The following is a 72,089-nucleotide window of genomic DNA, read 5'->3' as shown; positions in this document are numbered from 1 at the left end:
TAATATCCCTCATGAATTTATGTAAAATATTCACATGACATGATTTTTATTCACTAACTGAATTTTATAATCTTGACATAAACATTGCAGCATAGCATTTCTTTTTCTTTTATTCACTGGTGCCATGTTTCTTTTCATTTTTTTCTTCATGCTCTACAAAATAAAAAGAACATCTTAATATTTTAAGATAATAATATCGAAGACTTCATAGTTCATATTAATTAAGATGTAGTTGAATGTAATATTTAACACAATATTAGATTGCTCATTCTTGAAACTTTTGAATATTAAATACGAACCAATTGGGTGTACAATTTATTAAGAACACCCCCAAAGCCACTCAAAAGTGTAGAAATTAGTTATAATATTTATATATAACTTAGCTCATATCAATTCCATATAAGTAATTTATTTTATTTAAATTACTCGAGCTCACTTATTTTTTTTTCGTCGATAACGAACGTTGGTGATAATCTTTAAACAACTCGAATATATATTTAAACAAACCAGGAGGTTTGACTCAGTGTTATGTGATTATATTTTTATAATTATTTTATCTACAAAATCAACAACGAATATGAAAATATATACGATCGTGTCTTTTAAAATCCTACGATGCGTTACCCTACCAGAATGTGAACGTTTAAGGTTATGATTAACATCTGATCTCCATACAATATTACTTAACCATCTAGTTCATCTATAATGCATACAACTTAGTCCTAAACTAATGTAATTAATCTAAACCACCTAAATATCTAAAATAATTCATGGTGGTGAAACAATATATTCACAAATATATAATATGATATCAAAAGTCATTCCCTGCCTATGTTACTTGTCATGTTAGCCGACACAAGCAAGCCAATCCATTCCATTGTTCCAATTTTCAAACCCAAACATTTCAACTCAATCACCAACCATCATCATTTTATCATTGTTGAAGATTTAGGCCATGCTTGTTATTACACCATGTAAGCAAACGTAAGAAACAAGTTATAACACACACCAACTCAACAACCAACTTTAACCTCTTCTCCTACATGTTTTCACCACTTCACAAACCACATCCCATCCTTCACGGTTGCAGCTCCACCACCACAAACCACCATCAACCGCCACTCTCTTATCCCCCCTTGATGTTTCCAGCCCTAACCACCACTTCTACGGCCTCCACCTATCCTCATAATCACCGCAATGTCACCGCAACGCCACCGTAACACGTAACCGCCATCTCGTCACCACCACCAATCACCGTCCACCCCCACCCTTCATTGAATCATCGCGTCATACCGCTACTTGAAACACCCATTGCAACCTCCCTGGTCCAACTCCGACACCACCCCGGAACCACCGCCATCAACCGTCACCTTCTCCCTCTCCATACTCTCTCTTCGGGTAAGAAGCACATACACATACACATACACACCTTGTCTAGCTCACAAAACTTCCATTTCAAAGTAAAAAAAAATGGTGTTGGAACTTACAAAGGCCGAAGTGCTCAAAGGAAATGAGGTGGAAGAACCAAGCTCTAAATCTTCTATTCTTTTTCTCAAAACATAATCCTAGAACTAAGTAAGTAAATCTTCATAAATCTAGTTTTATGTTTACATGAAAGGTGTTTATGCTAAGCTTTCACCTAAATAGTGAGCTACATATTAAACGAAAACCTCTAAATATACACATAAACTTATCATGTGGAATTTATGTTAGGACTTGGTTTAAAAACTCCCGTTATGCTTTATATGCACGATGTGAAAGATAAAAAAAAAAGTAAACTTTTTATGGCTAAAGATGTGTTTAAAATTTAATGTGCCAGTTTATGTGTGCACGTGAAGATGACAGTGGTATAGTACCTAAAATGTCAAATCTTGTTAAATACAAACTTATGAAAAAAAATGAATTATTTGTTTCAAAGCTTTAATATATAAAAAGAATGAATATAAAAATATGAATTCAGAAGTTCGTAATTTGAAAGCGATTAAAAGTATGCATTCGGGGTTTTAATACAAAACTAGACGAATTCTTGAAGTCAAAGTGTATTTTATAATTTTGAGTAAATAAAATGAATGCTTATAACTTTTTATGTTGAAAATGAGCTTATAAAGCTTAAGTTACTAAATAAAATTATAAGTGTTATGTTTTAGAATGGAAAACAATACATATTATTTGTGGCAAGGCACTTAGTGTCAAAGCAGTGAGTTATACATACATACATACATATATATGTAGGCTAAGTATAAAATGAAAACTCACTTGAGTTGTGAAAACTCTAAAAATCCATTCTCGACCACATGTTTTTAATTAATGTTTAAATCTTGTGGTCACAATTAAAGTTAATAAAAAATGTAAATATAAATATAACTTTTTCGATGTTTTGTATTAAATGTTAAAAAATAGCAAAACATTTTTTTTTGATGTTTCGATGTTTTGTATTAAATGTTACAACATATATTACATGTAACAAAAAAAAACGATGTTACATATATAAGTTAGACATGAAAGTAACTATTTTTGCGAGTTAAACGACCTAAACGCTATATAAAGTCGGTTCCGAATTTATGAGCAAAAGTATAAACATACTTTGTTTTATAATCATGACCTAAGAAATATTGTTTAGAAAAACACATAGCTATTACTCGACCAAACAAATCGGTCATATCTATGACACCTACGCTAATTAAAAAAAAACTATATTCTTAATATTTATAGTAGTATATAAATATTTATTTTCAAAAATAATATGAAAACTTATCACCAACGGGTCGTCCAGAAATTAAACGAAATGTTCGGTTGGAAAAAGCGAGCGACACAACTATAAAAACCAAAACGTTTGGTTGGTGAAAGCGACCGGCACAACTATAATAAACGGAAGGTTCGGTTGGTGAAAGCGACCGTCACAACTATAATAACAAAACGTGCGGTTGGTGAAAGCGATCGGCATAACTACAATAAACGAAACGGCTAGTTGGGTGAAAGCGACTAGCATAAACCGACTTACGAGTCGATAACGGTAACTAACTGACCTTACGCGTTTAGGACGTGTGAAGGCAGCAGACCCAGGTCTAAACTGAAACTGCTAGCAAGCTGAACACTGAATTCACGAGGTGAGTTTCACGACCCCTTTTACTATTTTATTGTTTTATAAATTCAGGGTGGAAAACATACACAACTGCTTTTTATATACGATAATTAGAAACAAAACACCAATCCTTATACGAACATGAGTTGAACTATGTAGTGTTATAAGCCCCTTACTTGCATACTATAACCATTAGATAACGGAGTTAGCCACAGGAATATACGGATAGTACTAATGACGTTGACATTTCCCCCTACTGTTAGGTTAGTTGCGCTAACCTCCGATATTGCATCGAAACAGGGTGCGTATATTCCATCTGTGAGATTTGAACAGGGCAAAATGATATAAATCGTGGTTTGGTTATAGGCTCAGGGTTCGTCATATTAATTCATAGATTTAGCTAGTCTACGGAGGGTCATCGTATTTGTTTCAGCAGATTATCGTATACTTATTTGTGAACTAATTCAACGTTTTATGAATAACGTGATTTCATATCGATCGAGTCATAAAACCTGTGAACTCACCAACCATTGTGTTGACTTTTTAAAACGTATGTTTTCCAGGGAATTAACGAGCATTAAGGATTCATGGAGTCAAGACCTCAATACATAATTAGGATACCAATATTTGGAGGGATTTTTCTTGTATAAATCGAATGATGCTTGGGCCATATACGAGAAATTTCCTTATTATGTTAAACTATTTTGTTTAAAAACAAATTGTGGTTTGTATACCCGTTTTAAACTTATGGTATCCTAATGCTACTATGTTTGCGATAATCATATGGTTACGATATATATGACGTCACTCGCCCGCGCTTCCACTTTGTCGGGGTGTGACGGATTGGTATCAGAGCTATTGGTTATAGCGAACTAGAGGGGGTCTAGTCTATAACTGGTGACTCATAAATATGTTTTCGTTGCATGCATACACATTTTCATAATCTATACTCCTTTGTACGGATATCGTTGTAAACATGGATTTCTTCCTCATACACTCACATTGCCTGTTTCCCGACACCATAGCCGTTAATCTCTTGATCGCCGCCACTTCATGAGTTGTGGCACGCTAGTCTTGGTAACCGCAACAACCACCCATGCCGACAAGCAGTGGCACCCATACTCATATAGTGACTTGAGAAATATTCTTAACCGCCGTGGAGCCGGGATGACTCAGCAACCTCAATGTACCTTTATGGATTGAGAACCGGTAACTCCAGTAATGGGAGTACCGAATTGATATATTACTACCGTAGAGTACGTCTCACGAGACTGTGATTCAGAGCTGGCAAATCAGGTACATGACCATATGGTGCCCACGTGTGGGTGTTTATCACACGACCATATGGTGCGCACGTGTGGGCGTTTATCCACCGATGCAAAATTTTGAAAATCGGTAAGTTGTAATCACTATTATGCTCACCCTAGGGTTCAAAACCGTTTTATAGAGACCTAGACGCGAAATGATCGTTCTGCCCTTTTTTCACCTGTCAAACAAACAGGCAAACTAACAGAAAACCCAAATTACAAAAAAAATGACCACGACAGAGGCCTTATCTACAAAATGGTCACAATGGGGTTGAAAGCTGCGTTTTGGGTTTCACCATAAGGACCATAACTGCAATTAAGTCTATTTGAAATGATAATCTCATGAATATGGCAGATTACTATATAATTAGAGCATCACCAATAGATGGATTCTTAGATGATGTATTTGAATGCTTGTGTGGTACTTGGCCCACCAAAATACCATCTCTCTCTTCTCTTCTCTCTCATCTCTCTTCAATCTTCTCTCACAAACACAAATTTAAAGATTCTTTCACAAGAATCTTACCTCACATTCTCTCCTCCACCTCATTATCTCTCTCTTTCACATCCTTTTCTCTCTCTTCAAAAATCACATAATAATCTCCTATTAGAGAGGGTCTTACATTTTCAAATATTGAAAAAATAAAATAAAATACGGTTAAATGACTTAATTGGTTTACATTGCCGATTTCAAGTTTCAAACCGTTGGTTTGACTGTTAAACTAGAGAACCCTCAAAATTGAACAACATAATCTTAGACTGATCGACTTGCTTCGGCTTAAATGGTTCGATCACCTATCTTGTTTATAAAAATAGTAAGAGCAGCCATAATCGTTTTGTATGAAGAGGATGAACAACCTTTGTAATCTTTATAAAGTAGTCAGAGTTTTAACATGTACACGAACTCGATTTAAAAGCTGTTCATTATATCATACTTAATATTGAGGAGTTCAATAAATGATTTAATTAGGATAACGAGGTACTCTATAATGGACCACCTAAAGGTTGGGAAATGTAGCGTTTAATTTGTTTGTTTGTTAACATTTGATCCTAAATTTATGAGACCACATGTAGTGGAGCGCCATCTTCAACCATGGCGTCCCATAAGGGCTCCATCCATTACACACGATCTGAACAACAAAATTGAACTATTTACGAGAAGACAAACTTAAGTTGTACTGATAGATTCAATAACATTATTACTAGTTTTAAATCCCTTGAAACCACTTACCCCGAAGAACCCATATGCAATAAAACTTATTTGGGCATTGCAACAAGATGTAGTGTCCAGCTGGCCGAGACCTAAACTTTCTTCAAATAGATTTTAAGACATCAACAAAGTAAAAACTTATAAAAATAGCATCCATCACAAACACAGACTATTTTCTCGAGTATAAGAAAACATTCAACAAACAAAGACTTAAACAATCATTGTCTACACTCTCACATTCAACAAACAAGAGTTAAACAAGCATTGTCTTTAATCACACATCTTGACTTAGCATTGGTGCACCTTGTGTTGATGATTGTGTCCCCCCCCCCCCCCCCGGTCATTTTACCTCCTTTAACAAAGACTTAAACAATCATTGTCTACACTCTCACATTCAACAAACAAGAGTTAAACAAGCATTGTCTTTAATCACACATCTTGACTTAGCATTGGTGCACCTTGTGTTGATGATTGTGTCCCCCCCCCCCCGGTCATTTTACCTCCTTTATCAAATTAAGATTCTAACTCATCTAATGACCTCTGGCTCTTATTTTCCGACCTTCCAATCTATTCAATTGACAAACAATTAACATTATAAATCTAAATTGTATAAAAAGAAAATCCTGATTTATTGCCTGTTTATGATGCTTTGGAGAAGTTTAAATGGAGTATTACCGCGAGCCCAATTACCTGGTCCATTGACTGGTTCTATCACATTCTTGTACACCTCTTTCCATCTGCTTAGATAGTAACATGGATCTACCTATTTTTCAAGTTCACCTGCTACAATATCATTGTCTATCATGTTTAAGATTGTCACACCCCAACCTACGGCGGAATATGCCGGGGCGCGACGTAATTGTATCATAGCTCAAAGACACTAATAATAATAAGTGTCAATATGTAAATTTATTTATTCGTATCAATCATACATAAACAATTCAAAATTTAAAAGAACATTTAAACTTTATAAATTTTAGCATAAAGTCCAAGTCTATATCTTTACTTCAGATAACTTCTTATAACAACCTGCATTATGCGTTAAAATAATTTGTCAGCAACACATGTTGAGCGAGTAATTCACAGTTTGGTGTAAGTATAATAATATTAATATGAGAAATAAACAATTCATTGTTTATGTGAATAGCATCAATTAATATAAACAAGTATAAGTGTCTTTTCAATCATGCCACTAGAATACGGACATGTCTATTCGGACAAATTCGCAACCAATAACAACATAAAATAAAAGTAACAAAAGTGTCTTTTCGAACATGCCACTAGATTCGGACATGTCTACTCGGACGGCGTATGATCATACTATGAGGATGAGGATGAGATACCAACCAACCATAAAGCAGTAAACAATTAATCAAGCATCATCACAACCACGCAATTAATGGAATCGTGTTTGAGTGAAATAATATTATAATAATAGTTTCTAGTACGCATAATGCCCCCAAAACAAAAATAGAGAAAAAGGGGGAGTGATTACTCACCTTTAAAATAAGATAGACGATAATGGCTACGGCGAAGATATGTAAGTTAGCTCCACAAGGAACCTCGACGATAAGTCCTAATTATAACATATACAACTAAATAAATATTCTAACGATATAAAAGTATGACATGATAGTATGGGTTTATAACGGATTTGGGGTTGATAAGGCGTTGAATAAAATAATAAAAAAATAATTGTATTAATTTTTATACAAGTGTAATAAGGTCGTAATCAATTCAAATGTTATTATAAATAATAAAAAGCTAGTTTAAATATTATATATATATACATAGGGGTGTGTTCTAGTGAAAACTCCTCTTAAAAATAAAACTTAAAAACTCCTAAAAACTTCTAAAAAACTATTTTTAACTTTTTTTTTAATTTTTTTTTTTGAAGTTTCTTTTTTTTCCATTATTCTTATATATTGTTATTGGTTCCAAAAAAAAACAACGACAAAAAAAACTTGTCAGTCGTAATAGTGTGCATTGTATATATGCAAAAGTGTTTGTATTGCATAGAATACAACACTATTGCACATATTTGATACACACCATTGTATGTATGTAATATAAGACTAATACACACATCGAATACACATTAGTACGTATGTGTAATACAACATCAACGCACATGTGAACCACATCAACTTTTATTTTATTATTTTTTTTTTCAAATAATACAGCACTACTACACATATACAATACACAAATATTGAATATATGCAATAAAACACTATTAAACTCAAAAATACATAGTAATACACATGTGTAATACAACGGTATCGCACAGTAATACGTATGTGCATTATAATGGGTTTTTTTATTTTTTTTATTTTTGTATATTTTTTGAGTGAAATATAAGAAAATATAAGAATAATGGATAAAACAGAATTTTGAAAATATTTTTTATTTTTAATTAAAAATAATTCTTTATGAGTTTTTAAAAGTTTTTAAGTTTTCTCTCTAAAGGTGAGTTTTCTCTTGATTCTCTCCCTATATATATATAGAATTAGTATCATTTGAGAACTCTTAAAACTAACGTTTTTTATAAAAAATTTTGAATGTCAATGTTATTTAAGTGTAGTTTTATCACTTTTGACATCTATATTTACGATTACAATTACGAAAATTAATTTTTTTACGCATATCTATGTTTTTTTTACACATATGTAAATTTTTATCACGTAAATTTTATACATGTGTAACTTGTGATTTATATATGTAATCAAATTTTTTTTTATAAATATGATAAAACAAGTCTCAAATAATGTTAATATATAAAAAAAGTTAAAAAAATATTTGGTTTTTAAGAGTTTCTAAAAGTTCTTTAATTTTTTTTGAGTTCTCAAATGAAACTAACCATATATATATATATATATATATATATTTGTGAATTAAACAGAAACTTGTTTTGAAACTTAACGGTGATAGGTTTGTTTAAACGAGTAAAACCATTTTTTTTAGTTTAATTTCAATAAATATTAACTTAGCGTTTTAAGCATATAGACTTACAAACATGTGATAACTTAGTTCATGGGGAAAAAAAGAGCATTTAACGAAAATTAAAGAGATTAATGGGGTTCGGTCCGTGAAACGAGTGACACCTATATTGATTAAATAAAACAAATAATAATAATAATTTAGCAGGACATAATTAAAAGGAGGAAAACAAAATAAAACCCAAAACTAGGCTGGCTGGGGCTCGAACTCGCACCCTGACCGGTTTAAAGTTACCGGTACGTGCACCAACCACCAGTGTAAGTGACTCACTAGGTGGTTAATTGCGAAAAACTTTTATTATACAGTGTTTGAAATCAATCCCCAAATCCTATTAAACCCTAGATTTCAATTGATCACCATCAATTGAAATTGACAGAGGGCTTTCGTTCCCACATTAAATCCGACCACAAAACATAAAACAATTACCGTTTAAGAGGATGAATTGAAGGAGAACCGTGACCAAGGGTTTCCGGCTAGAACTTCAACTCAAAAACGATTTAGGACAACTTATGAGGTTAAATTGATATGGGGCTTTTGTTCGCAATGATGAGAGGATGTTGCGCGTCCAGTTAATTGAGTTTTGGTAACGTATTTATAAGGGTTTAGAATAGAAAATTATTAGGCTGCGGTTCGTAAATTGATTAATTTGCTGTTAATTGGTCATAGTTTTCCAATATTAAGGTGTCGGTTAACTTGTTTAAGGTATGGGTATGATTTGGTAGCGTCAATTACGTGATTTCAGGGCCGAAAATTGGGGAGTAAGCAAAGGTTTGTGAGTGTGTCGGCCGACAATGGTGGAAGGGAGAGGAGGGAAAAAAATTGGTATTTTAAATTTGCATTGAGGTCCTCATCTTTTGTGGTGGGTGCAAGAGTGATTAAAAGTTAGTTACGGGTTGTTTTGGCATATCTTTGATAGTTAGATATCAATTAACAATTTAATAAATAATCATTTTTTAAAAAATAGGTCGGGTTTTAAGGTCCGAAATTTAACAAATGTTACAAAGATTGCTGCCACAACATGCCATACCTTTAAATCCCATCTCATGCAAGCACAAGTTTTCTGTTGGACATTTACCATACACTGGGATCTTGGGACACTAACATGATATTTTGTAGAATCCACAACTAAAGCATTCATCTGGGTGGCTTTTGTTTTTATTTGGTCAAAGTGTGAATGAGGGTACTGGTGTTAATGGACCAGAAGCCTTTGCCTGAACTTTCCTCACCCATCCTCTTGGTCATGTATTCTCTTATGTACTATAAGCAGGTGATTGTAGGCTTGTCTCTAACACCCACTAACTGCTTGTAAAACACTTCACATTTGTTTTCGATAGTATGTCACACTTGGGCCTACCAGTAAAATAGGCTTTTGACAAGCTGGTTGGAGGAATATCTAGAAACCATTGTGCCAAAATTGGATCTTCTTTCTTTATGTCTTCCAAAGCACTGTTGAAATAGCGTATGCTAGTAACACGAGCTACCCTCCATGTCAGCCCTTTAAGGAGATATCCACACCACTTCTTCTTTATGTTTTGTAAATATGTCTAAAACAAACCCTGTGCTCAACTCTGAGGAACATTTTAGCTAAAGTTGGTTCAATTCCCTACATAAATGGACCAAACAAGATAAATATATTAATGCAACAAAAACCTTACGGATGAATGATTCAATTAAATGTCAATGTACCTTTTGTCTATCACTTATAAAAATGAAACAAGATTCCTCTGTTAACTCAAGACCATTTCTTAGGATATATAAAAACCATGACCAGGATTTATAACATTCAGATTCCACAATTGCATATGTAAATGGAAATGTACCATTATTACCATCCACACCAACATCAGTCAAGATCTAGCTAGGAGTGGTCCTTTCATGAAACACCCATCTAACCCAACTATATCTCTTCCACACATCTTAAACCCTTTTTTCATTGAGGCAAAAACATATGTATATTCTTCTGAATTGCCTAGTAGTACTTTCAAAGGGAGCATTCTCCACATCTATTTTTATAGTGCTACCAGGATTAGCTCTCAATAGTTCATCACAATAGTCTCTCAGCTAATCATACTGATCCATCTAATTTCCTTCCTTCTTCTTTGTAGCCATCTGCCTTGCTTTATGGATATTTTGTGGATTGAAACATGCACTCGGAGTTTTTCTTAACTAGGCTTTGTAGATCGAGCATCTCTATATATGGATTGTCTTTAAGAATCGGCTCAATCTCCCGGGCAAGGGTACTCATTGTTAATGAACAAAGTTCTCTTGTTTGTACACAGTGATAAGTTTTGTTTAGATAGAATTACAAAGATTGTCTTTTATGTTTATACCAAATTTCAGTGATTGTCCTTTATCTTTAAAATTGATCTGATTTGTACTTTACATTTTCAAATGCTACATCATTTGTCCTTCGACCCTAGTCCAGTTAGTTTTTCTCGTTAAATCATAGACTTGTAAGTTAAGGAGTTGTTTTGTGTTTTTCTGCAAAGCAAAAAGGGCAAAGTAGAAATCAAATAATGAAAATTTTAAGAAAAAAGAAAAATCTTTCATGCCTTTGAGACTCTCATCCTAAGTCATTTGTTTTATAAACGAAGTGAGTTACCAAAAGGGCTGGTTATACACTTTGTTCCAGAGTTTCATTTAAAGAGTGAAAAGAAAAGATAGGAAAATAGGAGAGAAAGGAAAGAAAAATATATGATTTTGTTTCGTGTTCCCTAGATTAATGAAAGGAAAGGAAAGTCTAAATTTTATGTGTTCCCTAGTTAGGAGAAAAAGAAAGAAAAGTTACAATTTTACCATTATATCCTTAGGCTACTTCCTAGTGGCCATTACTCATTATAAGCCATAAAATTAACAAACTGAACTCAAAATATAGCTCAAAACAGCCAAACTCTTGATTACAAATATGTGAATTTGCTAAACAGGGAGGTTTAAAAAACAAAATTTCAAAATAGAAAGTAGCAATTTCAAATGTACGACCAAACATGAACCAGTTTAGGGATTCATGAAATCAGAATCAAATCCATCATAACTTCAACTACAAAAGCAACATCAAAACATGTATTATACCCTAATTGAATCAAATGAAGAAATTTAACAAAATCCTCTGATCAACAAGTGTAAGCTTCATAAAGTTTACATGATCAGTTTCCTATTCTGCAATCAACAACTTACAAGCAATTGGAAACAAAATCAAATAGCTGATTCGATCGTGATCTTGTACGCTTGAAGCCTTGAACAAACGAATAATTAACAGAACAAGATGAAGAACTAACTTACCTCAGGTTGTCAGGGATTGAATTGCACGAAAAATATAGTCAATTAGAGATGATAAATTGCTATTGAGGTAGAGGGAAGGTATCTCGTGTACTCATCTCACCGATCCCTCCTCTAGTCTCTCCTCTTCTTCCTTATCTATGGAGTACTCTGACGACGACGACATTTCCAAATATTGAAAAATAAAATAAATATGGTTAAATGACTTATTCGGTTTGCAGGCCGATTTCAAGTTTCAAACCGTTGGTTTGACTGTTAACTAGCAAACCCTCAAAATTGAACAACATAATCTAGACTGATCGACTTGTTTCGGCCTAAACGGTTCGATCGACTATCTTGGTTATCAAAATAGTAAGAGCAACCATAATCGTTTTGTAAGAAGAGGATGAACAACCTTGGTAATCTTTATAAAGTAGCCGGAGTTTTAACATGTACACGAACTCGATTTACAAGCTGTTCATTATATCATACTTAATATTAAGGAGTGCAATAAATGATTTAATTAGGATAACGAGGTACTCTATAATTGACCACCTAAAGGTTGGGAAATGTAGCGTCTAATTTGTTTGTTTGTTAACATTTGATCCTAAATTTATAAGACCACATGTAGTGGGGCGCCATCTTCAATCATGGCGTCCCATAAGGGCTCCATCCATTACACACGATCTGAACAACAAAGTTGAACTACTTACGAGAAGACAAACTTAAGTTGTACCGATAGATTCAATAACATTATTACTAGTTTTAAATCCCTTGAAACTACTTACCCCGAAGAACCCATATGCAATAAAACTTATTTGGGCATTGCAACAAGATGTAGTGTCCAGCTGGCCGAGACCTAAACTTTCTTCAAATAGATTTAAGACATCAAAAAAGTAAAAACTTATAAAAATAGCATCCATCACAAACTACCTGCTGCAAGCAGCATATCTTTCTCAAGTGAGAAAAATTCAAAAAACACAATGAAACCCTTTATTTCCCTCATTGAGACTTCTTATTTCTAAACCTCGAAAATCTCATTTCGCAAGCATCAGCACGAAGAGTTGGCTACCACCCATTCGACCAAAGTAGGAACAGCAAACCCTGTAGCAGATTTCTTTTTATCGTTCCAGACGGGGCCCGCCATGTCAATATGCAACCACTGTACTTTCTCATCAACAAATTGCTGTAAGAAAAGAGCCGCAAGAATAGAACCACCCTGCCGCCTCCACTATTTGCCATATCCGCCACACCTGATTTCATCTTCTCCCAGTAACTCTCCTCCATTGGCATCCTCCAAAGCTTTTCTCCCGCTGATTCTGAGGCTGCAACTACCTCCTTTGACAGCTCATCACTCGGTGTGAACACCCATGTTTTAGAGAGTTCATCATCAATATTACACCCTTACCATCAATAAATAATGATAATAATAATTTCTTTATGGTACATACCTGCAATTGACGGCCCAAGAGCAATTATGCATGCCCCAGTCAGCGTCGCCAAATCAACTATCTGCCAAAAAAATGTTAACAAGACAAGTTAATGGAATTATAAAAAATACATGCGAATAATAAATAAAAATAATAATAAAAGACAAACTAAAAAATTATACCTTGTCCACACCTTGGTTACAAGCATATACTAATGCATCCGCTAGTGTAAGCCTTCCTCAGCATCGGTGTTGTTTACCTAAAACAAATATTAACATTGATTATATAAAGTTCTTCATTTATGAATATTTAATGGCTTGCATACATAAACAGGGAATTACCTCAATCGTCTTTCCATTTGAGGCTGTCACTATATCTCCAGGCCTCATTCCTGTTCCACTTATCATGTTTTCACAAGCTGCCACAATAAAATGAACCTGCAATCAAGTACATGTATGCTATAAATCACTCTTCAGCTTAAATAAATTTCAAACGTTCATATATTAGTGTAAACCCTCACTGTTGAGGGGAAGAGGAGTAGAGACAACCCAAACTCACTTGGAATGAGTGGATTGGGCAAGATTGAGCAACCTGCATATTTCTTAGAATAAGGTCGAGAATAGGAGTTCGTGGAGACATAGGATTAAGGTTAACAGCAAACGGCGTTTAGGGGAGGGGTGCACTTTGGACCAAGCTTTCTTTTAGGGGCTTAATTTTCCCTTTAACTTTTGGTGGCCCTTTCATTTCTTATTGTTTCTAATTTTATATTATACTTTTACGTCAATATTGGAAGCAACCTCTCTATCCGATGGGATAGAGGCATGGTTTGCCTACATTTCACCCTCCGAAGACCAACCAATAGCTTAGCTACGGGAGGGGGTATGGTTGTACTTTAGTGTAAATAACTAGAAAATCACGTGAAAACAGAAAAGTTATTTAAAAAAAAAGAACAAAAAAATTACCTCTACACCAGGTGGTTTAATTTGACCAAGAGCTTTTGCTGCACCCAAAACTGCAGCTGAGCCTCCCATATCAAATTTCATAAGCTCTATTGAGCAACCTGGTCCTGTTTTAATATTGTAGCCACCACTGCAAGCAAAAAAGATCAATATGGCACGCCAAAAACAATCTCTTACTAACTAATTAACTAACTAACGATAGCATCGAAGGTACTGATTTACTAAAAAAAATACGAATTACTACCTGTCAAAAGTGAGTCCCTTCCCTACCAAAGCCAACTTCTTTTTAATGGTCCCACTTGTCGGTTTATAACATAAATGAATAAATTTAGGAGGATTTGCAGAAGCAGCAGCCACACCAAGATACGAACCCATCTTCAATTCTTTACGTTGTTCGGTGTCCAATATTTTCACACTGAAAACATCACGATAAGTCGAAGCAATCTTTTCAGCCTCTTGTGCTAGTGCCCCTGAAGTTTATTATGTTCAATCACAAATAAATTGTTTGCACAATGTTTATAACAAACTAGCTAGTGGGAAGAAAGGATGACTAACCAGGGGTGAGAACATTGGCCGGTGAATTTACAAGCTCTTTTCCCAAAACTACCCCTGTGAAAACCTGCTCGGTGTAGTTAAATTTCTTTTCTAGCTCGGGTCCAACTCCAAGTCCAAGAATGTCAACGGATTTCAAACTAGGCTTCTTGGATTAGGATCTAAATCTGTTATCTTCATAAGTTCCATGTAATACCCCTAACACCATAACACAACACAGCAATCAAACTCCAAAAGCACTGAACTTCATAAGGGCAAAACAGTAAAAAAAAACACCAAAAATACCAGTTGCTATTGCTGATGCAGCAGTGAGCTTGGATACCGAACTTAAGTCTTCAGAATTCACAAGCACAATGGCAACATTGTTCGCTTGATAAGCCTTTGCTGACGTGGCAACAGACTTGCCAAGAGCCCGGTAAGCTGAGGTGGACAAACCGGTTGTGCATTTCCCAAGGCCAAATAAACCGACCCGTTTGGGGCCGTGACCTGAAAGCCTAAGAAGAACGGATTGGCCGGGTTTCGCTGTGAGTCGATGTTATTCAAGATGGGGTTCTGAAACTTAGAATTATTGGCTTTGGTGAAGTCCTTTTGGGTGAGAGCAAGTGCAAGCATGTCCCCCTTCCATTCTGTTGCTATATTGATGTCTTTTGCAGCAAATGAGATCTTCATGTATAAAATGTATTACTATAATCATAACCAGAAATCTAGGTTTAATTAATATTGAGAAGAGATTTGGATTCAAGATATACCTTGGGTGGATCGATTTGAAGAGGAACGGTGAGGCCGAGGGTGGCCTTAGCAAGATCAGGCGCCATGCGAAGTAAACAAGGGAGGTTTGATAGGGATGGCAAAATAAAAGTCGAGTGAAGAAGATGATCGATGAGGTGGGTTTGAAATGTGGGAAATTTGTATTCCATGTAACTCCAATTTTATTTACAAAGAATAGCTTGTTTTATAGTTTTTGTCACCAGCGAAAGAAACTTCATGTTTTAAATCCCTTTCACATTAAGTTTTTTAGATAAAACCTGGTTAAAATTTTCCATTAAATTTGATCATGTACAAAACACATGAGAGTAGTTTTGTAAATTTACCCGTTGATTTAATATATAAAACCAAAAAAAAACATCCATCTTCTCATAACCTCTAGACCAACACCACAACACCATGTTCCATTCTTCCTAACTAAATTAGGTCCTATACTCCTTTCCTTTTCTCAATAACCACCACCACCAACCTAACAACACCTCTAGTTGCCGACTGGACCACCACCGCCGCACATCTGGACAATCACTATCGCACCACCACTAGTGGTTCGTACGATTCCATCTACTTGGTTATACTCCAACCTGATATGTTCTGTACAAGAACAATTGCTACAAACCCTAGGGTTAATCATATGAATAGTTTGAAGAAATTTGATGTTGAATCAAAAGAAAAAGATTATGCATATTTTTGAAACCCTAGATCCCTAAAGAAATTGGAAGGTCTGAGAGCATGTTTGGGATTGAGTTTGAAAAATGCTTATTGGCTTTTTCAAAAAGCCATTTTGAAAACCCAGGATTTGGGCTTTTGAAAAACTGTTTTTTAACCCTTTCAAAAAGCTAAAATAAGAAAGATTTTTGTGATTGCCAAACACATTTTAATTTATTGGCTTTTTGAAAACACCAATAAGCCGATAAACATTTTTCAAATTCAATCCCAAACATGCTCTGAAGGTTAATAATGTTAGATCTCGGTCGTTTCCTTCTTCAATCCTTTAAAACCTAAATTCGATTTATGCCCCAAATTTGTGTTAATGGTGGTGATTGGAGGAGTGGCGATGTTGTTGGTGGCGATTGAAGGAGCGAAGGTACCGTGGTTGGTGGCTATTGGAGAAGTGGCGGTACTGGAGTTGATGGCGGTGCATCTAGCGGTGGCTGGGAGGGCATTGCGGTGGTGGTTTCTGGTGCATCTAGAGGTGGCTGGTAAAGATGGTTGCATATTGTAAGTGGAGGCATGTCGCAGTTTGTGTGGTGGTTCTGTGGTATGGTGTTGGTTTGATAGTGGTGTTAGCCCGCTAGGTATGTAGAGAGACAAAAAATAATAGGAGGTGGGTGACGGTGATAAAGGTTGTGGAGATGCGGTAGTTGGTTTAGTGTGGTGGTAGCAACGGGTGGTTGATATAATGCTAAATATATATAAATCTCGTGTGTATTTTAATTAATATTTTATTAGTTCATGTTCGATTTTTATTAGGATTTGTATACTACTAATATATTTGTATATTGTAGGTCCTTAGACTTGTTTATGGTTGAAAAGAGTGAAAAACAAGCTAAAACAAACCAAACCGAAGAACCGGAGGATCAGGAAACGAACCGGACCGGACCAGCAACCACCCCCCCACCCCCACCTAGCACGCTGTGTCGCGCAGCTAGGAGAGAGGAAGGCCGCCGCGCGGCGCCCCGGGCCTTTAGTTTCTAGAAAATTCGATTTTATCAGTTTTGGGACTTGAAAAGTCTATATAAACACCTTTAAACTTAACCCTAATCATACCCTGAAGAACCATCCGAATTTTGGGAGTTCCAAGGCTTAGGATTGCAACTTTTGACGGCTTTGGAGGGGAAGAATCATTCGGTGAAGCGCTCATTGTTTGAAGACGAAGAACACGGGTTCTATCTTTTATTTTCTTTTGACTTTCATTATTTTCACCATGAATTCTTCTAAGTTTCTTTTGTTTAAATTCACGATGCTTGGCTAAATTTTATGAACTACTTAGGCATAAGATGAACCTATTTTGACGTTGTGATTGATTTGGGAGTTGTTTATCATTATGGTTTTATTAATTAGTAAAAGATACAATCATAATAAATTGATGCATATGGATACTTAGGGTTGTTTGATGAGTTTTATTCCATAACTGCCTTGATTATTGTTTGTCATATGATAGGTCTCTATTAGGTCAATTACTTTGTGTTCTTGATTATTTTATGATTGATTTGCAATAAGATCATAGGAATAATATTATCAAATAAACCTAAGTGTGCTGCTAACCTAAATAGCTGTAAGGTGCTAGGTTATAGATGTAACATTTCGGATTTTCCAAACCCGTATTCGTTTACGAACGAAACATTTTTAGACCTTTATTATTATTGAAAATCAAGTGTTTATAAATAATTAAGTTTATAATTTTCACTTTAGGCCCCTTATACTTTATATGTCGTTCAAATCTTAAAGTATGCATAAAAAGTTCGTTAAATGACCTAAATCCAAACTATAGGGACTAAAGTTGACAAATGATGATATTTTCCTCCTTTTGGCTGGAACACCACGTGGTGGGGTGGCCTAGGCCCACCACGCTGCGCTATGGGCTACTTGCACAACTCGTTACGTTTACTATTGTTTCCTAGTTCGTTTTTGGCCCGAAATCGCTTATTTTAGGACATAATCGAGTGTTTTAAGACCCAAGAAGACTAATATAGCTTAGATACATGTCCATACTCATTAACCCTTGATCAAGAACGAAATTTACTGGTTATAATGTTGATTTGATCATTAAAGGCCCATCTAGTTCTAAAACAAGTAAGTTACCATATTTAGTTCAATTTAGTGTATCCTATATAAACATATCATTATTTCTCTATCACAAATCATCCCTAAACCCTAATTCACAATTCCTAGCCGTCACCTACCTCCAACCTTCATCATCTTCTTCGGTTTTTGCATTATTGTTGAAGATACACTCATAAACGATTGACTTTGCTTATGCACCGACCTTTGACTTCCGTTTCTCATCGATCCTTTCACTTTCCGGGTAAGTTGTAAACATAAGAAACATTCATATATATTTCCTAGTCAATAACCTTCAATCAATTTCGGTGGTTGAAGGGTATTGACTGGTCAATTCGTTTAAAACTCGTTAAAGGGCAAAATAGTCAACAAGTTTGACTATCCGTTTTCTCATACTTCTGGTCGGATTCAACGTTCGGTCCAGAAGACTTTTATTCTCGTAACGTGATTTTATGGCTACTGACCAAAACCCGACTTCCAACTCGTTGTTTGGATTCTGGTCAGTACCAGCTCGCTTAAACGTTTAATTCAACATAACTAGAGTTATACTCATCCGTTTGGATTGATTCCAGCGGCATTAAGTTCGTTTTTATTTATAGTTTCGTATCACAAAGTTTCAGGTTCTAATTTGTTATCTTGTTTGACGCGTATTGAACGACTCGCTTATCAGTCTACTTGTTTATTCTTCATTATATTCACTTGACTTCCATCTAAGGTGAGTTTATCATTCCCCTATTTTACTCAATTTTCACAAATGTCTTGGGGACATATGCGTACGTATTCATATATTCATAATATATATATATGTATATATTCAAACAAATGCATACGTGTTATTGTGAAGTGATTTAATCAAACATACGTGTTACTTGCTTACTTGTATTGCCATTCAATCAATCATATGTTGGAATTACTATTCAATCAATCATATAGCGGGTGTTCCTGCTGGTGACCAATGCCCGATTCGCTTGGCAACGGTCCACATACTTGTTTACGGTTTGATTTTATTTACTGCACTTATCACGTTATGCTTATTTATTGTATTGTGTCAAAACTGGTGATATTCTCACTCAACTTTATGTTGACAAAAACTCCATTTTATACGCATATACAGGTTGATTGTATTGAAGATCGAAGTTTGGACACTTAGACGAGACTTTAGGATATAATCAAGTTAACATTTATTTGGGTTTATATTTGTATGTTTAAATTGTTTATTGTATTTGGTTGTTGTCTGTATAATTGTAATAAAATAATTAATTAGATGTTTTCACCTTTACTTTGATAGTATCTTCGAGCTGTGAGCAATCGGATCACGCCTCGACATTTCCGCATTAGGTTGGGGTGTGACAATTGATAGGTCTTTATTAATTAATCTTGCTAGATTTAGTTCTTCGTAAAGAATCCGTCTAGTGTTGATTATTTAATATTGTCTATTGAATCAATTAAATATATTAATTTGCCTTTGATTTCTGCGCTGTAAGGTAGGATTTCATTATAAAAGAACTGATTCATAAATAATTGTGTGACCGTAAGGAAATTTGATTTTTAATAATGGTGTGCGCTAAAACTTATTAGAAACACATAGGTGTCTTCTTAAGAAGGGTCAGGGATCCTGTTCAGGTTTTCTCTTAAGCGTCTATTTTACGATCCCAGTTCCATAACTAAATATTTTCCCGGTTAATTAAGCTGAAACGTAGGGGATTCTAACCTAGATAGTTTTTCATCATCATTTGATTTAATCAATAAACTTGTGTTTTCATTTAATTTACGTGTTTTCTTAAATTAGTTTTAATAATAGTTTGAATTTAGCATTTTAATTAACCCCCCCCCCCCCTCCTTAAACAAATATAAACAAACAAGTCGTGTCTATAGTTTAGTCTAATTAGCTAGTTAACATAATTTAAAGGTTCGATATTCGGACTTACTTAGCTTTACTAGAATCGATCGGTTCACTCGCCGGTTAATATTTTAGTCAATTTTTGAGAGTTTAGAGTATTACTTAGTGTATGCATTGGCATAATTTAGTTAATAATTATTTGACTACTTTTAGCACATCAGTGACAGAGGTGAGTGACGTTGATGAAGGCGGTGGTGGTGGTGGTGGCAGCGGAATGTTTAGAGAGAGGCGAGAGAAGGAAGATGGTGGATGTCTGATGGATATAAAGATTTTTTTAATATAGTTATTCTTTTATTTTTAAATATTAAATAATAAACGATGTGTAAAGATACAAAACTAATCTCATGTGCCTTGCACATGATAAGATTTTTAACGGGAAATTTTAACTAGGTTAGGCTAAAAGGACTTAACGCGGAAGAGATTTAAAACATGAAGTGCGTTTTTTGTTATTTCTTTTGCTAAAGGACGTCTATTGAAAAAATGATCAAATATAAAGGACGTCTTTTGCTATTTTGTCATTTATTTATTATTATTCCTTCTACTAATAAAATTTAATGTACATATCCCTAAACTTAAAAAAACATGTTTTTAATCGTATTGCAAGACAGAGTGTTATAGTGAGAATGTTGGTGTCCTCCACCCTCTATATGGGTCGAAAAATGGGGCTTTGGTCAGTGAGAGAGGGAGAAGAAGGGTGGTGTGGCGCTATGCTATGGGTGTGTTGGTTGAAGGATGGGTGAGGTGGTAAGGAGTGACGCCCCCACCCACCATAACACTTGGTCTAAGTATTGTAATGCATATCCTATTTTTCTAGAAGCACTCCCCATCCTCTTCTCCGTATACACAATCATTCGGTTTCTACTACTATAGATGTAATCCTGATTATCAAACTAGCGTTGCAGAAAAGGGGGGGGGGATCCACCCGCCACATTATCCAACATTCAACCTTAAAACCAGTCCACCTCCATGGCGCCATTCTTCTGCCCCTCTCTCTCGCCAACCCACTAGCGTCCAAAAGGGCTTCTTTTGTGAGTTCAACCCATTTCAGCCAATCACCCTTCTTTTTATTTGGTATAGACTCTGGTTTTGGTGTTCGGTTTCGCATTTATATTTTCATGTTTTGATTTTCTCTTGGTATTATTCTAGCTTCTTAGCTAGTTTTTAGTGGAATTTACTTTGTTTTGCTGTTAAAAAAAATGTTCACCTTCCTGTTAAATTTGGAATAAGTATGTTATCTCCTTTTTCCCTGGCTTTGACTAGTCCATTAAATTAGACAAAATAGCAGAAGACGTCCTTTATGTTTGAACGTTTTTTCGATAGACGTCCTATAGCGAAACAAATGGCAGAATACATACTTCACGTTTCGAATCCCTTTCACGTTAAGTCCTTTAGCCCTAACCCAGTTAAATTTTTTCGTTAAATCTGATCATGTGCAAAGCACATGAGGATAGTTCTGTAATTTTACAATTACTTTAATAGTTAAAACTGAAAATTAAAAATATTTAAATATCTCTCTCTCTCTCTCTCTCTCTCTCTCTGTGCCATTACTTTGAACATACATTAATCATCAAAATAAAATCCTCTTCCACTGCCGGATTCCATCCAAAGTTCCGTTGTCTCCAGCATGCCTAAACTCTCAACAGCAACCCTTATTTTTTTTAAAAAAAAATTTGTATCATAATTAACAGAATATTAAGAAGAATTGTGTTATACGACAAAGATGATGAACCATAATCATAATCGATGGCTTTATACATCGCCGATCGTGGTTGCTGGTTGAGGCGGAGCCGACGTTGGTTGCAAAGGGAGCCGGAGCCAGAGGTGGTTGCAGGTGTGTATCTTGCAAAAGTCCTAATTTTGGGGATCTAGGGTTTCAAAATACTCATCACCCTCTCCTCGATTTCATCCCCTATATAACCTAATCGATCTTCTTGGATTTGGAGAAGATGGGTGGTGGTAGCTGAAGATGGGATGGCTGGTGGCGGGTAAGGTGACGGGTGAGGAAGGTGTGGACGGCGTACGGCAATGGTGTAGCGGTTGTGATGGTGTGGACGGGTGGTGGCGGCGTAAGGCGATGAGTGGTGGTAGCTGAAGGTGGCAGGTTGGCTGGTTGTTGTTAAAAGGGATGAAGAGGATGATGAGAGAGAGAGAGAGAGTGAGTGTGTGAGTGTGTGTGTGTTTATATATTTTTTAAATCTTTTTAAATATTCTATAAATACAATGATAGAATGACTTATACACCGTGCTTTGCACATGATCAGATTTAACGATAAAATTTAACTGGGTTAAGGCTAAAGGCCTTAACACGAAAGGGATTCGAAACGTGAAGTATGTATTCTGCCATTTGTTTCGCTAAAGTACATCTATCGAAAAAACGTTCAAACATAAAGGATGTCTTTTGCTATTTTGTCGTCAAATTAAAAAATATATTTTAAACAATCAAGATTATAGCACCTTTTATTCAGAAGCTTAAATTCTTATTTTCATAAAATTCATAATGTTACACGAAAAAAAAGGTCAAAATGGAGCCACAACACTCAATTGAATGAAACTTTTAAGAATGTAGTGATGATTGCTTAGCAAGAGACCTTAAAAAACACAAAACAGACAACATGTAAAACAATCATCAAGAAACTGTGGAAGGTGCATCTTCAACAGGTGGTGGATCAAGCGGACGTACAGTTCTTGGAAGCACGAATTCAGCAAAAACTGGATAATGTGAAGACGGGTATTGGCCGTCAATGTTATCATTCACTACTTCACATAAAACGGGCACCAATGATCGCCCTCTGAACAGAATCCAGTCAATGTGTAAATCTTGAGTTTGCCGATCCCAGCACATGCAAAGGGCCCGAAATATTAATTTTAGAAACTCCATAGCTCCTTGTTTGTTACCTAAAAGGGTCAAAAAAAGGCAGGTTGGATAACATGTCAGGGCCAAAAGAGGTGATTTGTTGCGGGTCAAAAGGGTCGAGTTGACCCAAAACCGTTTAGTTTCATCTATTTTACTTTTCTGTTAATAACTAGTGTGGCAAATAAGATTACATTATGTATTAAATAAATAAAATGATTTATAAGGTTTTGTGCCGAGTCAAGCCCAATCTCAACTAGGCTTGAGCTCTGCTTGTTTCAAGCTCTATTTCAAAAGCTCGAGGTCATTCGTGAGTAGTTTTTAAGCTTGAGCTCAGCTCGGCTCAAGTTGTTTATTATTTGTTAATTAATTTATCTATATTCATAATTATTTTTATATATATTTAAGTACAATTTTTACATGACACAAAATATAGATTATTTAGTTATGCTATCATAATATTATTATTATTATTATTATTATTATTATTATTATTATTATATACATTTAATCTCTCTAATAAAAATTATATAAGGCTCGTATAGGCTCACGAGCGGCTTGAGCTCGATAAGTGAAGTTGTGCCCTGGCTCAATTTAAGCTCGGCTCGATTTGAGATTTAGGCGAGCTGATCAAAAAGGGCTCACAAGCGGTTTGGCTCGTTTACACCCCTGACTAAAAATACCCTTTTGGTTTTAAGAATAGTCTTTACTATTTTACCCATTTGGCCCATAAGAAGCTAAAAACATAATCCAAATTGAGAACGGTTCAAATTCAAATTTTCACCTATACTTCAATAGTTCAATGTAAAAACTAAAAATGATACCTTTAAATCAATGATACGTGCGTATTAGCGACGTATTTTTTCTCAGCCGAGCATTAGGCCACGCATCTCTCATATCACCTACAATACCATGTTCTCTGAAAACGGAGTGTGTACTAAATAAGAATTAGTACTTAGTCACAACATTGACTTGACTTTTAAGTCAAGTTGTATCTCTACTTTTATGATTACCTTGATCTCCCAAGAAGAAAGCGTCCTGTGGTTGACTCTTTTTGTGTATTAAAACCTCCACAATATACAACTGGCAAGCTAGGAGGCAATGATGCGATATGCTGTCACGTCAGCAACGCACTTCGTCTACGAGCGCGAGGACTAAACTCGTCCATATTTGTGTTCACTATTTGGAACGAAAAACCAGGAGGTTCAACTCCTTTTAGTTGAAACGTGTAGATTTATGTTAAGAAACAGCATTATTGAGCAACAAAACGTCACAAGAAAATTATATTAATGCGTTTAAAGATTATAATGATAAACCACATATATGCTAGAAAAGGATATTGCCCATGTTGCAATGCAGGGGGATACGCTTCCCCATGACATGCTTCCGGGGACCGAAGGTGATTCTGACAACCAAAATGTCCCGCCTTCTAATAACTCCACCTTTTATAAAAGAAAATATAAGATAAAAATCAAATGATTGTAATCAATATTAAAGATTTAAGTTTTTTTTTTGGTAACATGATGCATTTATTACCTTTTCCTTGTCATAGAAAATGGTGCAGCATTGATCTGCAACATCTTCGGATCCTTTCCTTGAAATACCGAATTGATCATAACCTTGTATGTTTAACAAAAATAATCCCGATTTTAGTATCGTTTAAGATATCATTTGCAATATTTTCATCACGGTTTCAGTAATATATAGACTGGGATCCATATTACATCAATCTCTTCACACTCCTTTGTCCTCCTAGAAAAGACATTACTTTCTATTTTGGGTTGTCTCAAGCATACACAAGTTTCTTTGCTATTTACAATAAAATATTATTAATTTCTTAATTTACCTATTTGTCAAGAGTTGTTTTAAATATTCAATTAATAAACAAAGTGATGGGGAAATTGATAGTTATGTAGAAGTTCAGGTTCGTGCAAGTGGAAAGTAGCCACGAGAGTTTTGTGTGACAAGAGGTACTCAACATATTAAGAGGGAATTCTATAGGGTTACAGCTCACTCAGATATGTTAAATGGAACCAATCGTTGGACCATCAAGAAGATAAAACCGCAAAAGTTGGCCGTAGCAGAGATGAAGATGTTGAGGTGGATGTGTGAGCACACAAGGATGGAAACAAAGCTATTTAATCACACAAGGCTATTAAATAGCCAAAGTACATAAGTATTTGTAGGAGTACTTGTTATATACAATCTAATATATGCATTTGAATGCATATTATGACGTGTTAATAGTATTTTTATACTGTAAAAAAGTATTTCTTCTTTTTGGGTCTCCCTGGAAGCAGCCACTATGAAATGGAGGTAAGGTTTGTCCCCATATCACCCCAGACCATGCTTTCTACCTGAGATATTACTGGGCATATTTGTTTGTTAGTTTATCAAACAAAGGCTTTTTATCAAACTATGTGTTAAGTCAAGAGTTGCAGTTATTATGGGACATGGGAAGCGTCATATAATGGGATAGAGCCTAGAGGTGATAACTATGAGAACCCGCTACTAGTAAACTGATGGGATCTCACCAATACTCTGCTAACCACTAGGACCAGGTAAAATGCACTTGCGTATGTGTGGCCTTCAATGATGTTAAAGGCTTAAAACTAGTGGACGATGGATTTGACCTTGATACCTCTAACAGACTCGGGCTTACCACTTTTCCGCAATCCACCCCTTAAGGTTACTCCAAAAGATTTCATAACACCTAATTTACTCGAATCAAATCCTCATCCTAACATTCGCCATAACTTGTTTCGGTCCACTAGGAAAATAAGTGAACTATCAAGAAACATCTACTTCAAATACAATCTAACCACCGCCCCAATCATTTCAACATACTCTCGAACTTAATCGAGTATCATTGTCCAAACTTCACATAGACAATATTTAAGCTATATAGGGGCTTATATTAAATCATATGCAAACATAACAAAGATACACCCAGATCAGCAGAATCATAGTTATTTGCAGCAAGATCAATTTCAAGATAAAATTATAAAACAGTAAAAATAAATAAATAAATAACCTGGCAAGCATTGTTGAAGATACTCCAACTGAGACTTGACACCTATGATTATGAACACATCAAGAAAAGAGTAAAGCTTCCATTTTTAGTAGCAAAAATCCGAAATTAAATGTTTCAAATCAATAAAATCAGAAAAAGAAACAAACCCAATTTCAATAAATGAAGATGATTATGTTTATTGGAGATCTGCATACCTTGTTGAGTGCAGAGTATGATCGGTGAGTAACTGGTGATGACACTAACACACAAATCCTTCCTCTTATCCCAGCAATTTGGACCATCTTCCGGTTGATCTTCAAGAAGATTGAAGGTCATTACAGTTAAAGAAACACTCATTTTGCTTGCTAAAAACCCAACCCTAACTTTAAACCGATCCCAGATCTTTCACCCCCCTCACATGGCGTTTGATTGACAAGAGAACTAATTGGGTACTACTAGAAGAAGATGCTACAGCTGGTGTTCTTGCAGGTCTGGACTTGGATTTTTGAAATTGTTCAGGTTGAAGAATTTGTGCAAATCTTTTTAAACAGTTGGTTCTAGAAATAATTTAGGCGTGTTGGTTTTTTTATTAAGTTCAAGTATTTGTCATTAGACTGTTTTCAGCACTCATAACAACAAATTTTGAAGGCACTTTTATTGGTTTTTTAATCTTTTATTATTAAATAACACCATAATAATGGTGTCATCGTTTTAATTTATTTTATCGCAGATGGGAAGCATGTTGATTATTTTTGTATAAAAACCCAAGAAATCAATTAATTAAACAAATTTGAAAAATGTATGTAGTTTATGGCGTAGAAATTAAAACCTGGATTATGAAGGTAATCTATAATTCTATATATACTAAATATACAAACCTTGGTTATTACTAGATAATAAGTAAGAGATGTTAAAAAGCTATAAATAACTAAAACGTGTTTTATAAGTGCATTACATCTCGTGTAAGAAAAGCAATGCACCTTGGGTTTAGACCATATCGTCTCGGTGTGATTCTCACTTTTTAAAACCAAGTATACACGATAATAAATATTGCTTAGTTACTTTCATCATAACTTTATATACTATAGCAACTATTATGTAATTATATATATAGGATAATTAGAAGGTTTGGTGTCACAAAGATTTTTTTAATTTTTTTATTTGTTTTGTTTTGTTTTATGTGAATCATTTTGGTGCCTAAATGATTATGATATGTTGGTGGGTTGGTAGTTGCTAAATTTCTTAAGGTCTAGAAAAGGTAAGTTTGCAAATGCAGGTTCAAGCCTTCAAGGTATACATTAAGCAAAACTTCTAGGAAGTTAAAATTTCTTTTGTGGAGAACTTTCTTCGAACAGATTTTTTTTCTTGAACTTCTTTCTTTGAACAGATTTTTTTATTTTTTTTGGTTATTTTTTTCTATTTTTTTATATGTTAATTTAAATAAGACTTTTTGGTGCCGCAAGTACACAATTTGGTTAGTTGGCAACACCTTCTTGGTGCACGATATTTTTTTGTTTTATCTTAGTTCCGGTCTGTAACAAACTTAAAGAAAATCAATCGAATGCCAATTTTGTTTTTGTTTTGTATCTTTTTTGTTTTGTTTTAGTTTCGGTACCTTAATAAATGTGTCAGAAACTGACGGAATTCAAGTAGACTCACCATGTTTGTTTTTAGTTATAGTATCATAACGAACGCCCATGTTTTACCAACCGACGTCACCCCAATGGTCCGTCTCAATTTTTATATACCTTTTGTTTTAGTTCGGTTACAATAGCGAGCGAAACCAAAGCCAACTGAATTCGTGTCGGCTTACCGCCTCAACGTTTGAAACCGATAACGTTTGGATTTTACCACCGCCAAAACTCTAGTTATATACTAAATAAAAATTATGCAATGATACGTGCGTTTAGGCTAGCGACTCAAGTCAATCTCAATAACTGAAGTTTGGACTCGGGCTCGTTTAAGTTTGGCTCGATTCAAGCTTTTAACGAACCGATATTGAGTAGCTCACAAGCAGCTTTGCTCATTTACAGGCCTAATTGCAAAGCAACTTCTACCCAATTGATCATGGAGGAGAACTGAGACGAAGAACCAGAAGAGATATAAGGACCTTGAACGGATTAGATGGTGTGAATCTCAATTTTGAGGCCTTTCAATCCTCCTCTTATATGGATTGAAGGTTTGGTGCAATACTGTAATCTATTGTACATATTTTAGTTCGTTGCTAAGGTTTTGATTAAATTGTACAAGTATTAAACGAATTTTTTCTGGTTTGATCTCGGCCATCTCTTCACTTATTTTTTGTCTCATTTTCATCTTTTCCATTTGCAACTCCTTAAACCAAGTTTGGGTTGTCGGTTGAAGACGATCTCGTTCCCTTCGCCTTGTCCCTCCCAATCGGGCGTTCCGATTCGACCGGATCCTCATCGCTAAACTCAAAATTAAGATCTTGGTTACAACGGGCGTCAGAACCACCGGTGCTAAACTCTCCGCTTTCGGCAGTTTTTGTCCGCTTCACTGACTCAACCTCATTCGATACCGAATGCCACTTCGGACACAACCGAACAATTTCCCCAACTTGTGCATAGGGAAACACATTCTTATGTTTGGCAACATATCGTTCGTTTGCCAACTTGTAATGATCGACGTCACTACTACCACTCTTTGGAATACTCTTGACGTTGAGGTGAATAGTGTTATACCATCCTACCTTTCTATTTATCTCCCTCCACTTTCCGTTTAACGAACCATGTGACAGATCCGTCGGACTTGTAAAATTTCATGATATTTCTTCGTGACTGCATTCCAAAAACTCGTTCTCGTTTGCGCGTTACCTAATAACATATTAATAAAATGTAAAACGCAAACAGATTTAAACTATTGAGATCGTTAAAAAGAATTATAAAACGAAAAATAATACCCTTTAACGCATTCTCGCTTTCGCTAACCCAAGCTCTTGCCAAAGCGACCACTTCGGTTGCGTTCCACATGAGAACCTTTTCTCGGTGCGACGGTTCAATAGGTTGGGGTTGGGTTACATTAGTGGCTCGCTTTTTCGTCGTCTTCTTCTTCGCGGGTTCGGGTTCTGTTTGGGTTTCCGACACCAACTCTTGAACATCGTCGTCAATTTGAAGGGTTTCACTTGAAATACCTTGTTGCTAGAGGTATGCGCTATACTTGAGCCACTCGTCGTAGCTTGAACCGAAACTTGCGTTACCTCCAGGATCGCGTTAAAGTTGGGATCCATTTTGGATTGTGTAGATGGTTAGAATTATAGATGAGAATGGTTGAAATTGTTTTTTTTTTTGGTTAAAATGGGTTAGTATATATATTATTAGAAGGGAGAAAAAATTATTAATATTTTTTTTTAAGACCGTTCCCAACTGTCATATACAAATGAAACTACTAATGGCCCTCATTCTCCTCACGTCACGCGTGAACCCTTTGAGGGCGGAGCGGTGTTCACTGGTGAGATCGGATGACATGGCAGCCACGTCGCACCAGCAGGGTATCGCTATCGGTGTATACCCGTCCATTGGGCGCATGTTTATTTCCTCCGGTAACTTCTTGGTTTGAATGCCTTTAAAATTTTTATGAACGAAACATGCATAAAAATGGAACAAAGTTATACTCTTAATTTCCTAGGAATGTTTGCCTACTACAAAAGGTTAAATCGGGATATTGACCATCTCAAATTAGTCTGTAACACAAACTCACATCACAACAACCTTTAGCTACTGTGACTCTCGCTGGTCGCTGCCCTCCTCTAATTACGTGTATTGGTAGCTTGAGCCCAAACAATAATTTTAGTGCGTTTGATGTTCAAAAGATATTAAGGTAGCTCAGTTGTATTTGTGTAATTCAGATCTTATTTTGTTTGTTTACTAATAAGTAATGATGATATTTTTTGTATTATGATATTCTCTTTTATTATGTTCCTCGTCTCGCCTGACTCAGCCTGAAAGACAACTGACCCGAAAAATTTAAACACCGAAAAAATGAGACCCCGTTGGTAAAAGATCCCGAGTCCACCACTGCAACCGGAAACGTTTGGGTCCTCTTAACACAGCTGGATCGAGAACATTTGAGATTACATGTACCACGAGCTGATGATTGCATAGCAGTATTTAGTTTCCTGTCTAATTTTTGACAGTTATGTAACAGTTGCAGTTGCTTTGTTTCTTAGAAAACTGTTGTGGTTGCAGAGTCAAAAGAACATTATACTGTCGAAAGTCGAAACCTCCAAATATGTTTTTCCAATGGGCTTCTTGCATCTTATATTGTTACTAAACATGGATGATATTATTTGATTCCGTGGTGTTTCCTGCATCTCATATAACTTTTAATTTTGCATGTTATTATTTTATTTTATTTTATTCTTTCAAATTTTATTTTTAGTATTTAGTTTCCTGTCATGTTCTTTTCCGATTTAGGAAATATGGTGTAGTGTTTTCTTATGTGAATTATCCCTATGCACACATTTTGTGAAGAATGAAAATGGCAAACGAATATATAAATATAATAGAGAATCAAGAATTATCAAGATGTTGGGAGTAAATTACATAAATCTTACCTTTTTTAGGTGATTTTTATCAATCGGTTATCAATAAATAAAAAAAATCATAAAAAAGTAAAAAGATCAGAAAAAATAAATCAAAAAAATCACAAAGTTCTAGATTTGCGCCTCACCATTATGAAGCGGGAAAATTGTGCCTAGGCGTACACTTTGATCGCTTCTGATAACTATGGTTAAAATTTAAAGGAATAAAACGGTATCTTAAGAGGAAATGTCCAGCCTTTTGTTTTACCAGTCTAAGGAGGGGCGTAAATCCTTACACGAAGCTACGTGCCTCCCCTCTTCCTCATTTTTACTTTGTCCTACAGGATACTTTGGTAACTCAATATACACAAATTACACATATCATAACTTGAGAAATTACACATTATGTTGAATTTTTTTTTTTAATTAATTTTCTTAATGGATTTTGGGTAACGTTAATTTGTCTTTGCAAAGTTGATTTTGGCATCTCGAGTGGTGTTAGACACGGTTTCTTAGCCGGAGTGGTGAATTTGTATATCCGGTTAGTTATCGCAACCCTACGGTTTAATTAAGTGGTGATTATTATTTGATACACATACATCACCGAAATAAATTGCGTCGAATCGAACATCTCCAGTGGTTTTATTATATTATTTTTTGTAGATTCTGGCATCCAAATGCCATCTTTTCAGAGTCGAGAAGAAACAATGCAGGATTGTGAAAAGACGACTGGTAATGGCAAGAGGAGTATCCAAGGGGTTGGAGTCTAGTAAACTCTGCAACCACAACAGTTTTCTAAGAAACAAAGCAACTGCAACTTTTACATATCTGTCAAAAATTAGACAAACATATATAATATAATGATGATGATAATGATAATGATAATGATAATGATAATGATAATATTAATAATAATGCGTTTGGGTTAAAAGAGTTGGGAATGAAAGAATGATAAATGGAACCCTTGGGTATGGAATCTTCATTCCTCTCTGTCTATACTCACAATAACTGTACTTACCAACCTACCAAACAAACCTACTTCATTAACTTTCAGTGGCAAACATTAGATATTCAAGTCGTAAAACACATTCTTTACATGGATGGAATCTCGGCTTCTGGTTTCAAATTCTGTCATTTTAACCATCAATCAAGTTAATCAACCACTAAACAACACCAAACAAGAATCACTCTGTAGTCTATACAACGGTCACCCGGTTGCTTCACTTTCACCGCCCACTTCTTGTCTTTGTTCATCCGGGATCACTTCTGACTGAATAGACGGCGCAATATTATTCACATGAAGCCAAGTCAGTTCCCATAAACTATCTCCACCAAGTGCACTTCTTTGAACCAAAACACCTTTCGTTTTCATCTCAATCAAAATGTTCTTCAAAATCTCGGGCACTAATTCTTGAAGCTTCTCGCTCTTCTTACCTCTAACTTTGGCTTTCGCATACTTTTCCATCCGACTAAGAACACCCAACCATAGTTTACAAAAAGTAGTTACTTGCGAAAGCTCAGGAAGTAATTGTAAAAACACTTTTGAAAGTAGTCTTAAGGCCAAAACAAGTGTTCCCTCCATGTTTCTAAAGTCTTTTTGAGTATGTCCTTGAGATATTTCTAGTAAGTCATCAAGAACCGTGAATATCACCATGTCGAAACACTGTAACCAGAGCCCGTTCTGGATGTTGACCTGGTCAACCCCGGTCAAACACATTTGCAACAATGCAAGCGCGTGGTTCCTAACATCTTCTCTTTGATCCAGACAAACTTTTCTCAACCCTTGCACAAGTCTCAACCACATCTCACCTATATCTTGACATGTTTTCGCAGCTTCGGTTTCCCCCATCGCAGCTCGGGCCTCTTGGGCCCACTGAGTTAGACACGTAACCGACCCCAACATTAAGTCAAGTGCGCGAATCGACCGGTCAGCATGCGCAACACGTGACTCGGCAAACTGCCTTGCTGCGTCTATACATGTGGTGAAATTAACCGGCATCAAGTTAATCCCATCCGACATAATAAACAAAAGTGCATCGAATCCGACCTCGGAAGCTTCCGGATACCGTGCGGTGATCGATAGCAAAGACGTGATCGTCTTCCAACCCATTTGTGAACGGATATGAGATGCATTTGCTTTAACTAAACGACTCACTTCCTGAGTTATCTGTTCACAATACGCATCTGCCACACATGCATCAAGTTTCAAAACCAACTGAAGTGACCTTAAAAGATCATCTGCTAGATTCTCTTTGTACGGAAGTAACCGTTGACAGATTCTTAAAAGTCCAAAAACTGCCTTTTCAACAAGCGCACACGGCATTGCAGTTGTCTGAACGATACTCGCTATGTGTTCATAAACACCCTGCCACAAAATTACAATTCTGTCCCTGTTGTTTAATGTAATTGCAATTAACAACTCTAAGCAGAAAACCGCGGTGTCTTCATCTTCAGGTGAACTGTTACTCTTTTGAGGCCGTCCAGCTGCCCAAGTGAGTGCCCGGGCAAGGTGTAATAACGAATCTGCTTGAAGAAACTTGCTTTCGGTGAAAATACTATCGATGTGACATTTTTGAATTGTTTGAAGAGTTCGTTGATGCGCAGCAAGTTGTTGTTCAGTTGGTTGGAGTCTCGGTTCTTCTGTGTCTAAAGATAAGAGTTGACTGAACCGGCCCATTAGCCCGGATGACCGCCTAGGGGTGCTGACAGCTGTCATATGGGCATTGGATAAAGAGTTTGTTAGTGGTTTACCATGTCCTGGTTCAGATGAAAGCTCCGAATCATCAGCTGCATCACTAGCCACTCGAGCCGGAAGAAGACCGAGCTTGTGTAGCTTCAAGATGCAATCGAGAATGTTCCTCCACCCCGCCCGAATAAAATCACCATACCTATTATAATTGAATGATTATATCTTTAGCAAAAGTATTATTTATTTGAGGTTGATATTTCGACCCGTTTAATTACGAACGGGTCAATTTGGGTTGTTTTATTCAAAACCGGTCAAATCGGCAAACTTAGATAAATGGCTAATAGGCCCAAATGGGTTGAATGGATTGAAATTTATCCAAGGTCTTCTTTTTTATTGCATAAAACCTTGTATTTATGCACGTAATGTAATTAAACTGATTTTTAGGCATAATTAACATTGTTAGCTATAAAAAGAACAAAAGGGTTTCCTGTAAACATAGTTAACATTGGAATTCACTAAGAAACTTATTTTGACACATTACACAACCTAGGGGTGTGCACGAAACCGAAAAAACAATTTATAACTGAAATAACTGAACCCAAACAAAAACCGACGGTTTGTTTTTATGTTTTTGTAAAAATCGAATTTTCGGTTTGCTCTCAGGTTTGCATATAATGAAAACAGAAGGGGCCGAAATGAACCAAATCTATGCATTTTCATTTTTAGTTTTGAGTCTTTAGTAGATTAAAAGAATTTAACAATCCAACTATTTTAGCCCATGTATAATAATCAGTGAATACTCATTAACAAAGACTTGGGCCCTGATAATTTCAAGCCCAAATAACAGAGTCGTATGCATGAATTTTATTTTTTATTTTGAATGCTAAAAATAATTTATAAGAAATAAATAAATAGTGTAACCCAAATATTTTAGCCTAAATGTATAACAATCAATTAATCATAATGAACAAAAAGATTTAGGCCCAAATTCATTATTTAGGGCCAATTTTTTTCAGCCCAAAAATTTCAAGCCCAAATGGTAAAACCAAGAAGACCAAGCAGTTTTAAAAAACTCAAAAACTGAATTTTCAGTCATTGGTTTCGTTTTAACCCAAAACCGACGCAAACCGAGTCATGCACACCCATTACACAACCCACATGAGAGGCCATCCTGCGATCTTTATTATCAATTTTTATCTAGAGAAAATATAAGGAATCACAGTTACCTATTGGCAATGGTGAAAACAGTTATAGTTGCCATCCGAGCCTTTGTATCATCACCAAACGCTAACACCGGTTCTTCAGCAGACGACGGGTTCAAGAGGGTGGTAAACTTGCAAAGAGAAACCACCAAATCATCCAAAACATCTTCAAGATGATGACAAGCTGAAATTTTAGCAACCGCTAAAAACCCATCGATACACGTTTGAAACACATCTTCCAGCTCAGCATGATCAAACACAACAGATATAGCAGCAATCGTTGGGCCAGACATCACAGCAAACATATCACGGTCAAGGTGACTTCTAGAATCCGACAAAATAAACGGTGCGCTTTTCTTCGACTTATGCATCAAGTCAATCCAACGGCTCGGATTCATTTCAGGAAACGCAGCACTTTGATCAGGAATTGTTCGTATCTCGTTTTTGCAAATCGAATCATAAAGCTCAGACAAGAATTCGCGAGGCAGATCATTTCCACCGTTAATGTGACGGTTATTTCTTATGAAATCCTCTTCTGTCATCTTTTTCTTAACTTGAACATTATGCTGATCTGTATTAAGCATAATTAACGAATAAGATAATAAAAGTGCAGCATCTTTGTTAGCAAGAATCTGAGGTGATTGCTCATAATATCTTTCAGAGAACGCCTCCAACACTCGCTGTATCTTTTGAGATTCTCCCGGTAACCTAAAGGTTTCTAGAAACAAGCGTAACGCGGTATCGAGATTCATATCTTGGAAATCAAATGTTCCGGCAAATTCATGAAGAACCAGAACACAAAATTCATCATGATTACCCAAAAAATCCCCAACAAGATTCTTATCTAAACCAGCAGTGTACCTGAAAAAGCAAGCCACACTTTGCGGGTCGAGTTTGACCGGTAAAAGATGCGTTCCTTGAAGAAACTCGAGCCCTTTTTTCGGGTCTCGGTTAAAATGATCGGCTCCAATCATAAGTCTCTTTTTTATATATTTTCTCCTGCGTACAAACGGGACCCAGCTATCGGGATCACTGTAATTATCACATTTAACCATCCAAAAAGGCGTATATTCTTCTAGGTTAACCGGAGCTAACTCAGAATTAACGGGTGCATTGCTGATTCTCTCAGCCATTCCTTGAATCACAGCAATTAAACCATCTAGCGCGAGAATATGCATTGAAGATAACGGGCAGTTAACTGGGAACGCACTTTTGCATAATAAACTAGCGAGATCTTCAAATATGTTGCTGCATGTTATATCACAATCCAGATTCGCGTACATCTCGACCATAAACGATTTCAGTCTACAAAAGTCAACAAGTGCCTCCATTGCAACTTCTTCTTGTTGATACGAAGCTCCGTATCGGCTTTGTGCAAGTCGTAAAATCACACACGAAAAGAACGCCTCGAGTTGGAGTTTAAGTTCGGTTCGCAAATGTTGATATAAGTTTAAAACAATGCTGCATATCATTGAGAGAATTAAAGGACTTGTTGATAAACCGAATTGCATGAGGTTACGAAAAAGCTCGTCTTGCACTAAGCTTAGTATTCTTGGATGGCGGCGTATGGCAGTTCCACCCAACTCAATTGCTGAGTTTATTAACCCTAAAGCAAAAAGAGGTACATCTTCATCATAAGCTACGGTGTTTGGCCTTTGACCAACCGCCATGTGTTCAACCGCGTTTAACAATGAACATAAGAAATGAAATATTTCCACCATGCATGGTACACCGTATGGTTCCGTCATTAAATTCAAATCATATGCAACCATATCTTTTCCAGTACTGAGAACCACCGTATTTTCATTCGTGGCAAAATTAGAGTCAAACTCAGAACCACCATTACCATTTTCCAACTGCTTACCAATATACGAACTGTCATCTGTCAACCCATTGACTTCTTGTTTGGCGACATCGGGAAGATGTGAAAAAATACACCTCACGATTTCATGCAATGTATGGCGGGCCATACGCTGCAACAACTCACCTTTATTTCCCGCTTGATGAACAACACGGAAACACGTGTTCACAATCGTACACACGTGTTGATTACTTAACATAACTGAAGCTTTACTTTTCATGCAAGCAAGTAAAACTTGTAAAATCTTCATTAAGACTACTTCTTCAGATGCGGGATCGGTTACCTCAAACCTGCAGCTTGTAACCGCATCAACTACCAAATGCATGGCATCTTCAACATTAACAGTGTTTAGATCGAGTACATCAAGGGTCAGGATCTTGTAAAGTGATGACAAGGCAACACCTGTAATCGGTGCACCGGTTTCATCGGATCGAATAACATCCAGAAACGGTTGGAGATAGACAGCTGGATTGATGCCGTGCCATGAATGCTGTATTGAGAATATTTGTCTTCTTAATGCTTTGAGAGATTGGATGAGGGTGTGCTCCAGCTGATCATCACCCGACATGTAACGGCCTCCCCATCTTGCGTTTCTTCTCATGACAGCTAATACAGCACCGATTTCAGAGTTAATCACGCATCCTAAAGCAGCTATGTCTCTATCAATGGTGTTTTCAAACTCTTCTGGTTCTTCTTCAATTGCTTTGATTCCAGGTTGCAGCTTTAATCGTCCCATTTTAAGATTATCTGGTATACGAATTCTGACCTCCAACTTTTACAACCTGCAAACAGCCCACTGGATAAACATATTAGTCAGATTAAGGGTTTACTGACACACATAAACAAAATCCAAATGAAAAGGACCAAAGATTAATATCTCATAAATGTGTTAAATTTGCCCAAGGATTTGGGGTTACAAGATTCATTAAAAGGGGCTTTAGGGTATTGGCTTTCAGCTGTGAGGTTTACATTGATTTAAAAAATAATCAAACACTTCTGCACATTTATTGTAGGTTTCACAGGACAGAAAAAGATATTTTAATATGCTCTGGTGCTGCATACTCAAGAGCTATTGTCAAAGAAATGCAAATAACAACCACTGATTTTACTTATAATAGGGAAGCTAATAGTCATGTATGTCAAGATTTTCAGCGAGAATTCGAATGATGCAAAAACACATGGTGAGTCATGAAAATGCAACCATATCGTGATTGGCAAAAGCTCGTCAATCTAAACTACAATACGGTTTTGGTAAAGAAGGTAAATTTTTAGCCACACTAATGTGATGAGAAACTGGCATCAAAGAAAATAATCAGTTACACACCAAGTTTTGAGCTACAAAACATTTAGCACATATATTGCAAAATTGATTTAATCTTTTTGTTAGCTCAGACAGAATATTAAACATATGCTTTTGGAGCAAGTACATAGGTATTCTACTACAGCTGGTTCAGGTTTTCATCTACAAGTCAATTTGATAAGTTATACAAAGGCATTATATCCAATAAGAAAGGTGATACCAAAAATCAGAAGAAGTTCATTGGCTGCTTTAAACATGTTGCATTCGAATCTATGGGCAAATTACTTAATCATCTCTTACCCTAGTTAGATAATCACAACTCTTTGGTGATTTCCATTTACCATGAACCAATCGTTAATTGTGATGGAAATTGCATCTCAATTATCTTAGAAGAACGTTTCTTAAGTGTTAATTGGAAAGTATATCAAATATATATTATCACCGTATTGCCTGATATAGAAGGATTTAGGCTATGGCCTAATAGCCCTAAGAGTCTTAACTAACTTGATAATATATGAGGTTTCCTAGAAAGTTTATTAACTTTGATTAATTATTATATGCTTAGTACCTGCTCCGAATTGTAAAAGATCTATAACTGTTGTTTATATACTTTTGAAAGCTGCTTGGCATATTTTTATCTCTATCATGTATTCTCTTATTTATATCTCTGTTCTTGTTTACAACTATTCACAAAAAGAGCCCAAACCTAGTTTCATGGTAAACCTAACCAAATGTTAACTAAAAAGAAATGGTCAACACGTTTCATAGCAATAGAGTACTTTAAATGCCAGCATTCATAAACTGATGCGATCATAACATATATCAAAGGCACAAGTAATCAGAGATGTAAAAGCAGATCCCTTAAGGTAACAGGTTCTTGAGAGTTGATGGTGATGGAGAATATTTTTATGAAGCCTTTCACAGACCAGATAAATTACTTAATTAAATACACAACACAGAGCATTACATCTGTATGTATGCATGTAATGACTCCGAACACCTTAAATGAGGGGGTGGGGCTACTAGTCACCTATCATGAAAATTGTCGGTTATTCAGCTGCACAAATGTAGAAAATCTCTGAAATGATAGTAGGTTATTTAGTTGCTTGCTTTGTTAGTTAGTCATTTAATGTTTATGATCTTCACATTTAATGTTTATTATATATATGCCAGCTTCCATGGCATCCCCCTGATAAACAGAAACGAAATGAAGTGATTATGATCTTACACGCAGACGTGTTCTTAGGCTGTCTACATGTAAATTGCACGCACATATGTATACTATACTTTAGATCCAGTCCAGCACACAAAAGAACGATGACGTAATCAAGTTAAGTATATTCGCAAGAGGATACTACTGATATATGAGCCTAATTTCACATGGATCACATCGCGAGGTGCACAAATCATAACATATGCGGCTTAGATGAAGTAGAAACCCTATATTATCTTAAACTGAGGGAAGGAGCAGCGGTTATGTGAATCATGGAACGCATAATTAGTGGTGAGAGAGATAGATAGATAGTACCTTAACGTAACGGAAGTTGTTTGTTTGACGGAGATCCGGTGCCGGTGATTCAAGTCAGAGACTGAGACTTATTGGTTGGTTGGTTGGTTGGTTGGCCAAACAGAAAGAAAATGGTGGTAAATGTACCTTTACTAAACGTTAATTTCACTTTTTCCTTCCAATTTATTTTGTTCTGTTTTTCATGATACAATATCTTTTTTTTAACGGTCAACCAATATAGAATGCGGGGTAACTCAATGGTAAAAGGTCACCGTCATGTACCGAGCCCTTAAACGCCTCCAAGTTATCTCCAGTTTTGAGGAAAATCCACAGCACGAAGGCCCGCTGATGGTAAAACCCAGATGCCCTCATGATCGAACTGAAAATCACAAAGATCTTAGTCTTTCTTCATAGAGCCACCCATATCCCCCCAAAGTGTTGTAAGTGAGAATTAAACTTGAGTCTCCATATCCATTGAAAACCCAAACTCCATACCACCACACCACATTTTTGTCTCTATTTGCATTTTAACTTTTCCCTTATAAACAAAAGATTAAGTTAATAAAAGAAATATAATCAATATTAGACATGTGGACTAATTTCGCATAAAACTAGTCACTTTTGCGCCGGCTTACACATTAAATAAACGTGATATCACTTTTACGATGATTAGACTAATAATAAACAACACATTGATACTTGTTATGTGACGCAAAACTTAAAGACTTTTGCACCGGTAGATGCAAATCTTGCCAACTTTAGCATTTCTAGTGAAAATGTTATCGCGTATTTTGTTATAATTGGTTTTTCCTAATCAATAAAATATGTATAACGGTCAAAAAGATTCAAAAAAATAAATGTGACTATTTTGGTAGCATGGCCAAATGTTATTTTCATGATTTTCAAATGGCAGATTAAAAAACATACAAATATTTTCCTATCAATTACAATAACAATAAGGTTATTGATAGCTTTTAAGTGAAAACAATACTGATCAATGAAATCAATCTCAATTATCTGTCAGTAATCATCTTCTGATTGTGTTGAATCCCACGAAGTTCATCAAGCATTAGTCGCAAAACTTCAAGCCAAAAATGTCACCCCGGGGTTTAACAAAAACCTACACCACTAGCAATACTATTACAGGTCACTAGTCACTAGTCGCAAAACTTCAAGCCAAAAATGTCACTAGTCAACAAAATCAAAAAGTGTGTTGCCAAAGCCTGTCATTGTTATCAGCCGCGTCGCTTGACCCCTCCTCTTTTCAAATTGTATATTAGAGTAATCTCATAATAAAAATCAAAAATCCAAATTGCACTCCTTAATCACATGTAGCAAAAGTTGAAGGAGTTTGTGAAATTATAACCTTTTTCATGCCTAGGACATAAATTTCGATAGACAGAAAAAAAAATATGGTGATGATAGTAAATTGCAATCAAAACAAAATTATATTTTTTTAATCTACATCTTTTGTGTTAAACCTATTGTTTTTATTTGTAAGTGTGTTGATTCAGGTTATGCTCTAAAATCAATAAAATATAAAATAGCTAAAGAAAAGAACGGATCGTTAAAACTATTTCTCAACAAATTAGATTATTTTTGTATTAGTATAGTTTTTGTTATTGTTTTATAAACACCGTCTGATTTTTTTACACGTAAACTTTGGACGAAAAAACCAACACGGTGTAAAAAAGATCATCTTAGAGAAGAGAATGGGTTGCAAAATCATTTATCAAATAATTAGATTAGTTTTGTATGTGTAACTTTATTGTTGTATATGAACACTATCTATTTTAAGATGCCACTTTTGGATGAAAACAAAAACATATCCAATCTCTCCATTTTGCTACACTAGTTTTAAATAAATATCAGGTATTTATAATAAAATAATTCAATTATAATAGAAAGGTAGGTAAGCGAGAAACAAGCTGTGTCGTTACCCATTTTGTGGTAAAACTGATCCCACTGAAAATAAAGTTATCGTTCTTTGGCGTCGATGAGTTACTGTGCACGAGCCACTGAACTCTTTTTAGAAACCTAGCAACATCGGGGGCAAGAGACCCAATTGTTTTGAAAGCAAAAGGAATGAAGGCATGCTGATTCTCGACAAACGCCTTCTAGCAATTTTTCCTAATTTTCCTTTAACACGGCCTGCCTAGCAACAAACCCGGTGTCCCTAAGCCAGACAAGAGGGGACACCCCAGTAAGGTCCACACAAGCATCCCCCCCCCCCCCCCGCGCCCATCCAAACATAAGAATGTCCACTGGTCGGAGAGTATAATTTCCTTCACGTGGATCCGACAAAGGACATCATTGACCAAATCATGTCTATTTAAACCTCGAGAGTTCTTTGCAGTGAACCGCATATTCATCAAATTTATCTAAACAAAATTTACGACAGACCGGGCACTCATCAACTGGGAATAGGGGGATCATTAAACAATATTTAAGAATGGCCCAGTACTCCACTGCTGACATGTTCTGGCCTCACCCTTCGATGTGGATGACAGTAAAAAAGTCTTGAGCATGAGGAGCCTGAGCTCTCTGACGAGTGGACGGTCCAAACTTTTCTCCAAAACTTTGGATGATTTTACTATAAAAGGCCACTCGTCAAAGCATTTTGGGCTTATGGGGGGGGTGCCCTGATTAGCAAACCCGCCAAGATCAAGATCGGGAATAGAGTTGTGCAAACAATCCAACGCACACCCAAAATCGAAATCTAACCCATCAACACCACAATCTTGCAAAATGTGGTCCTGTAACTTCCAAGATTGTGCTCTCGAGGCTATGAAAACATATGTGGAAACATCCTTAGCTCAATATAATCCTAAACCACCAAAACGGATAGGGAGAGAGATTAGTCTCCATTGAAAACCCCCAGAAAACGGACCCCCACATACCACAATATCCGCAATCGCCGCTAAGAGCCCTTTGTCAAAAACAGAGACAACATCCTTAACAAACATAGGCTGGCATGTTCGAAGACCAGATATCTCATTAGGTCCACTGCTCTTGAAGCTCTGGTAATGGCCAAACTACTTATAAAACCAGCGTCCCGGCTAACAGCACCTCTAAGGAGTTTTACCCCTAACTCCGGTCTCCTAATCCCCATAGGAAATAAACCTACTTTTGCCTTTACCCCATTGCACGACGGCCAAAATTCTTTAGTTTTTATAATATTAGGCTCAAGCCCCAAACTTGGCCCCTTGGATCTAATAATATCCAAGGCTTTAGCCACTTCAATGGCGTCTCCTATAAGCGTGCCATCATCTAAGTACCATGCATGGAAAAGTAGCTTGCAACCATCCCGTACCTGATGAATGAGGGGGTGTAAAGCTAATGCAAAGAGAAGGGTCCTAAAGGATTGCCTTGTTGAACCCCGGTAGTTGACTGGATACAATCATTCCCTACATATAGCCTAGCCGGTTGCCTGTAAAGAAAAATAACCTATAGGGAAATAAATGGGCACTGGCACGAACCTCATGCAAGAGTGTTGTCCTATCCACCTGGTTGAAGGCATTAGAAAAATCTGCTGTAAGCAAAGCCAGTGACCCATCATAGTGGAACATATTAAGAAATCTATTCGCACTATGAAGCACCACCTCCGCTCCACTCAGGATCCCCACCCCGAATTATCATAGCTTCATAAATGTAAATGGTCTTTATTTATGCCTGCCTTAGATTAAGTTGCCCCTAGATCACGTTAAGTTATTTCTATCTTAGTATCTTTATATTCTCATCTAATTTCCATTAACAGCTACTAATGGTGGGATCATACCATTAACTGGTGACAACTTTGGTGCCTGGAAGGACTCTCTTATGCTTAATCTTGTCTTCCTGGATTTTGACTTTGCTCTTACAAGCAAGGAACCTGCAGAAGTAACTGACGAAAGCACTTCTGCTCAGCACTTACTATTCGAAAAATGGAAGAGCTGTAGTCGCGTGTCACTCATGCTTATGAAGAACTCCATCAGCATAGCCATAAGAGGAGCCATTCCAGACTCAGAAAATGCTAAGACCTATCTGGCTTATGTGGAGGAGCAGTTCAAAGGAACATCTAAGGCATATACTAGTACTCTTATTCTCAAGCCGGTGATGACTAAATATGATGGAAGAGGTGGCATTCGTGGGCACATTATGATGATGAACGACATGGCCCATACACCGAAGGGATTAGACTTGGAGATCAGTGATGGTTTTCTGGTACACTTCATCATGACTTCTCTTCCTGCTGCCTATGATCCTTTCAAAATCAACTACAACACTCAGAAGACAAATGAACTATGAGTGAGCTAATTGCTATGTGTGTGCAAGAGGAAGAGCGTATGAAGTTGGACAAACCTGAAGTTGCCTACATTGCCACCAGTTCCAAGAAGAGGAAGAACAATAATCCAAGAAAGGAGTTTGCTAAGGTTCAGAAGACTAACTCAGGTGCTACCTCTAGCTCTCAAGCCGTTTTGCGAGTTCTGTAAGAAGTACATTCATAAGTAGAAAGACTGCCCAGACTTTAAGGAGTGGCTGGCTAAGAAAGGTAATGATCTCGTTATGATTCTTATAAGTCTTATAATTTAAATGTTCTTGTTAATACTTGGTGGTTTGATTCTGGTTATATGGTTCATATAACCAATTCTACTCAGGGATTTCTTTCAGTCTGGAAGCTGGCAAGAAACCAAAGAACACTAAGACTAGGGAATGATAAAGAACTTGAAGTCAAGGCTGTGGGAACTTTACAATTAATAATGAAAACTGGTTTATGTATTAAACTTTATGATACCTTATATATTCCTGAGATTTCTCGGAATCTTGTATCAGGACCAAAGTTAGACATGGAAGGTTTTGATGTTTCTCATGGTCGTGACAAACTTACTATTTCTTTTAATTCTCAAGTTTTTGGTTAGGGCTTTTTTGATGGTGGTCTCTATAGATTAGAACTAGATGATACTTTCTCTAAATATGTTATTATGTAATATTAATGAATCACTTACACATATTAAAGAGAACAAGACTTAGATCTATGTTGTGGCATCAACGTTTAGGCCACATCTCATGAGACCAGTTAGCCCGACTCGTGAAGAATGAAGTCTTACCACATCTCGATTTCACTGACTTTGAAACATCTATCAAAATGCTTAAAAGGAAAAATGACATCAACAAATAAGAAAGGTACCACTCGAAGCTCTAATTTATTAAAACTCATTCACAATGATATTAGAGGTCCTTACCCCAATGCTAGCATTACTGGACATACTTCATTTATCACTTTCATTGACGATTATTCTTGTTATATGTACATGTATCTCATTAAGGAAAAATCTGAATATGTTACAACTTTTAAAGATTATAAACCTGAAGTTGAAAAATAGCTAGATCGTCAAATAAAAGTTGTAAGATCGGATAGAAGAGGTGAATATTATGGAAGACATACTGATGTGGATCAAGCTCCCGGTCCATTTTATGAATTTTGTAAGGGCCACAGAATCATGAACCAATACACTATGCTAGGTTGATGTGAGAAATTATATATATAAATAAAATAAAAGTTAATTCATAACTAAGCTTTAAAACCAAAGAACCTAACTTAGTTCACACAATCGGCAAGTGTACTGGTCGCGTGTAGCAAGAGAAAGGAAGTCCGGGTATCGAACTCAACGACACTAGTGGTGGCTCGGATACTTAACCCTAACTAAGTCCCGCCCTAAAATATTTTCAATTGATTTTAATTTAAACTAATTTAATTAACTAGATTACTAACTAAACTAACTTAAGGAAACTAACTGGAAAACTTGACGGCACTAACAAAGCTCTCATATATGATGAAGAGGAACCACCTAGGTCAGGTATTCTAATGATGATTAACGAGCCTCAGATATTAACGAACATGTGTAACCGGATTCTAAAAATAGATAAACTAAAGAGACAAAGGGCAACTAGATCTCCGGGTAGGTCACACTAATGAATCCCTAAACAAATCTGGAAAACACTTATCAAATACCGGCGAGAGTTTAACGTATCCTAACGGCACATCTTCGGGTAGGTCTTAGTGTCACAATTTCCTCTAAGACCCGTACTCATAACACATCTAAGGAATAAAGGGATAATTCAATTTAAATCACGTAGTAACTCGACTTACAATTCAACCCAACCTAATAAAGATGAATCGATCGATGTCTCGCAACGGTCAACCTAAAATGACTAAGCAAAAGGACAAATCGACTATAATTATCTGGGTAGGACTAAAAAGATGTGGACTATCGGGTTAGACAAACTTGACCAAATAAACCCTATGACTAGCTAAATCATAAAACAACCGAAAACACATAGTAAATGGTAAAGCATGCAACCCTAAACCAACACGTAACTAATTCATGCAAGACAAGATCACGCGGGGTTTAATATAAGACCAAAATATTATCATACAAACTAGTATGTCAGAAACCAAAAAATACAAATCAGAACTTTACATTAAAAACTAAACACTTGTTCATTAAATAAACTAAGAACTCGTCAAACAATCATAATTCAACTATAACCTAGGTGGTTCTAACAAGTTTAGCCAATAACCATCATCAAAACAAGATAAATATCAAAGCAAATCAGATTCAACATGTTTATAATTCTGTAATGATAAAAACTCGACAAAATTTTTTCACATGTGGATCTCTAGCTTGAAACTCGACAAAGATGCCCTTTATTTTTCGTGCGTCATATTTCTTCTCTGATTTTCCATTCTTCCTTTAAAAGGCTATCCATGTCGTAATGTAAGTAAATTCAGTCTTTCACACTCCCTAGATATAGTAGTTTCAAGTCTTGATTCAAGTTCAAATTCGGAGGCTCTTTCTAGTGAAAGAGTTTCAAGTCTTGATTCAAGTTAAAATTCGGAGGTTCCCTCTAGTGAAAGGGTTCAAGCCACATCAAGCCGAGATGACTTGGTTTGTTGACGACCTGAGCTCGAGATATGCAGTCATCTCGAGCTTTAATACTATACATTATGTTGAGATGGTTTTTCTAACTGCACTAAAAAATTTTAATGTATAGAAAATGGGCGTATAAACCTATGTAGTCAATCTCGGTGGTATCTCAGTTATCAGTCCTCATGTGAAATATCGGTCAGAATATCTGTACTGATAATATCGGCGATATTGACCGATTTTTCACCGATATATTACTGATATTCCCGATATCAGAATTTTAAGTCTTAATTTTCAACTTTTAGTGTTTAATCTTAGTTTTTTGAGTCTTAGTAATTTTATATTTGTTACAATCTGGGTTTAAAAAAGCGCGCTCGAGACAAGGTGAGGCGAGAAGCGACATAAGGCGAACACCTCAACGCTTTTGCCTACCCAAGGCGAAGCCTGTTAAAAAACGAACGGTTTTTGCGCTTTTGTGCGAGGCGAAAAAGCAAGGAGGCGAAGGCTTTATGTACAAAAAGCGACTAGTTAACCCATTTTCAACTTAACCTTTATAATTAGTCATTTCTAGACTTTTCACATTTGATAATAAACTTTTGAAAGTTGAAACACTTTTGAGTAGTGCTCTTTTGGAAACACTTATGAGTAATTTGGTACTCGATAACTTGTTTTTATGCTACTTTGATATTTTGGGCGAGTAATGTGGTACTCGAAAAATTATAATACACTACGTTTAGAATTTTGGGATATATATGTGTTGATGTTTCAGACGTTTAATATATATTATGATGCGGTTTGTCTATAATATGTTGCTTATAAATAATTACATATTTTTTAAAATACGGTCGCCTCGTGTTCAAAAATCGTTCGCTTTTGCGCTTTTCGCTTCTCGCCTCGGCTGAGGACCTCTTCGCTTTTGTTTGCCTCACGCTTTTTTAAACCAAGGTTACAATTGTAGTGTTTTGCAAGTTGTAAAAAGGATAATTTGTTAATAGTATGTGAGTATACTGAATTGTTAGTATTAAAGTGCTATATATATATATATATAGGATTTGGTTCATTTCAGAAGTGTTTCTTAAAGCGAGAAGTGCGAGAAGACCAATCACATGATTTCTTTTTTAATTTTTTATTATTTAAATAAAAAAGTATGTTAGTAAAATATAAAATGTTTATTTTGTAACTCATACTCATTAATGGTTTAATTAATGTTTAAGTTACTAACAAATGGTAAGTTATTATTATTATTATTATTTGTTTCATCTAAAATTTGAAAAATTAAAATCCATTTGATCTAAAATCATTTTATTCTAAATGGCTAATTAATTTTTTTTATTTGATATCTAATGTGAAGTGTTTTTTTTTTTAATTTTATTTTAATCAACTAATGTAGTGTAGGCTTATCTTATGTAATGTAGATAAAGTTACGTAATCTAGTGTATGCACACTTTCAAATTTTGTATAGTCATAACTAATGTAGTGTAGACATATCATATATAGTCTTGAAAAAACTAATGTAATGTAGGCTTATTTTCAAATGTTGTGTAATCATAACTAATGTTGTGTAGATATATCAAATGTAGTGTAGGCAAAACTAATATAGGGTAGGAACACTTTCAAATATTATATAGTCATAACTAATGTGGTGTAGAAATATCATATGTAGTGTAGGCAAAACTGATGTAGTGTATGCTTACTTTCAAATGTAGTGTAGGCACACTTTCAAGTGTCGTATAGTCATAACTAATGTAGTGTAGATATATATAGTGTTGTGTAAGCAAAACTAATGTAGTGTAGTGTAGGCACACTTTCAAATGTTAGTAGTCATAACTAATGTATTTTGGGCATATTTAATGTAGTGTATGGACACTTTCACATGTTGTGTTGTCATAATTAATGTCGTGTAGAAATATCTAATGTAGTGTAGTTACTTGAGACAAGTTGGAGTATGTTTTTATGTATCATGTATATGTATTAAACTAGTATTAATCATCTAATGAGCATTAATTACTAGAAAAAATAACCGACTAATTCATTAATGCATGGTTTAATTAGGCCAACACCATAAAAGACATGCATGCCCTTTTTAATTAAAAATATGTCATAAATATGTGTCTTTAGTTACGATAATGTCATTTCTATTGTTGACCATTGATTAAACACAATCAATGGTCTAGATTCATTTCTCGTACTTCTCGCTATAATATCACTTCTCGCATGATCCATCCCCTATATATATATATATATATATATATATATGGGGGAAGGATGGAGAAGTATAGTTTGAAAACCCTTTTGATGAGAAAACCCGCGAAAACCCTATGTAACATCTTTTTTTTGTTACATATAATATATGTTGTTACATTTAATACAAAATATCAAAAACATAAAAAAAATGTTTTGCTATTTTTTTTATATTTTTTTAGTAATTTTTATATATGTTTTCAGGAGAGAGAAAATGTAAATAAACTTTTACATTTTTATTAACTTTAATTGAGTAGCACAAGATTTAATCTTTAATTAAAACATGTGGTTGAGAATGGGTTTCTAGAGTTTTCACAACTCAAGTGGGTTTTTATTCTATCCTAACCCGGGGAAGGATAATTTGAGAACTTGATGATTTGTAAGAACTTTAAGAACTCAATATGGACCACACAAAATTTAAATGGGTATAGAATATGTGGATGAGACTAAATCTGATTAAAAAATAAATTATGAAAGAGAATAAAGATGCGTGATAATTACAGTATTTTAAACGTTAGTTACACCTATGTAAAAAGTCGATTCGATGTGTAAAAAAATTCGGTAACTTTTTTTACATACATGTAACCTACATATTACATATATGTAAAAAAATTTAAAAAAAAAAATTGTTACGTTGAGTTCTTTCGAGTTCTTAAAACTCAAAGTGATTCTAAAAAAATTACACACACACACACATATATAGAGTGGGGTTATAACAAAAAGTGAGGTGTGTCTAAGAGCATTCTCATCCAACCCCTCATTTTATGTGAGAGGTGTTTTTTTATAATTTAGAGAGTGATTCAGGGTGTTGTGAGTGAAGAGTTTTTATATTTTAGAAAAAGTGGTAATTTTTCTGTATATTTGAAAAGTTACTGTTCACCCCATTATGAAAGTGGTTGTGAGTGAAGGAAAGAGAAAAGGTAATGATAAAAGGTATAAAAAGTATTATTTAATTGAAATCAAAAGAGAGAAAATATAGTGAGTTTTAGTGTAATTTTTGGTTTAGGGATAGAGAGTGAGATGTGAATGGTCTAAGAAATGTAAGAAGGGATCTGACGTGTTGGATGAAGTGATCTAGTGGTTGAGATGCTAGGTGTGTTTTTTAGTAGATGTGTCTAATTTTAAGTTCTTAATTTAAGTGTGTCAGGGGCAAAAAAAAGTCTTTTTAAAGTAGCTGAACATGCAAACCGTCAACTATATTTGTTTAGAAAGTCCGATTTTTAAGCCTATGATTTGATTTTAGTTCTTCTCTCTATAATATCTTCTAAAAAATCAGATATATTTAGACGAAAAACAGTAGACACATTGGATTCTGGATTGTTCTTCGCAGACGACGTCAATGGAATCAAAATCACAAATGAAATCGACCGATGGTTTGAGTAATGTTGAAGGTGTGTCTTTTAATAAGAATAATTATAGTTGTTAATGGGGGGAAATATCCCCAATTTCTAGGGTTTTATTGTTTAATTTGACGCTATGCGAGAATTTGATTACTGATTGTGTGTTATCGATTGATGATTGTCTGTTATGCGGGTTGGTAGTGTGTTATCGATTGGTGACTGTGCGTATTTTGTGGGTTTGGGGGTGGTCTGCAACAGTCAAATGTGGTGTGTGATAGTATAGTTGTAAATGGGGGATTAGATTTCTACAGTGTGTTATCAACATGGGTTTGTGTGTTATTTTTCTTGAGTTTTTTTGTTCTGTGGTGTGTTATAATTTATCGATACGGTAAAGAATTTTGATGAATGTTTAGTGATCTATGGAATGTGAAGTATTGTATGCTTGTTGATTACTTTGTTTTCTAGTTCATAAGATGTTAATATTTTTGTTCTGTGGTGTGTTCAAATTTATTATTACGGTGCTGAATCCTGGTTAATGTTTAGTGTTATATGGTATGTTAAGTGTTATTTGGTTGTTCGATACTCTGTTTTATAATTCTTTACAATTTATGAGAAGTGTGTTACAACACTAATTTTTGTAGTTGTTATGTTGAGTTCTAGGTGGGTAGATATCATGTGTGTTTGGATAGGGATGATTGCTGGATTCATGAATGACTAATGTGTTTGTGTTGATAGTCCCAGTTCGGAGAAGCCCAAGATTAGTAAACAACACAAGTGCGGGAAATATCGGGCCAAACAAAGAAGTTAACAAAGGAACGAAAATAAAAGGTAAAAAAGTAAATACTTGTGTTGATGTTAAATATGTATTGACTGAGTAATGCGTTTTCTGTTGGTTGGTGTTGTTTTTGTTTGATTGTATATGAAGAATTTGGTATGAAAACGAAGATAAGTGGATCAGCTTGTTCGGGAAAACCACATGTACATGTCGTCGTGCCTTTTTAGAAAAGTAAGTTTTACGGTTTGTGTAGTTTACTTAATTATAACACGATTGGTGTTACAAGTGTTGAGATTGATTAGGTTTGTTTAAAATATAAAATAAACAGGTTCAAGAAGCGATTCAGATGATGATTTTGCAAATCCACTTGTGAAGTTGTATCAAAGAAGTAAGGGTAAATTGTACGGACATAGTGTGTTTCACCAGTATAGTGGGGAAAAGATGAGACCCAGGGTTAAGGCAAGCTTATTTCATGAATACATTACCAAGTTGTCAAATGAACAAAAGAAAAAGGTAATGCAAATGGGTTTTGGTAGCATTCTAGATATAAACGTAGCAAACATACCAACGGGGTTAGGTTACTGGCTCGTTAAAAACTACTACCTCGACAGTAGTGTTCTAAATTTGGGAGATAAACAAATTAAAAAAAAAACTCCTCAACTAGTAGAACGGTTGTTAGGATACCTAGGGGGAAGGTTGAGAGAGTTGAAACAAATAAGACAAGGATAGAAGATGAAGTTGTAAATAGGTGAAGGAATCAATTCGTTGACCCGAAGGCAAAGGTGTGCCCGCTAAAGTTTATGGAGCATGCAAAAACCCAGATAGATAGTGGGTGGCATTTCAAAATGAGCTTTCTCGTTGTTTTTGGCACATATATGGGAGATATTACTAGTAACAACACAGTGAACCAACGATTCATACCATCAGTTAAAGATATTGAAGCGATTAGGGAGATGAATTGCTGTGAATACGGGGTGACATCAATAGAAGAACCCGTAAAAATTGGAAAGAAAACAGAGAGTATAACGGGTCAAAGACAGTGTTTGCGGTACATTATTTGTTTTATGTTTAACTTAGTTTTAAGTAGTTAATGTTATAGTTTTAACAATTGTGATGCAGCCTGCGTACGCAAATGAACACTTTGGAAGTGTGGTGGAAAAGGGAAAAATATTGTTGCCAGTGAAAATCTTTAAAGACGATGATCTTTGTAAACTAGAAGATATATTGGAAAGTAATCGACTGGGTGATCGCGCCTCGTTAGGAAAAGTTGTAATGGAAAGAGACAGAAGGTGAAGGTTGGTGGTGGTAACGCTTTGACAAAGTTTACCAAAAAGGATCTAAAGAACATGGTGATCAGAAAACAAACATCGGGCATGAAAAGGAAAGCGTGTGAAAGAAAAGGACTGGGATGATGACATGGCAGATAAGGGTGGTGTCGTGGAGTCTAAAGACATTCAAGAGGTTGTTATAGAATTCAAAGATCCATTATATATGCCGACACAAACCGACGAGGAGGTACGTACTAGTTGCTGGTTTTTTTTTATGTCAATTGGATGTATGTATTGTCATCTAATTTTATTTTCACAGTTTGTTGATGGTGTTAAAATAATAGGAGCGGGCTGAAAGGCTAACTGACTTGATGCAACATTTTGATAACGTGTATGGCGATATATGCCGTGAGTTTGAAGAAGCACACGACATGTATTCCGGTAGCCTCTTGATAAAAGAACTTGAGGAACAGTGGAAGACGATTCTTGGTAAATACACTAGTAAGATGGAAGACGATGTGAAAAAGAATGAAGGTTTCTTGAACGTTGATACATACCGGGAAGTGAAAATAAAAATTCGAAGGGCTGAATCTCCTCAAGTAGTGACAACACCCAAAAACCTGAAGGTGGTTTAATTTACCGGAAGTTAACGTCCAGCCGGCAGATAGGAAAACGGTGGACGAAACACCAAGATCTTTAAGTAAGGGAAAGCAAGTAGTATTTGAAAGTCAGGACACAACAGGTAGAGATTTACAGTTAAACGAGCAAAGGCCACGATGACATAGGTTCCAATCTGAAGCCTTTTGCTAAACGTGCGGTGAATTTGGGAGATGCAATTTCTAAGGCGGAAAGTAGCATGGCAGCTTATGTTTTCGCCGCGTACGGGGATCAGGGGTAAGTATTAATTGTTAGAAATTATTATATAGTTGTAATTTACAAATTGATAGTTTGGTCATGAAATATGTTATTCGATTTGTTGTGTAAATAGGGATGTTCTATTTAGCACGGATGAAGGCGTTTGCGTTAGATGTGTTGTTATGGAAACTTTGCGCCCGGACATATGGGTTCATGTATCAGTGATGTCTGCATGGGCAAGCGTGCTAAATTATGAAGAATTGATATGAGCGAAACACAACTCGATGCATAGGCTATTCTGTTAAGCTGTCATGTTGGTAAGTGAGACTACATGTTGTAATAAAATTATAATTAGTTGTGGTATATAATAAGTGTTAACGTATGTTAATAGCTCCTGGATTATTACGAGAAAGACGTTTCCACAAGAATAAAATATTTTGCTGAGATGATGGATAAGATGCTTCAAGTTCAAAAGTTGAAAAGCATTCAAAAGGTAGAGTTGATGTTAATACCCGTAATATGCGTTAAGTACTTTTATCTGATGACTTTCAACTTGAAGACGTGCTAGATTCATATTATTGATAACATGGGGACAAGGGAGTCTTTCAAAAGCAGATACAGAGGGTGGCCTGAAAAGACGGTACGTTATTTTTATGTTCTAATCGAGTAATATATCAGGTAGTTATAAAATTTAGTTGTAAACATTATTTTCAGCGAGAGACAATGGCGGGGTCTTTGGCATTAGTAGACCACCAGGGGGCGTCTAAATTGAAAACAACAAAGATAACGCGAGTGGATGTACCATGGAGGACAACATAAAACTATGTGGATTGCGGGGTGTTTGTGATGAGACACACGGAGATGTTTAAAGGTGGGAATACTGAAGAATGGGTTGTTGATTGTGGTCTTGCTGATGAACTTGACAAATGTGGACGGGTGATAGGGAAACAAAAAGAAGAGCTTGAAGATCTTAGAAGGAAATACGTTGCTAAGATTCTACTTAGCGATGTGAACGTGATGAGAGAAATGGTAATACAAGATATGTTGGAATAATTGTTTTCAGCTAGAGACAATGGCGGGGTCTTTGGCATTAGTAGACCACCAGGGGGATTCAAAATTGAAAACAGCAAAGATAACGCGAGTGGATGTACCGTGGAGGACGACATACAACTATGTGGATTGGGGGTGTTTGTGATGAGACACATGGAGAGGTTTAAAGGTGGGAATACTAAAGAGTGGGTTGTTGATTGTGGTCTTGCTGATGAACTTGACAAACGTGGACGGGTGATAGGGAAACAAAAAGAAGAGCTTGAAGATCTTAGAAGGAAATACGTTGCTAAGATTCGACTTAGCAATGTGAACGTGATGAGAGAAATGATAATACAAGATATGTTGGAATATCTATGACATTTGAGACAAAACCAGGTACACCTCAGTACGTATTTACCGATTAAGCAATTACACGCTTATTACGTAATGATCGAACGATTAACCGAACGGGTCCGGTTATGACCGGATATCTCGGGGGGGGGCATCTATAAGTGATATACGATTAATATAAGCTAACATATTAATATTATGACTTTAGTTCGATAGCGAATCAGTTAAACAAAAACATTCTCGTTTAACTACCCGCTATAGATTTAAACGCAAAAGATAGTTACAAACCAAGCATTGTATCATCCGTTAAGCCAAAAAAGACTTACCAAACACTTACTTGAAATGTTTTAAGCAATATATTTTCGATTTTTACAAATGAATACTATGTTTTTATAAATTTACACAAAAATGGCCGAAAAATGCTCGTTTTCGCACTGTTTGTCATACCCGATATATTTTTCTCGACAAAAACCGGACCTGAAATAAATTTGGACTCCGCATTTAACGTCCGGCCACTCAGAAAGAGATTAATGGGCCAAAAATTGGGCCCAAATGGGGGCCCAAAACTCACGGCCGCCAAATGGGACTAAAAGCTCCTTAAGTGTTTCTTAATATATAAGTTACTTACTAGATATTTTTTTAGATCAATATCAGCCAAAATTCTGGAAACAAGTTCTGGACATTTTCACAAACACAAAAACTCAAGGTAATCTCATAATTTCGGATCATTTAAATTTGATCTAAACATGTTTAAATTCATATAAACATAGTATGATTACCAAAAATCATTCCTAACCATGCAAAAAATCCTAAAAATTATCCAAAAACATGTTTTGATCATATACATGGTTAGGAATCAGAATCATACTCTTTTTTGGCCATAAACACGGATTAGAGGGTTTAAACGGCATTTTTACGGTTCAAAAGTTCGTTCTTATACCCTAGCCGAAACCCTAAGTTAAGGGGTTGTTGTGTTGATGAAACTTGCTTGTTTTGTGATATAGGACGTGTATCTATCTTGCATAGAAGCACAAGAACCCGAAAAATGAACCAAAACCGCTAAGGTAAGACCGAAACACTTGATTACGGGCTATTTAGGATTTGATTATGATGTGTATATTTTTAGGTCATGAAATTTGGCAGGGACATCAGAGACCATATCATTGAGTCCCTGTTCAAATTTGGTAATTTTTTGACCATCCGAGAATATTTGGCGAATTTATTACCGAATTGGGGTGTTAATTTAGGAAAAATATTTAAAATATTTGAAAAATTATTAAAATTTTTGGAGAACTCAAATTTGGTATATTTTGATCACATATAAAATTTGGGGTAATTTGGAAAAACCTAAGTATGTTTTGTGTATTTGCGTTTATTTGAATTTTCATAGTGGTTTTTGGCTCGGAAATGATATTTGGCAAGATTGTTAGAGTTTGAGATTTTCCAAGTTGTTTTTGAACATATTCTAGTCATTCAGGAATTTTGTCAGAATTTTTGGAAATCGTTTGGTATAAACGGACAATTTTCAAGCTAAATATAGCATATAAAATGAATTTTTATAAATTAATAAAACAGTAAATAATTCCCAAAATATTTTTATAAATATTTACATATTTTTATTGATAAGTGGCTAAATTTTCATAATTTAATGATTAACGGATAATTAATGGTGCTAATTTGAAAGTTAAACGAATTCGATTATGATAAAAACCGACAAGTTCGTGATTAACGAACCTGTTGGAATATCTGAACATCAAGAGTGATCAAAAACCATCTTTTTGGACTAATTAAGTAAAAATGAACTTTTTGTGAGAAATCCCGACAATTTGGGTGAATTGTGCGTGTTTTTCTCCAAACCAAACTGAATACACGGAAACAAGCCCCGTAGCGAATCCAGACCCCTTGTGATCTTTCTTTATAACTTAATCATTTTATCGACCAACACGTTTACCCAAGCTTACATCCCCATAATTGTTTTCTGAACGCATAAACGAACAACTTGGCCCAGCTGGTGAAACAGGAAACTGAGCCAAGTTCGGTTTTAAGTATTAGACAATGAACAACATCACAATCTAAACCTACTGACACTTTCTGCGTGTTCCAACTATACCCAAATTAGGTATACAGCCCTGTTTAGTATTGAGATTATAATATTATTAAAATATTAATATTATTATAATATTGATTATAGGAACTAGTGATAGCGAATCAAACAAACCACGAGCTGACTCGGTGCTGATTATCTACTAAACCGTGAGTTTCATGACCCCACTTTAAACTATTTTTACGAACTTTTGGGGTGAAAAACATGTTGATACATATCTATATACTCTGAATTATTTGATGATGGGAATTATCTAAGTGCTAACACACGAAAGTCCCCACGAACACAGTGATTAACTTCGAGCCGGTGGCTTGTGAATAGTACTATTGGTTTGACAAACCCAAACAGATTTGGCCTAGTTGCCGTGTCACATAGCACCGTTTGCACATGACCATATTTATACAAACAGGCTATGTAGTGTTAGACATAGTTACCGGGGCATGTTGTGGGCGGAAGGGGAGCCACAGTGGTTGATTGGGCGTGGGAAATGGATGCACGCAGCACAGACAGTCAAGGCTTCATTGTAGCTTAGCATAATTACATCATAAATATACAAACAAACATACTTGTGAACGTACATACATACATACATACATACATACTTGCGTATTTACAATTGTAATTGTTATACGCACAACTGATTTCTTGAAACTCGTGAAACTCACCAACTATTTGTAGTTGACCCGTTTTAACATGTTTTTCAGGTACCAGACTTGAACTAGAAAGTCAATGTGCCACGTGTTTGACTTGCGATCAATGCTGGGTGAATTGATGCAACTGTGCTAGTAAGAAGTAAAGTCGCTTAATGGGCTGGATTTAGTTTGTATCACCTAGTTGTAAACAAAGTTAGGTCAATGTAAAATATTGTAAGCTAGTTTGTAATTTTCTTTATAAACAATGTGGTTAATACCAGTGGTTCTGTTACATTTCCGTTTTACGCTTCCGCAAATCGCTCAACGGGGTGTGACAATATCACCGATTGTCTGCGACCGAGAAAGAGAATATGGACAAGACTACTTCTAAGAGAATCATGGACAGGTTAAATCTTGCTTGATTGTTGAAGGTTATGACAGTTTTATTTTGTAGTTAACGTGTTATGACAGTTCTATTTGGTCTTGTTTATTTATTTCGAAAACATTTTTGTTGAACGTGTTGACGGTTTAGTATGTTTCAAATATGGTTTGGTTTGATGCTACGGATGGTGGACTGTTTATATTATGGGTTGTTTTGTTTGTGTTGTGTGTTTTGATGTTAAATGTGATAAGTTCAATTTAGACAGTAAGTGCTCTTTAAAAAAATATTTAGTGTCGTCTGTTGTTAAAAACACATCAAGTTAATAACATTTAGTGTCATCTGTTATATGAAGTTTTTGACATTCAGTGGATAAACCACATCAACAAATTTGGATATTATTAGATACGATTAAGTAGAGTTTGCAAAACATAAGATCATGTCTAAATAAAGGATATCGATTCATCATCCATCCGGTGTTGATAACAAAAGGTAGCAAATAAAATGATTCATTATCGATCAGGTGTTGATAACAAAGACATCAAATGTTATTAAACATAAAACCTTAAAGAAATAGTACTTAAGTTGTTGGTGTTTGTAATGAATAAAACAAAAACCCATCAACAAACACATTAGTAAACCTTGACAGGTGTTTTTAAACATAAACTTTAAAAATGCTAAGTTGAAATAAAAATAAAGTCTAATGGAAAATGAATGGGAAAAAAGACAACCAGGTACTCTTCCATATTTTCTTCATGTGACGTGCTCGCTCCGTCTTCTGAAGCATTCTTGTTGATACTGTACCTGTGATGGTTGCGGGAGTCATGACCAAGTTCATGACATATTATGCATGTCCTTATGGGCTTATCCAGTTGACTTTGACTTATAGCTTGCTCGCGTAATGACTTATAGCGAATTGGAAGCCCACATCCTTTAGTCATAACACCAATTGGGGCACGAATATGGATTTGATCTGGTTGTGTCACACCGGTTAGTTCAGCAAACATGTCTCGCCGACTAGGTCTAGGGGCGTCAAATGTAACCTTGTCTACTATAGATTTGTACTCATTAATGTAGTCGCGGTAATGATGTAGCTTTTGCATGTTAGTAACCAGCTTGATTATGATATGGTCATGCGCAATGTTTATGTCTCGAACAACACGATAAACATCAGTACTTTTGTCTATGTTGGGCTCATCAAAACCAATAGACCACATAGGGTTGTTGAAACAGCGTCTTTTGTCCACCTATGATTAATGTATTGCTTGGGGAATACCCTGATATCCAAAATATGGAGCACCTTAAAAATGTGACAACATAGTAAACCGAATTGCTCGAACCTCTTACAGCTACAATACACGGTGATGTCTTCGTTGCGAATCATAACCTACCATGAAGAATAAAGTATAGTTTTATACAGTGTAGAAAATAAACACAGTAAAACTTGCCGGAATGTTGAATTCCAGAAAGCCCAAACATACTAAAACAAGACCGAATATTGAATATCCGATATACCTCGTGAAATGAAGCAGGTAAGTGTAGAAAGTCCCGAATATTGAATTTCAGAAAGTCATCGACGGGTAGGTAACTCATGAAAGTGCAATTGTGAAGAGCTGCTTGTATTTCCAATTAGACATAAAAAAAATGGTTCTCATATAGATTTTAGCTGCTTGTTTCGCAATTGCAAAGTTACTCCATGTTGCGGCTCTTGTATATTTACAATCATGATCGTTCTTCCGATGTTCATGTCTCTGATGATCCAATGCAGTCTCAAAACGTGCCAGAAACTCAACTAAAGTGCAACGTGGGTTACAAAACTTGCCAAAAAAATGGTTCTCGCTCACTGATCTGGATGACGTACACATTAGACCAGACATGGTTTCTTCACGATAGTAATCAGGAATCCATGTCTCTCTAATATGGAATATATCTTTGAGCCAATCGTGGTCATTTAAATGAAAATCATTTATTATTAAAGCCCACTCCTTTTCAAACAGTTTAGGTGTTATTGAGTCCGTCCAAACAATATCACACAGTCGAGTCTTAAAATCTGTGGTGTTGCAAAGGTCGGATCCAACCTGAAAGAATATAATGGCATACAATAACACAATCAATAATCTAAAACACAAAAAATATACCACATAACCAATTAAGAGTTCTCTTATACCTTCACAGACAGCTTATCCATAATATGCCACATGCACAACCGATGCCTATCATTAGGAAAAACATATTCAATTGCACGTTTCATGGCGGGGTCTTGGTCAGTTACAACCACTGTTGGTTCATAACCAAAAGCCTTCTTAAAACACTACAGCAACCAAGTGTAAGATTTTGCGGTTTCCGAACCAACCAACGCTGCACCAAGGGTAACATTCTTATTATGGTTGTCAATTCTAGTAAATGGAACAAAAATCAGGTTATACCTGTAAAAAATGAATCAATACATAAAATACAATAAAGGAAAAAATATGCGTTGATAATTTTATTACTTGTTATGACGATATACTGCATCAAATGAAACAACATCACCAAAGACGTAGAAATTCATCTTGGCGCGCTCATCAACCTAAAATAAACTCTTTAACGCGCCATCTGTTGTAGTAGAATAATCACATGAGAAATTGGGACAGTATTCTTTCTTCGCCATAAGGCATTGAACAACCATCTCAGCATCGTAGTCTCCGATATATAAGTTGATACTTCTTTTGTAGTTTTTGCAGTTAGACTTTGTTGCGCCAACTTTATCAAAACCCCTATACATGGTCCTTATAATATTATAATGTTGAAAGCTTTAACCGGACCAATGTTAATATTAGCAAGATCATCTAACATCTTTTTGTGGGTAAACATAAGCTCGCGAGCAGAAATCAAGAAATGGATATCATCTTCATCAAAAAATAGATGATTGTGTGCTTCACCAAATATTTCACCCTATACTTGTGATCTAAGCAGTTAATGCGGAAAAATATCGGGTATCGGTCAAGGACCGATATCTGAGATATCGGTTATTGCAGTGAGATATCGGTGGGATATCGGTAATTTTAATATCATGTAAAATTCATATATATATATATATATATATATATATATATATTGTATAGCAATTTAACACTAATAATTCAGTATAGTCTTTTACCATTAGCAAATTAACCTTTTGCAATTTGCAAAACACTAACAATCGTAGCAAGTAAGAATTGATTAAGAATTAAAACAATGACATTGAACACTAAAAGTTGATAATTAAGACTTAAAACACTGATAACAGGAATATCGGTCAAATATCGGTCAATATCGTTGATATTATCGGTACCGATATTCTAAACCAATATTCTGACTTATATATCGTCAGGGACCGATAACCGATATATCACTGATATATCGGTGACATATCGGCGATATTGACTGCATAGCTTGTGATATAACGTTTAATATACATTAATCCCGTGTATCTTTTATATAATATTTTATTAGTTTATTCTCGGTTTTTGTTAGGATTTGGATGCTACTAACTTATTTGAATAAATGCAAATAAATGTAGGTCCCGGGACTTGTTCGTGGTTAAAGAGGGCGAAAAACGATCAAAAACAAGCTAAACCGGCGAACCGAAGCATCAGGAAACGAACCAGACCGAACCAGGAGTGAACAAAACCAAACATGACCAGGCCACCCTAACCCTAGCTGGAGCACCGCGCGGAGCGGCGACCCCTTTCCAGATGTTTCCAGCTTTTTCCTAAACCGACTATCGTATTTTTGGGTGCCTGACATAACGTTTAATATATGTTAATCTCGTGTACATTTATTTAATATTTTAATAGTTTATGTTCGATTTCTCCTAAGATTTGTATACTACTAACATATTTTTATATTTTAGGTTTCGGGTTTGAATTCCGGTGAAAAGAGGATGAAAAAGGAGCAAAAACAAGCCGAACCGGAGAACCAAAGGATTAGGAAACGAACCGGACCGAACCAGAAGAGAAACGGACAGGCTAGGCCGGCAAGCCCCCCACCCCCCTTATCACCAGAGCGCCGCGCGACGGGGAGAGAGGAGCTCGCCACGCGGCGCGGCGGCCCATGTTTCCAGAATCTTTGTTTGTGAACCGACTTAACTTATTTTTGGACCCATGTTGCCTATAAAAAGACCCCTAAACTCACCATTAAGCATACCTTGAAGTCCAGACCAATTTGGTGGGTTCCGAGGAGTCCGAGAGCAGTTTCCGGCAGCTTTGGAATCGGAGAATCAGCTGGTGTTGCGCGTATTAGTTGAAGGCGAAGATCACGGGTTTTATCTTTTGTTTCTTTCGTTTTCATTATTTTATCACCATGAATTTTTATTTGTTTGTTTTGCTTAAACCTAAGATGCTAGGCTAAATTGCATGAACTGCCTTGGTTATGATGAACTTATTTTGATGTTTTGATTTGACTTTGGGATTGTTTATCGTTATGGTTTTTATAGTTTTGAAAAAGATTTATTTATTTTTGATTGATGCGTATGAATGCTTAGGATTATTTGATGAGTTTTATTTCATGGTTCTCCTTGATTATTGTTTGTCATATGATAGGATTGCTATTAGGTCAATTACTTTGTGTTTTTGATTATTTTATGATTGATGTCATGATAATATCATAGGAATAATATTGTCAAATAAATCTAAGTGTGCTGCTAACCTAAAATCTGAAAAGTGCTAGGTTATTGATAAGTCTTTACTATTTAATCTTGCTAGATTTAGTTCTTCGTAAGGAGTCCGTCTAGGGTTGATTATTTATTATTGTTTATCAAATCAATTAAGTATAGTAAATTACCTTTGATTTCCGCGCTGTAAGGTAGAATTTCGTACAAAGAAACTAAATTATAAACAATTTGGTGACCGTAAGCGAACTTGATTTTTAATACTGGTGTGCGTTAAAACTTTTTAGAAATCCATAGGTTTCTCTTGAGAAGGGTCAGGGTCATGTTCGGGTTTTCTTATAAGTGTCTATTTTACGATCCCAGTCCATAACTAAATATTTTCCCAAGTTAATTCATTACTGAAATTTAGGGGAGTCTAGCCTAGGTAGTTTTCTCATCATCATCTAATTTTCATAAACAAACTTCGTTTTCGTTTAAATTACTTGTTTTCTTAATTAGTTTTTAATTATAGTATTAAATTAGTATTTTAAATAAAATACCCCAAACAAGTATAATTAATAAGTCGTGTTTTGTAGTCGAGTCTAATTAGCTAATAAACGTAATTTAAATAGTCTCGTGGGTTCGATATCCGGACTTACTTAGCTTTACTAGAGTCGATCGGTTCACTTGCCGGTTAGTAGTTTAGTCCAGTTTTAGAGAGTCTAGAGTATTACTTAGCGTTTATTTGTAGTTAATTTATTTAATAATATTAAACTACTTCAAGCGTCATCAAGTTTTTGGTGCCGTTGCCGTGGACGTGGACCAGAGAGATTCACTGGAGTTAATATTCGGTGTTGAGGAAGAGGTTGAGAATACGTTGTGTGAGGAAGATGAGTTTTTGGATTTGGAGTTAGAAGGATTGCCTGAGTACGATGAAATAGGTGAGTTCGATTCGGAGGGTGACTTAGCATTTTTGAATCCCTATTAAAAGATATAGAAGTGGTGGTAGTGGAAGACCTCCACAGCTGGCCCGTGGCACTTATTATAAATAATGCTCATAAATTAAAACCACGGAAGAAGGCGAACAGAAAAGCATCTGTGAATCGGAATAATTTGCAAGTCAGAAGATGGTCTACAGGAAAGAGGAAGCCATTGAAGTCCAAGAACGACCAGTCTTCTCGATACATGTCATACATCCGGTTCATGCCAGGTAAGTTTAAATTTTGGTGGTCTGACCCATTAAGGATTTTTAAATCATTTTGCAATTCCACAGGGAAAATTTCAATGTTTAACAAGTACCGGGTGGAACTGAACGGGTTAGATAGGGTGCAAGTGAAACAGAAACCTCCTGATTAAGTTCAAGTGTGGGGAGGTTCCGCGGAGCTTGTATAATTGTCGGGTCACTAACGTAGTATTTTGTAGTTTTTTCTGTTTTTTTGTGTTTTTAAGTTTTTTTAGGATTTGAGCTAAAAATGACCCCCATGAAGTGTATTGCAAAATTCAAGTGTGGGGGCGTCCTAGCAAGCATTGGGAGTTATATCTTTTTATGTTTTATTTTTCTTGTATGATGTTTTTATTTTCGTTGGTTTGTATAATTATTTATCTGAACTTGTATGGCTGGGAGGATGAGTTGGTGTGATGTTTTTCAGGACACCTAATTAGACTTTATTTTCTAGATATTCTGCTATGTATTCACTTAGGTACGTAGAGCGGAGAGGCCGTGTCCGTTTAGAAATGAGAGAATGAGATAAATAATCATGGCGAGCGAAGTAGAGAGGAGAGAATTCATGGCGACGAGAGTGGCACTTTGACAGTCTTCCATATTACCAGCTAAGTCTTTTCTTTTTTACTTTGTTTTTAGTTCTTAATTTTGAGCTTTGTTTTATTTTTCTTTATTTCTGTATTTTTAGGTTTTGTTTTAAATTTTTGAGTCGTGTTTCCGTTCCTGCATTGAGGACAATGCAAATTTTAAATGTGGGGATGGGAATACATATGTATTTTTTTTTGTTTAGATTTTTTATAAAAAAAATTAATTTTGAAAAATGTCCATTGATTTTGTTCTTTTTGCGTATAAATGGGAGATGAGGATACTTATCGGGAATCGGTTTTTCAAACTACTAATAACAAAATATAATTAAAGAACATGCACTTAACTTGAGATGTTTCGGTAGGCTCAGCCTTTAGAATGAAAGGACAGTTTGATAGTTGGTTTTTAACGATAAATATGATTTTTAGTGGGAAACATGTTAAGTCTGTATATAATACGAGATGAAAGGTCGGGCCATACTCAAGCCTCATTTTTAGTTAGATTGTAGAAAATTATAAATTTTATAGAAATCTAAATACGCTATCATACGATGCTTGGGTAGGTTTAAACGTTAAATTATACCGTGTAGCATGTGATATAAACTTAAAAACTTACACTTCTAGCTTTAGTGGTTAACACTTCATAGGCGTATGGTTTTATAGCCTTAAATCCTGTATTGCTGGGATGCCTCGGGTTCGGAGACCACGGGTCATTTTACGGTTGTTCATCTGGGTATCTTCGGATATTTAAATAAATAAAAGCTTTTAAGCATAAACCCGCAGTTTACTGCCATTACACTCACTTACATCAATTACAGTGAAGTAAAATCTTGATGGTCCAGTGATCATCCCGCTGTTAGTCATACGTGGTCCTCTTACTGGCATCACATATCATTAAGAACAGGATAAACTAGAGACACGACGTATGTAAACCGACAGATGGAAACTTGTAAAATCATGTGTGGTAATGGGTCCGAGGTATTGCTTGATAACGGGGTATGTCGTGTAGTAGGGAACACTTGCTAGATAGTTGAATAATTGAACCTTAATCGTACCTAATGGCTGCTTGGGATACTTTTATGTTTAAATTTAGGTGATAAACAATATCCTTGATCGTCTTAGCTGTTTATGAAAAATGTGCAACAATGTTTTAATCTGCTATTATGAGGTTTAAGTCAAGTTGGGGTGGTTTGATCTGGTAAAATCTAAAATAAAGCGGGTCTTGACTGTAGGTTCCGCTAGATTATTTACAAAATAATAATAAGAATAATAATAGTTGGATCTTACTTGTCCCGGTAAAGACAAAGGCATGGGTTTAAGTGGACAACAATATCGGTGATCGCAGTTTTTACGTTGTTCTAAAAGTTTAAGATAACCTATATGTTTTAGGACTGTATTTCTCCGATTCTGATCCCGTTGCAATGAGACTTTTTCAGGGACGAAAAAAGGTTAAGTGTGGGGATATTTGATATAACGTTTAATATATGTTAATCCGTGTACATTTATTTAATATTTTATTAGTTTACGTTCGGTTTGTCGTAAGATTTGTATACTACTAACATATTTTTATATTTTAGGTTTCGCGTTTGAATTCCGGTGAAAAGAGGATGAAAAAGGAACAAAAACAAGCCGAACCGGAGAACCGAAGGATAAGGAAACGAACCGGATCCGAACAAGAAGAGAACCGGACCGGCTAGGCCGGCCAGCCCCCCCCCCCCATCACCAAAGCGCCGCGCAATGGTGAGAGAGGAGCCCGCCGCGCGGCGCGGTGGCCCATGTTTCCAGAATCTTCGTTTGTGAACCGACTTAACTTATTTTTGGACCCCTGTTGCCTATAAAAAGACCCCTAAACTCACCATTAAGCATACCTTGAAGTCCAGACGAATTTGGTGGGTTCCGAGGAGTCCGAGAGCATTTTCCGGCAGCTTTGGAGTTGGAGAATCAGCTGGTGTTGCGCGTATTAGTTGAAGGCGAAGATCACGGGTTTTATCTTTTGTTTCTTTCGTTTTCATTATTTTATCACCATGAAATTTTGTTTGTTTGCTTTGCTTAAACCTAAGATGCTAGGCTAAATTGCATGAACTGCCTTGGTTATGATGAACTTATTTTGATGTTTTGATTTGACTTTGGGGTTGTTAATCGTTATGGTTTTTATAGTTTTGTAAAAGATTTATTTATTTTTGATTGATGCGTATGAATGCTTAGGATTTTTTTGATGAGTTTTATTTCATGGTTCTCCTTGATTATTGTTTGTCATATGATAGGATTGCTATTAGGTCAATTACTTTGTGTTTTTGATTATTTTATGATTGATGTCATGATAAGATCATAGGAATAATATTGTCAAATAAATCTAAGTGTGTTGCTAACCTAAAATCTGAAAAGTGCTAGGTTATTGATAAATCTTTACTATTTAATCTTGCTAGATTTAGTTCTTCGTAAGGAGTCCGTCTAGGGTTGATTATTTATTATTGTTTATCAAATCAATTAAGTATAGTAAATTACCTTTGATTTCCGCGCTGTAAGGTAGAATTTCGTACAAAGAAACTAAATTATAAACAATTGGGTGACCGTAAGCGAACTTGATTTTTAATACTGGTGTGCGTTAAAACTTTTTAGAAATCCATAGGTTTCTCTTGAGAAGGGTCAGGGGTCCAGTTCGGGTTTTCTTATAAGTGTCTATTTTACGATCCCAGTCCATAACTAAATATTTTCCTAGATTAATTCATTACTGAAATTTAGGGGAGTCTAGCCTAGGTAGTTTTCTCATCATCATCTTATTTTCATAAACAAACTTCGTTTTCGTTTAAATTACTTGTTTTCTTAATTAGTTTTTAATTATAGTATTAAATTAGTATTTTAAATAAAATACCCCAAACAAGTATAATTAATAAGTCGTGTTTTGTAGTCGAGTCTAATTAGCAAATAAACGTAATTTAAAGAGTCTCATGGGTTCGATATCGGGACTTACTTAGCTTTACTAGAGTCGATCGGTTCACTTGTCGGTTAGCAGTTTAGTCCAGTTTTAGAGAGTCTAGAGTATTAATTAGTGTTTATTTTTAGTTAATTTAGTTAATAAATATTAAACTACTTCAAGCACATCACCGCATGTTGCCTATTTAAAGACCCCTAAACTCACCCTTAAACATACCCTAAAGTTCCAGACGAATTTGGTGAGTTCCGAGACGTCTGAGGTCAATTTTCGGCAGATTTGGAGTCGTGGAATCAGCCGGCGAAGTGCTTAACATTCAAGGATGAAGACTCCGGGTTTTATCGCCTTTATTCTTCCGTTCTTATTTATTTTCGCTATGATTTCGTCTATGATTATTTTGTTTGATGTTATGATGCTAGGCTAAACATTATAGACTGCTTAGGCTTATGATGAACCTACTTTGACATTGTGTTTTGATTTGGGATTTATTTATCATTATGGTTTTATGATTTAGTAAAAAGTTTACTTATATTAAATTGATGCGTATGGATATTTAGGATTGTTAGATTAAGTGTTATTATTTCATAGTTGCCTTGAATATTGTTTGCCATTATGATAGGTTGCTATTAGGTCAATTACTTTGTGCTCTTGATTATTTTATGATTGATTTGCAATAAGATCATAGGAATAATAATTATTAATTAAATAAACCTAAGCGTACTGCTAACCTAAATCTGTAAAGTGCTAGGTTATTGATAGGTCTTTATTATTTGGTCTTGCTAGATTTAGTTCTTCGTAAGGAGTCCGTCTATGTTTGATTATTTAATTATTGTCTATTAAATCAATTAAATATTTTAAGCTGCCTTTGATTTCCGCGCTGTAAGGTAGGATTTCGTATAAAAGAACTAAGTCATAAATAATTAGGTGACCGTAAGGAAACTTGATTTTTAATACCGGTGTGCGTTAAAACTTAATAGAAACCCATAGGTGTCTCTTGAGAAGGGTCAGGAGTCCTGTTCGGGTTTTCTCTTAGGTGTCTATTTTAAGATCCTAGTCCATAACTGAATATTTTCCCGATTAAGTAACAACTGAAAGTTAGGGGATTCTAGCCTAGGTAGTTATTTCGTCATCATCTAAATTAAGTCTAGGGTTAAGTCGTTCTTAAGTCCTTAGTTTTATTAATTAGTTTAATTTTAGTTTTTAGTAAACCTCCTTTTTACGAAATAATAATAAATAAATAGTCATGTTTGTAGTTGAGTCTAATTTAGCTAGTTAACGTAATTAAAATAGTCTCATGGGTTTGATATCCAGACTTACTTAGCTGTACTAGAGTCGACCGGTTCACTTCCCGGTTTGTAGTTTAGTTAAGTTTAAGAGTCTAGAATTTATTACTTAGTGTCTAGATTAGCGTAATTTAGTTAGTAATTATTAGACTACTTTTAGCACATCAAGTTTTTGGCTTCGTTGTCGTGGAATTCTTGGTGATTGCGTTATTAGCTTTTACTCGACTTACTTGCTATATACGTGCTATTTGTATTTCGTTTTATTTTGAGTCGTAGGAGTCTAATTGTCCGTGTCTTTTATTTCTCTTGAGTCTTGTAAATATGTGTGAGATTTGTGGTGGACCCCATTTTACGCTTATATGTCCTCAATATGTAGGCTGTCTGTAACATTATTATGCTAACCCTCCTATGCAGCCGCAACGAAATTTTTTGCAGGAACCTCCGCCGTATTATTATGATAATCTATATCAGCAGCCTCAGTATAATCAGGGTCAATTCAATGATCAATATTCTAGTAGCAACCCTATTGAGAGTAGTGTGTCCGAGAAGGTGAATAAATTGGAAAATATATTGACTCAGTATCTGGCCTCAGATTCCCAACAGAAGTTAGCCGAGCATGCTATCATCCTGAAAAATCGGTAAAGCATTATTATAGATCTCCAACGTACATTAGAGAGCATTACTAGGAGATTAAATGAAGAAAAGGAGGAAGAAAAGAGATTGGAGTTATTGGAGTATGTTGACGAGTCAGATAAAGGGATCACTCAAGTAACGAAGACGAAAATGGACGATGAAGTCCCACCTTCGGTTCCACATGTTACTATTGGTAATTATTGGAGTGACTCTGATGATGAAATAGATGAAGAAGAGTAGGCTGCTTATCAAAAGTCGTTAGTGAAGAAAGAAGAGATAGATGAGGAAGTAGATTTGGGAGATTCACTTGAGTTGATGTTTGGTGTTGAAGAAGAGATAGATGATGAAGTGGATTTGGGAGATTCACTTGATTTGATGTTTGGTGTTGAGTAAGAAATTGAGAATAAGTTGTGCGAGGAAGATGAGTTTTTGAATTTGGAGTTAGAAGGGTTGCCTGAGTATGATGAGATACGTGAGTTCGATTCGGAGGGTGACTTAGCATTTTTTGAATCCCTATTAGAAGATATAGAAGTGGTGGTGGTGGAAGAACATCATAGCTGGCCCATGGCACTTATAATAAATGTTGCTCATAAATCAAAACCACGGGAGAAGGTGAAGAGAAGAGCGTCTGTGAACCGAAATAATTTGCAAGTCAGAAAATGGTCTACAGGAAAGAAGAAGCCATTGAAGTTCAAGCATGACCAATCTTCTCGATACATGTCATGCATCCGGTTCTTGCTAGGTAAGTTTAAATTTTGGTGTCTGACCCATTAAGAAGTTTTAAAGCATTCTTCAATTCCATCAAGAAAATTTCAATGATTAACAAATATTGGGTAGAACTGAACGAGTTGGATAGGGTCCAGGTGAAAGAGAAACCTCCTGACTAAGTTTAAGTGTGGGGAGGTTCCGCGGAGTTTGTATAATTGTCGAGTCACTAAAGTAGTCTTTTGTAGTTTTTCTTTGTTTTTGTGTTTTTAAGCTTTGTAGGATTTGAGCTAGAAGAGCATCCCCATGAAGTATATTGCAAAATTCAAGTGTGGGGATGGAGCAGCAGGAGCCGCATACTTTTATTTATCTATTTGCTGCTATTATTTATATTATATGTTGTTTGCGGTTGGTTGGTCTGGTAAAATACTTAAGTGCTTAACATGTATCAAATTGATAAGATATTTTTAGATATTGTTTGTTGTGTTTGCCGCTCCCGTTCGAGTGTGAGAGAAGGAGATATTGTTTGCTGATCACGTTCGGAGTTGAAGGGCATTTATGGAAGAAGACTTTAGCGTCATACTTCACTCGCATATTACCAGCTAAGTCTTTTCCTTTTTTACTTCGTTTTTAGTTTCTTATTTTTTAGTTTTGTTTTGTTCTTATTTATTTTTGTATTTTTAGATTTGGTTTTGTTTTTATTTTTAATTTTCGAGTCGTGTTTCCGTTCCTGCATTGAGGACAATGCAAATTTTAAGTGTGAGGATAGGAACACATGTTTTTAATCTGTTTTGTTTTCTATTTATAATTAAAAAAAATTAAAAAAATTTTGAAAAATGTCCCTTAATTTTGTTTCTTTTTTGCACATAAATGGGAGATGAGGATACTTATCGGGAATCGTTTTTCAAACTACTAATAATATGATATAATTAAAGAACACGGACTTAACTTAGGATGTGTTGGTAGGCTCAGCCTTGAGAATGAAAGGGCAGTTTGATAGTTGGTTTTTAAACGATAATATATGATTTTTAGTGGGATACATGTTAAGTCTGTATAAAATACGAGATGAAAGTTCGGGCCATACTCAAGCCTTATTTTTAGTTTGATTGTAGAAAATTATGAATTTTATAAAAATCTGAATACGCTATCATACGATGCTTGGGTAGGTTTAAACGTTAAAGTATACCGTGTAGCCGGTGATATAAACTTAAAATCTTACTCTTCTAGTTTTAGTGGTTAACACTTCATAAGCGTATAGTTTTATAGCCTTAAATCCTGTATTGATGGGATGTCTCGGGTTCGGAGACCACGGGTCTTTTTACGGTTGTTCATCTGGGTATCTTCGGATATTTAAATCATAAAAGCTTTTAAGCATAAACCCGCAATTTACTGCAATCATTACACTCACTTACATCAATTACATTGAAGTAAAATCTTGATGATCCAGTGATCATCTCGCTGTTAGTCATACGTGGTCCTCTTACTTGCGTCCCATACCATTAAGAACATGATCAACTAGAGACACAACGTATGTAAATAGACAGATGGAAACTTGTAAAATCACGTGTGGTAATGGGTCCGAGGTTTTGCTTGATAACAGGGGTATGTCATGTAGTGGGGAACACTAGCTAGTTAGTTGAATAATTGAACCTTAATCGTATCTAATGGCTGCTTGGTATACTTTGATGTTTAAATTTAGGTTGATAAACAATATCCTTGATCGTCTTAGCTGTTCATGATAAATGTGCAACAAAGTTTTAATCTGCTACTATGAGGTTTAAGTCAAGTTGAGGTGGTTTGATTCGGTAAAATCTAAAATAAAACGGGTCTTGACTGTAGGTTCCACTAGATAATAATAATAATAATAATAACAATAATAATAATAATAATAATAACAATAATAATAATAGTTGGATCTTACTTGTCCCGGTAAAGACAAAGGCATGGGTTTAAGTGGACAACAATATCGGTGATCGCAGTTTTTGCGTTGTTATATTAATTTTTATATAATCTATATGTTTGTAAGACCATATTTCTCCGATTCTGATCCCGTTTCAATGAGACTTTTTCAAGGACGAAAAAAGGTTAAGTGTGGCGATATTTGATATAACGTTTAATATACATTAATCCCGTGTATCTTTTATATTATTTTATTAGTTTACGTTTGGTTTTTGTTAGGATTTGTATGCTACTAACTTATTTGAATAAATGTAGGTCCCAGGACTTGTTCGTGATTAAAGAGGGCGAAAAACGATAAAAAACGAGCTAAACCGGCGAACCGGAGCATCAGGAAACGAACCAGACCGAACCAGGAGTGAACCAGACCGAACCGGACCAGGCCACCCTCCCCCTAGCCGGAGTGCCGCACGACGGAGGGAGCCGAGCCGGCCGCGCGGCGCGGCGGCCTCTTTCTTGATGTTTCCAACTTTTTCCTAAACCGAGTTTCGTATTTTTGGCTGCATGTTGCCTATTTAAAGACCCCTAAACTCACCCTTAAACATACCCTGAAGTTCCAGACGAATTTGGTGAGTTCCGAGGCGTCCGAGGTCAGTTTTCGGCAGCTTTGGAGTCGAGGAATCAGCCGGCGAAGTGCTTAATATTCAAGGACGAAGACTCCAGATTTTATCGCCTTTATTCTTCCGTTCTTATTTAGTTTTGCCATGATTTCGTCTATTATTATTTTGTTTGATTTTATGATGCTAGGCTAAACATTATAGACTGCCTAGGCTTATGATGAACCTACTTTGACATTGTGTTTTGATTTGGGATTTATTTATCGTTATGGTTTTATGATTTAGTAAAAGGTTTACTTATATTAAATTGATGCGTATGGATATTTAGGATTGTTAGATTAAGTGTTATTATTTCATAGTTGCCTTGACTATTGTTTGTCATTATGATAGGTTGCTATTAGGTCAATTACTTTGTGCTCTTCATTATTTTATGATTGATTTGCAATAAGATCATAGGAATAATAATTATTAATTAAATAAACCTAAGCGTACTGCTAACCTAAATCTGTAAAGTGCTAGATT

The 72,089-nt window shown here is 35.6% G+C and overlaps 4 protein-coding genes and 1 pseudogene across 5 annotated transcripts; 1 reads left to right on the top strand and 4 right to left on the bottom strand.

Annotated features, from left to right (window-relative positions):
• Nucleotides 1-12,878: 12,878 nt before the first annotated feature.
• On the bottom strand, nt 12,879-15,610 carry LOC143542135 (leucine aminopeptidase 2, chloroplastic-like; annotated as a pseudogene). The gene is made up of 9 exons (XR_013136857.1): nt 15,545-15,610; nt 15,081-15,458; nt 14,799-14,993; nt 14,488-14,713; nt 14,247-14,373; nt 13,626-13,721; nt 13,467-13,543; nt 13,306-13,366; nt 12,879-13,224 (listed from the first exon to the last, which is right to left on the bottom strand). The product of XR_013136857.1 is annotated as a leucine aminopeptidase 2, chloroplastic-like (transcript).
• Nucleotides 15,611-24,371: 8,761 nt separating this feature from the next.
• Nucleotides 24,372-26,532, bottom strand: LOC143542134 (uncharacterized). The gene is made up of 4 exons (XM_077034799.1): nt 26,321-26,532; nt 26,127-26,168; nt 24,629-24,711; nt 24,372-24,534 (listed from the first exon to the last, which is right to left on the bottom strand). Exons 1-4 carry the CDS (start codon nt 26,460-26,462, stop codon nt 24,388-24,390), a joined length of 414 nt encoding a protein of 137 aa, XP_076890914.1. The 5' UTR covers nt 26,463-26,532; the 3' UTR covers nt 24,372-24,387.
• A 5,290-nt stretch (nt 26,533-31,822) lies between these two features.
• Nucleotides 31,823-39,272, bottom strand: LOC143542141 (ARF guanine-nucleotide exchange factor GNOM-like). Its single transcript, XM_077034803.1, has 3 exons — nt 39,237-39,272; nt 34,561-37,193; nt 31,823-33,533 (listed from the first exon to the last, which is right to left on the bottom strand). Exons 2-3 carry the CDS (start codon nt 37,131-37,133, stop codon nt 31,853-31,855), a joined length of 4,254 nt encoding a protein of 1,417 aa, XP_076890918.1. The 5' UTR covers nt 37,134-37,193; nt 39,237-39,272; the 3' UTR covers nt 31,823-31,852.
• A 3,393-nt stretch (nt 39,273-42,665) lies between these two features.
• On the top strand, nt 42,666-43,491 carry LOC143542145 (uncharacterized). The gene is made up of 2 exons (XM_077034807.1): nt 42,666-42,738; nt 42,962-43,491. The coding sequence occupies exons 1-2, from the start codon at nt 42,666-42,668 to the stop codon at nt 43,489-43,491; spliced, it is 603 nt and encodes a 200-aa protein (XP_076890922.1).
• A 15,184-nt stretch (nt 43,492-58,675) lies between these two features.
• LOC143542144 (protein FAR1-RELATED SEQUENCE 5-like) lies at nt 58,676-59,850 on the bottom strand. The gene is made up of 5 exons (XM_077034806.1): nt 59,667-59,850; nt 59,579-59,594; nt 59,440-59,512; nt 59,254-59,397; nt 58,676-59,164 (listed from the first exon to the last, which is right to left on the bottom strand). The coding sequence occupies exons 1-5, from the start codon at nt 59,848-59,850 to the stop codon at nt 58,676-58,678; spliced, it is 906 nt and encodes a 301-aa protein (XP_076890921.1).
• Nucleotides 59,851-72,089: the final 12,239 nt, after the last annotated feature.

The sequence above is a fragment of the Bidens hawaiensis genome, unplaced genomic scaffold, assembly GCF_021521415.1.
Source record: "Bidens hawaiensis isolate Kalapana, Puna unplaced genomic scaffold, B.hawaiensis_p1.1 tig00012785_1, whole genome shotgun sequence".
NCBI lineage: Eukaryota > Viridiplantae > Streptophyta > Magnoliopsida > Asterales > Asteraceae > Bidens > Bidens hawaiensis.
The sequence above is the reverse complement of the archived record's forward strand: the minus strand, read 5'-3'. Positions and strand labels throughout refer to the sequence as shown.

Coding starts and splice junctions, on each gene's coding strand:
- LOC143542134 (XM_077034799.1), bottom strand. CDS start 26,462: ATGAGTGTTTCTTTAACTGTAATGACCTTCAATCTTCTTGAAGATCAA. Junction 26,169..26,320: donor CATACTCTGCACTCAACAAG/GTATGCAGATCT, acceptor TCATAATCATAG/GTGTCAAGTCTCAGTTGGAG. Junction 24,712..26,126: donor TCTTCAACAATGCTTGCCAG/GTTATTTATTTA, acceptor TAAACATACAAG/GTTATGATCAATTCGGTATT.
- LOC143542141 (XM_077034803.1), bottom strand. CDS start 37,133: ATGGGACGATTAAAGCTGCAACCTGGAATCAAAGCAATTGAAGAAGAA. Junction 33,534..34,560: donor GTTTTCACCATTGCCAATAG/GTAACTGTGATT, acceptor CAATTATAATAG/GTATGGTGATTTTATTCGGG.
- LOC143542145 (XM_077034807.1), top strand. CDS start 42,666: ATGGGCACTGGCACGAACCTCATGCAAGAGTGTTGTCCTATCCACCTG. Junction 42,739..42,961: donor AGGCATTAGAAAAATCTGCT/GTAAGCAAAGCC, acceptor TTCCATTAACAG/CTACTAATGGTGGGATCATA.
- LOC143542144 (XM_077034806.1), bottom strand. CDS start 59,850: ATGTATAGGGGTTTTGATAAAGTTGGCGCAACAAAGTCTAACTGCAAA. Junction 59,398..59,439: donor TTACCCTTGGTGCAGCGTTG/GTTGGTTCGGAA, acceptor TGGTTGCTGTAG/TGTTTTAAGAAGGCTTTTGG. Junction 59,165..59,253: donor TGGATAAGCTGTCTGTGAAG/GTATAAGAGAAC, acceptor ATATTCTTTCAG/GTTGGATCCGACCTTTGCAA.